General features: G+C 36.8%; 3 protein-coding genes and 1 pseudogene across 4 annotated transcripts; all 4 read right to left on the reverse strand.

The window, feature by feature from the left end:
* Positions 1-4,238: 4,238 nt before the first annotated feature.
* LOC110339216 lies at positions 4,239-4,976 on the reverse strand (annotated as a pseudogene).
* Positions 4,977-7,688: 2,712 nt separating this feature from the next.
* Positions 7,689-8,970, reverse strand: LOC101836556 (melanoma-associated antigen B5-like). Its single transcript, XM_021232995.2, has one exon. It carries the CDS (start codon positions 8,968-8,970, stop codon positions 7,888-7,890), a length of 1,083 nt encoding a protein of 360 aa, XP_021088654.1. The 3' UTR covers positions 7,689-7,887.
* Positions 8,971-16,000: 7,030 nt separating this feature from the next.
* Positions 16,001-46,998, reverse strand: LOC101836831 (melanoma-associated antigen B2-like). 2 transcript variants are annotated; one of them, XM_040744192.1, is made up of 3 exons: positions 46,939-46,998; positions 19,364-19,515; positions 16,001-17,532 (listed from the first exon to the last, which is right to left on the reverse strand). In XM_040744192.1, the coding sequence occupies exon 3, from the start codon at positions 17,476-17,478 to the stop codon at positions 16,435-16,437; it is 1,044 nt and encodes a 347-aa protein (XP_040600126.1). In that variant the 5' UTR covers positions 17,479-17,532; positions 19,364-19,515; positions 46,939-46,998; the 3' UTR covers positions 16,001-16,434. The 2 variants fall into 2 exon arrangements, with proteins under 2 accessions (XP_040600126.1, XP_005080131.1); XM_005080074.2 differs by lacking the exons at positions 19,364-19,515; positions 46,939-46,998 and adding an exon at positions 19,263-19,349.
* On the reverse strand, positions 32,397-34,098 carry Mageb18 (MAGE family member B18). The gene has a single exon (XM_005088634.2). It carries the CDS (start codon positions 34,081-34,083, stop codon positions 33,103-33,105), a length of 981 nt encoding a protein of 326 aa, XP_005088691.1. The 5' UTR covers positions 34,084-34,098; the 3' UTR covers positions 32,397-33,102.
* Positions 46,999-72,089: the final 25,091 nt, after the last annotated feature.

Below are 72,089 nucleotides of genomic sequence, written 5' to 3' on the forward strand. Positions count from 1 at the left end.
ATGTTATGTAGTTATATATGCAGAGCACCTGGTACAGATATGTTCAGGTCTTATGCATGCTGCTTCAGATTAAGAGGGCTTTGTTTTCTTGGTGCCCTCCATCCCCTCTGGATTTTACCTGTCAACTGCCATGAGAAATACAGTAGGATAACTAATATACAACAGACCGACCTACCACAGGTGAGTGATAAGCTTCACCTGGCAAGGACATTGAGTCACTTCATCTCTTCCCTAAGAATAGCTTTGGGTGATTCCCATTACTTATGTGTATTTATCTCATGAAAATATTCCATCTACTGTGTACTTTTATCTGTGGCAAATCAGGAGGATGGTTTCATTTGGCTGTATAATCTTGATATAGAATATATACTGGGTGCTTTGTATTCTCATATAGGCTTCAGAGAAAGTAATTCCTTCTCACCTGGACATCAGAGGTAAGAGCGTCCTACCACTTACCCTGGGGCTGGAAGCAGCAGCCTCTGTATCTCACACTACATAACCTTAGCCTTTCCCTTTGATATAGTGCTGAGAGGTCTCCTTTAATAAGCTAACATTTGGCAAAATGGTAATGCAGATCAAGTGCCACCCGTTTATCTTCCACTTTTATGTCGGTTGCCATGGTTACCACAATGCTGTGTTTCCAGCTGCTGCCAAAGCAAAAGTGAATGCTTAGAAAGCAAAAAGCTATAGTGTTTTTTCTCCTTTTTTGCATTTATCAATTACAAATTTCTAACTTAACTAAGCACACAACTAGTTTTATGTACTATCTCCCTTTCTCCTGTCTTAGAAATTATAGCCCTTTACTCCATTAACTCTCCCCTACCTCTTAAGCTGTGCCTAGATGTTTTACAAGTTATGTCCCCTCTGAGACTTAAGTTTGCTTGGATGTTTTACAAGACACACCTCCTCTGAGACATGAGAAGCCTGCTTTTGTCAGATCTTATCTGCTTTTCTGGCACTGTATGTTTTATTTGGTTGTATAAAATGTCTAGTTGGTAAATTCTCTCCCCCATTATATGAAAACTCCATTTAAGTTCTTTTGACATATGTGAATATTTTAGGAAACTTCTATAGTAGTTGGTTTCCATAAGGTTTTTCAAAAGGCCTTTGTGTTAGATGACCTTCCCTATGGTCCCTCCTTTACCCATCATTCCCATCCCTTCACCATTAAATCCTCCTATTCTAGTTTCCTCTTTAAATCTTTATAATACTATATCCTATTTTCCCTACCTTGGAAAATTCCATCCTCCTCCCTGGTCATTTACTGTGTACCTAACCTTTGTAGTTATTTAGGTTTAAGCACACATATTGAAAGCTTAAGAGCTAGCATCTTCATATAAAATAAAACATCCTATATTTGGTTTTTTTGTGATCTGGGTTGCCTTACTCAGGATGATTCATTCTAGTTCCATTCATTTCTCTGAAAATTTCATAATTTCAATTTTCCATTATGTAACTGTGCCACATTTTCAATTCGGTGAATATCTAGGTTGTTACTAATTCTTGTTATTATGAATAGATTAGCAATGAACACGGATGAACAAGTGTCTCTATAGTAAGATATACAGTCTTTTGGGTATATGCACAAGATCCACAAGAGCTGGATCTTGAGGTAGATCAATTGTCAGCTTTTTCAGGAATCTACACACTGGTTTCCATAGCAGCCAGTAAACGTGTTTATTTTTTATGTGTGTCTGTAAATGGCTGAATGTTTGTATGTGTACCATGTACATACATGGTATCCTCAGATGTCAAAAAGGGTGCCAGATCCTCTTGAGTTGGAGTTATGGGTTGTTGTCATCTACCCAATGTAGGTGTGAGGAAACAAACCTGGATTGTCTGCAAGAGTAGCAAGTGCTCTTAATAACTGAAACATCTCTCCAGTCCCACATTTAAAATTTTTTTCACACTATTATTTACAGTGTGAAACAATTCCGTTACTGCTGACTTTCTCTGACTTTCCACTCCTCCCAACACTAAGTTATAAACAAAAAAGGATTTGTGAATTTTTTAGTGGTTATTTAATAAAACAATCCCTCATGAATAATACCTTAAAGATCACATCGTTCTAGCAGCATATATCCCAATATAGAAAGATGAGTCAGCACTCCAAGGCTATGGATATAGAGGAAAATTAATCTTTTACAAGACTGTAACAGTGTTGAAGCCTGTTGTTTTGGAGGCCTTGTCAACTAGACCTAAAGTTCATCTCAACTGTGTGCTACAAGAGACTGCTTTCACTCTTGGCTGCAGCAGTTTTATCCTGTGCTGCAGGTTATGCTTCCAAATTTAATTGTTTCTACTCATCTTGCCATGGCTGTTTCTATCATAACTAAAACAACCCACCGAACTTCCTTCTCTGTGGGGGCCCACATAATATTTTGGAAATATGTTTCACCCAGTCAGGAGTTGAGAGTTCAGAACTTCCATTGTCTTTTAGATGACCTACCCTTGGAAGGGAATGACTCCTATTCTGAATAACAAAAGACTTGGGCAAGGGCTAATCTACACCCACCCTGAGGGTTAATGAGACACTCTGGTGTGGGGTACCTGAGGACTTGAGTACATGATACTAGGGGGTGACTCTAGGATTAAAGGAAATATTTGCTATCAGCCTTTTATACATGATAATAGATGTCTTCTGTCATTACCCCCTTTGGATGGTTACTTAAGATGATGGAACAATAAACCAAGGCCTTCAGTATTGACTGGGAGCCCTCCTGATATGACCAGATGTTTCTGTCTCATCTTTAATGCAATTGGAGAGTTAGCATATCCTGTGTCCACACTCCTCCACTCAGGGTCAGATCTGGGGCTGTTCAGCTGGTTCTGATCACAGCCCTGAAGACATCAGTCCATAATACTTCTCAGAGGACTTCAGGTTACCCTTCCCAACTCCATGATATAACTTATACTATAAGCCAGGACTTTGCAATGTTACGGATCATTCCCAAGGCTGCCACTTTCATTTTTACCACCAGTCCCTAAATCAAATATTTATGTGGAACACTACCTACTTCTACATAGTTAATTATGGCATCCCCCCTCAGCTGCATACAGGACTATCTTAAGGATCATTTACTGAAATTTTCTGCACTAGGCATACATTCTTACTCCAAAACAGGAGAATTCGAACTTCTCAGGGACTCATTGGTCAATGATGTCAGCCTGGTCTGTTGAGGAAAAGTGACTATACCAACTTACTCAGTGTGAAGTACAGACACAGGAGTAATGCTCGACCTCCAGCATTGCTTTATCTCTACACTGTAGATAGGTAAGCTGAGATTAAGTCAAGGGCCTATATGTATAGAAGGCCCAGCTGGCTAACTGAGCCCCACAATCTACAACACTGTAACATGTGCCTCAGGGCAGAAGCATTCATTTAGCTCTTTCTAGACTCCAAGTGGAAGGCTTGAAGAACATATCTAAAATACTTGAAAAGTTGTTCTTAAATATGGAATATATCTAGGAAAAAGGCAAAAATTAAATGTAGGAAAATTGTGATCTTCAGTCTATCTTTAGTGGGGTGCCTGCCTTATTCCTGTTTTAGTAAAAGTGTATCGAAAAAGGACCCAGGTTTGATTCCCAGCACCGACATGAAGGCCCAAAACCTCTGAAATTGGAATACAGAGAATCTGAGTCCCTCTTCTAGCCTCCAAAGGTATTTCCATGGTGCACAGATATATATGCAGGCAGAAATGCTCAAACACATAAAATAAAAATAATTAAAGCTTAAAACAACAATAAAAATTACTCTTTCCATTTGTAAGTTTGTGGGCACATACTTTATTGCACTTAATTTTTTTTACATCCAGTTTCCAAATGACACATATTTACTCATCTTTTAAACCTTCACTGCTCACAGAGGCCCTGAAACATGGGAAGCACTTGATAAATACTTGATCTTCAGAGCATAACCATTCATGCATCCATGACCGTTCTATTGTACAGAAGGCTGACATTCAGCTTCAGTACCCTATGTCTGTCCTGCAGAACACACAATCCCACAGTCACCTTTGTGAAAAGTCAAAAACAGTTCTTGCTCAATTTCCAAATCAAGATGAGTCTTTCAGGTAGTTCAGTCAGAAATAAAATACCAAGAGTTATATACCTGCATACCATTTCCTTGTTATTTTTTTCCTTAGCAAAGGATTCATTTTACTTCCTGTCAGCTGAACCCTGGCTTTTGATGCTAGACAATCGTTTCCTTCAGTTTTGTCACATATAAAAACTGTATGTCATGACTGAAGGTCTTCTATCTTCTCTAGCACTACGTCTTTTGCTATGTCATCCTCTGACAGCAGTAACTTGGTTTCTGAGTCTTTGGTTACATTAACCACAAAGAATTGTATTGATTTGAGGATATTGGCCACCACCACATGATGTTGATAAACTTCCAAGGCATTCTGAGCATGATTAATTATGATGGCAGGGTCAGTTTCCAGCTTTAAGGAAACTATAAATGCTTTGGGAACACAATCTTTAACCAGAGGAGAGAGCATTTTTGGCACTATCTGCACTGTTATCTGCAGTGGACCACCAGATGAGTGGAGCTTGTTAGGCATTTCAGAAAACAGGAATATAGAAATCTAATGCTTCCGCAACCAGGTAAAACATTGCAGCAGAGCCTAGTAGTGGGTTGAGAGCTGCAGCCTGCAGCAGATGCAGGTAGTAGTGAACTCTATGGCTAGGAAGGTGCTGGTAGCAGGTCCCTCTTAGTAGCTCTGCAATGCTCCAGCAAAGCCCAGGAGTGCAAGATGCCTCCCACCCTGCCCTGCTGCAGTGGCCCAGAAGACAGCAGGGCCAACTGTGGGGAAGGCGGGGCCTGCTTGCTGGTTGGTATAAGAACAGGACCCAGTAACCCACAGCCAGAAGACCTTGGCTGACTCTGCCTGCTGCACTGCTGAAGTTGCTCAGAAAGTGCACTGCTCTCACTTCCAGGGGGACCCTGGTGCCTTCTGACCTGACTGCACCATCCACTCGCCCTGCCCTGCACGCCGAGCTGCAAAGCCAGTCATAATATTTGCCCTGTGAACATATGCACAGGCCATGGCAATACCGCGACCAGGACCATTTCTGCCATCTGCTGGATTTTTATTCGTTTGTTTTTGTTTTTTTTTCTAGACACGGTTTGTCTGTGAAACATTTCTGGCTGGCCTACCTCTGCCTCCCAAGTGCATGGCTATGGATTTTTTTTTCTGAGACAGGGTTTCTCCGTATTGTTTTGGTGCCTGTCCTAGAACTCGCTCTGTAGACCAGGCTGGCCTCTAACTCATAGAGATCCACATGCCTCTGCTTCCTGGGTGCTGGAATTAATGGTGTGTGCCACCAACGCCCAGCTAAAACTGCACAGCAGTTTATGTGAGAACACAATAATTGATAGGATTATTTGAAGCAAAGTAACTCTTCACTTAAAAGTACAAACACTAAAAAGGTTGCTAATTTAAGCGAAAAAAGAAAAAGGACACATTCATTTTTATCCTCAATCCAGTAAGGTTTTCACTTCTGAGAATACTGTATGTTCCTTCCAAACAGGAAGTGAAAACTATACCTCATGATACATCAACTAGATGAGGGATGAGCTGCTGGACCTGGCCTGGGGAAGAAAGCTAGAATTGTCAGAAACACCAGGCCAATAGCTCTCTTTGCTATTCCTTCTGTCTAATTACTCAGAATTTCCTCATAAAGTATTATGGAGAACAAAAGGTACGGTATTATTAATTGTAGGTGAAACCATCCTGGAGATTTGCGTTGTATTTGCCCACCAACCCAATCACTTGTAAGAGTTTGTCATCAAGGATTTAAAGTGTGTATTCTCAAATTAAAGTGGTGAAGTCCTCTTCTGAGATGTGATGGGAATGCAATGATGGGCTTTAGAAGTAATTACATTTCAATAGTGTTATGATATGTATCCCCCATTTTTAAAAAGATTGCTTTCATAAAATGTAATTGACCATGCTTTTCTTATACCTCAAATCCTTCCACACTCCCCACCCATCCAACTTCATGTTCTTTCTTTCTCTTTCCAAAAAGAGAGAATCAAAAGAAAGAAAAATGATAAAAAACACACTAACAAAACAAAATGAAACAAAAAGCTTCCTCACCACCATATGAATCATTTTGTAATAGTTAAATACTCCTGGGCATGAGGCCTGCTTGGAGAAAGGTTGATATTCCCAGTGACACTCTATTGGAAAAAAACTGATTTTCCCTTTCTCAATTGGAATTGATTGCAAATAGCTTTTTTACTAAGGGTATGACCCCTGTTCACTTCACCCTCTCAGTTCTAGAAACCCATCTGACTTGAACCTGTGTAGGTCTTTTGCATGATGCCACAGTCTTAGTTGTGGGATAACTAAGCCTCAGTGAACCTGACAGCTTGCTTAGATCATTCGCAGTAGGTATCTGCTGACAGCCAGCCTGGGTATGCTAGAGGGCCTTGGCACCAGCAGCCAAGTCTGACTGCCAAGATGACATGGAACTGTGGACAGCAACCACGTCACCTCAGTAGGTGTACATTCAGTGAATCTTCTACCGTGGAGCAGGATTGAGTTGTATATAAGGCTTAACCCTTCCTGCAATAAACTGATCTTGTTGTTTAAACTTGTTCCCAAAGCCTATGTTGTTGGTGTCATGCCTACTTTTCCCCACCCCTAAGGGACACTGTCAGGATTCTGCAATACTCTGAGTCCATATGTGTATCATTCCAGTTGTGTCTGGAAGACAGTTTTCTTGGAGTCAACCACCACCCCTGGATTGTACAATTATTTTGCTTCCTCTCTCTCATAGATCCCTGAGCCTTTAAGGGAGAGGTTTGATGGAGACATCCCATTTTGGATGGAGTGAGAGAACCCTCCCCATTTAGACGTTAGCTGCAGTAAAACAAGGAAAAGTAGAAATTTTCCTCACTCTTAGTCTTATACTTTGCTTCCCCTGCTGCTCTTTCTTGTCTTACTATTTCTCTACCTGACTGGCTAACTTCTTTCCTCCTTCCATCCTTACTTCATTCTTCCCTCCTTCCCTTTCTTCGCTTGTCGTTTACCTTTGTCCATCCCTTACTGCCCTGTCCTTTTCCTCCCTCAAAGTTTTAACTAAAGAAAGCATTGTCAGGAACTGAGTCAGTTGTCTCCTTGACCTTACATTTTTCTCCACACGGAACTGGAAAATTTTAATTACAATTAAGGTGATACACCTCCACCCCACTCCAAACACCAGTTTATTTTCTCTGAGCTGCCAGCATAGACTCATAGGATTGTCCCCCATCAACTGTAAGGTATACCATCCAACAGAATGGTATTTATTCATTACTTTTAAAGTCCAGTTAGCCAAACATCTACATAACCAATGAATGAAAATTGTATCTGTTTTCCAAGTTTGAGGAATTTGACATTTCCACATACCTTGCTCAATGAATTTCAACTGGATTGCTTTCATAAGAAACACCATTCTTACTCCATTTTTGCTTTACCTTAAGTCACAAAGGGGAAACCACAGTTTTACTGGTGAAACTGCAGAAATTGGCTAAAAATTTCTAAAATTATAGGCTAGAATATTATCTTACTTTTCTAATACTTTCACATTGAGTGCTGAAGACAATATACTTAAAATAGATTTATTCAATACCAGTAAATAAGCACAAAGTCTAATTCATAAACATTTTATTTTTATTTACTTTTTTATAAGCCAGGCAAAAATATTTCATTGCATTTATTGCATTTAACTTTATCAAACTACATAATGAAAGCAATTAAAGAAAACTAGACTTTATCATGTTTTAATCCCCTGCTACTCCCAGTGTACTGACCTACTAACTCTAAGATTAATTCATATTTTCAAAACAATTCTCTTTGTGATGCTTTATTTCCTTATCTGGATTACAGAAAAACTTCAAGGGTCATCAGGAATGGTAGAATTTGCTGGTAATTTTACTGGAGGATCTTTACTTGGTTGGTCAGTGGCATCAGAATCATCTTCAGCTCTAGCTTCTGCTTGTTCTTGCTCTTCTTTCAAAGACTCTTCGTAAAGGGCAGAGATGGTACTAGGTGCTGTTTTGTTTATCTTGGCCAAGAACTCCAGGACTTTCATCTTGCTTATTTCAGCATGGGCTTGGGAACCCCACAGGAACTCATAGCGCGGAGGATCACTGTCGGCCACCTGCCGGTACTCCAGGTACTTCAGCTTCACCAAATACTGGGTCATGAGCTTTCGGGGCTCACCAAAGACACGGTGCTTCTTCCCTGGATAGATTTGCTTCTTCTTCAGGATTTCCCAGATGTCTTCCTCCCTGGCACAGTTGCCCCTAACGATGATGATAGCCAGGATACTCATCAGGAAACCAGTCTTTGGTAGGCCTTTGCCAGCACGGATCCTCCCATTGTTGGGGAGCTTCACCTTGCTGATGAGGTTGTATGAGGGCTCACTGGAGTTGACTTCCCTCAATTCCACAGCAAAGATTTCCTCAAGCTTCTCAGAGACTTTTCTGAGGATCTCAGGAAAGTATTTCTCATACTTCTTGGTGATAACCTTCAGCATTTCTTCCTTGGTAGTAAGCTGCTTCATATTGTAGTTGTAGAGCAGGTAGTGCAAGAGCAACACCACCTTTCTGGCTATCAGATCATGGTGCAGGATGATGGTGCAGGGCTTGGCCTCAAAAGGGCATTCCCTTTCTTCACATTTATCACTTTCCTCACTGGAACTTTCATATGATTCAGAGGAAGAAATACTCAGAGAAATCGAGGCAGATGATGTTGCTTTCTGAGGAGCCTTGGGAGTGCTGGAAGACTCAGCCCCAGGCTGGCTCTGGGACGCATCAGAGAACTCTTCTGTTGCCTCTGGTGTTTCCTCTGGTGTTTCCTCTGGTGTTTCCTCTGGTGTTTCACAAGCACATCTACCTCTATAAGCTTGAACCTCACTTCGGGCCTGGTGGCGTTTCTCCCAGGCATGGAGCTTACTCTTCTGGCCTCGAGGCATGATTACTCTGGGCTAGGGACAAAAACAGAATATGTTAAAAGGGTGCTGCCAATGAAAACACTTGTAAGAAGCAAAAGATGATATGGACACTTTAACCAGAGAGAAGAAAAACCTGTTTGTAACTGCAGGTTTCCATGAGTACAGTGCTTTAGGAACCTACTGGCCTTCTGTTCTCAACTGCCTATTCCCTAAGGAAGAAGAAGAGTAAGTTCAGGTTACAACCTATCATTCCTTCCTGTGTTGGGCTATGTTAGATGCAGTAGGCTGGCATTCATGCCTTTTAGTTATGGGCAGCCTCTCAGTTTTCAGTGAGAATCTTCATGCAAATTTTTAGAAATCCCAATCCTGTCCTCTACTACATGCCAATTGTCTCCCTGTGATACTCTTACACGTGTTCTCCTCAGATATGTCTTAAACGTCCTTGTAGACAAATTAGCCCAGCTCCTCTAACAAAATCCCTTACCACTATTTCAGCTATAGCCACAGAGAGTGAGAGTAAATGTGGGCCTGGCCCATTACTACCGCACAGAAAATCTAGGCTCCTAGCAGGTTAGAAGTGCCTTGATTCCTCCCATTGAGTCCTTATCTGACTTCTGACCATTCATGGAATACTTATCTGACTAAATGAACCATCCATTCACCCTAAGAATGTCATTACTCTTCCGACTATTCTGTCAGTAATGGACACAATAGCCCTACTTGTCCTTCCAAGGATTGATGGTAGAGACAAGCTGTGAACCTCTTAACTGTATTAGGATGGGTAAATCCCTTAGAACTCACTCTTTGTTCCTCTCTTAATTTCCTACAAAACATGGTATTGCCTCTTTTGCCCACTTAAGGACCTTTCCCCCTCAAGTCAAGAACCTCAGGTCTCCAATTGAATAGGAAAAGAGGGGACATATCTGTGGGACATCCATGCTTGCCCTTCTCAGACTCCTACATGGGAGTATCTCTGCCTATGTTTTTCTGAATTTTCTATTGTTATTGCAGGCTTATTTCCTCTACTAAAATGTGGCTCCACATTTTTATTGACTGTGCCACTTTTGAGCCCCTAAAGGCATAAAAGAGCATGTATCAATTGCCCCATTCTTCTCAATGCTATTATAAATTGTTACGGTTTTCTTCAGGGGTGTTGCACAAATGTGCATATGGACCAGCTTCCTGAGGTGTGATATGAGTCCTTCTCTGAAAGTAACAGAGACTAAGAACAAGGGTGTGTGTGGCAGGGGAGATAGGGGCAATTTTATACAGACTGGACAGACACAGATTAAAATGGTGGTTACTGACTGTAGTTGTTGTCTAGGGTTGAAGCCTAATGACCTTTCCTCCTTCAACAATAGCAGGCCTATTGGTGTCTGCCTGGTCCAGGTCATGTTTGGACTACAGTCAACCCTGAAAACATGCCTGCATGTAACATTATATGAACTGATCTGGTTGTTGTTTGTATTTAGTAACACACACACACACACAACTACCAACATTACCACCAGCAACAACACTGCCACCTATACCATTACCACAACCACCACCACCACCAATTACAGAAAAGGAGACCATGGATTTAAAAGAAAGCAAGATAGGTACATGGAAGGATTTTGTAAGAGGAAAAACAGTGGGGGAAATGATGAAAGGAATGATATTATGATAACAAAAAATAAAATTATTTTCAAAATGCCAACATGAAAATGGTGGCCACAGCTGGGCAGTGGGGACATGCCTTTAGTCCCAGCACTCGGGAGGCAGAGACAGAGTAGTCAGGTATGTAAAGAAAAAAAAATATATATATGGCACTGAGGTAAGCATAGGTAGTATATTCTACAGTGGCTAAAATAGGGAACAAGTTCTAGTCTTTGAGATGGAGGTGAACCTCTGAGTCTGGCAAAAGCTGTTAAAAAGGGCACAATTTCCTAATTTCCTGAGGGACTGGAACTCTTTTTTACAGTTTGCAGAGACTGGCAGTCTGGACATACTTTGTGGGCCTTGAATGTATTGTGATACTGGACAAGACTGAAAATAAAACTAGGGCTTCAAGTAGGTAGGCTCTCTGCTTTTGAGTGTAGGCTGTCTATATATATATATATATATTTTTTTTTTAATTTAAATTAGAAACAAGGTTGCTTCACAAGTCAATTCCAGGTCCCTCTCCATTTCCCTCCCCTCCTCCCGTGCCCTCCCACCAACCACCCCCAATATCCCCAATATCAAAAGACAGTGTAGGCTGTCTTTTGAAATGGCGCGCAACTGACAGAAAAGCTGAGAAGTCCCACATGCGGGCGTGGGGGGGGGGCGGATATGGGGTACTGTAGTGCTGTAGCTGGACAGGGAAGAGATGGCGGCGAGATGGAGGTAAGCTGTCTGAACAGAGGTAGAGTGCTTGATTCTGAGGTGGACCAAGTCTGGCAACAAAGGACCTGTAGCCCGGCCAGAGTGGTGTCGTCCTAGGCTTCAATGTGGGACTTTAGGAGAACACGAGGAAGGTTGGTGGCGATGGAAAGTCTAAAAACTGAGAGCAATGGGCACGAGTTCTAGAGCAGGGGAAAACTGATTCTGAAAAGACTGTTTCTCCACCTCACTGAAACTTCTCACCTTGAATGACAGAGACTGGGGCTTATTTCCTGGTTTTGTTCAGTCAGCGGCCTTGGACAGTACTCCCCAGGGCCTCCCAGTCGTCGAACTGCGGAGAACACTGGGGTCTCTAAAGAAAGGACCCTGAAGAGAGGCTGACAGGAAGCCCCGCCTCTCTAGCGCCCCTTGTGGCGTGGCTGTGTAGTTTCCCAATCTTGGACGATGGTGTGTTTAATACTTGTGGCTCTTTCAGTTGATTGTCTGTGCAACTCCACCTTCAAGGTATTTGATTACTACAGGAAAGACACTAAACCACGTGTGTTTATAGATCCCAATCTGTCAAAGTGATACTATATATTTATATGCTTACCGGTTTCCCCTCTTATTAATAAAACTCCCTCATTTATGTTCATATTCTTTTTACTTCTGTATTTTAAGCACAAAATTTGTTTTTAAATCATCTGGGATACAGTTTTGTGTTATTATAGGTGTGTGTGTTGTTGGTTTGTGTGTTTGTGTATGTGTGTGTGTGACAGAGAGAGAGAGAGAGAGAGAGAGAGAGAGAGAGAGAGAGAGAGAGGAATTGAGTGGGTGAGTAGATGGTGAATATCTGGGAAGAGATGGAGGAAGTGAAGCCATGATCAGAATATACTATATGAAAAAATATTTCAATAAGAGTATATGGAAAAGTTCAATGGAATGTATATTTTCTATTTGGATTTTCAAAAATGTCTCTATTTTAAGAATACTAGGCTGAGGAAACAGTTATATTTTGCACTTCCTTTTTGTATGTAATTACAGAACAACCACATACCAGATCTCTCCCATTACCCTGAGATTCTCTTCATGAACTTCTACAACTAAGGGAATAATTTAAAAAACAAAACAATATAGTTATGTCAATAAAAAGATATCAAATTCAAAAAAAGGTAGTGTAGAAAAATAATGCTTAAAACCCCAAAAGGTCAGCTTTCCTGTGGAAAGAGTGGAATATCAAGGCTTTAGATGGATTCAGATCAACAGTCAGTCCTCATTCTAACATTTGATACCTTAAGAATCTTGAGAATATTTTTCAATTTATTTTGCATTTTATGGGTATGTGTAAATGCTTGTATGTATGTATGTGTACAACTTCTCTGTGTGTGGTGCTGATAGGGGTCAGAAGAAGGCATCAGGTCCTCTGTAACTGGAGTTACAGAAGTTTGTAAGCTATCTTGTGGTTGTTGAAAATTGAATTCGGATCTTCTGGAAAAAACAATTAGTGTTCTCAGCTGCTGATGCATTTCTCCAGCCCTGAACCTTGAGAATTGTGTTGGTTATTTATCATACAATTGAGACTATTAAAATTTGTTATGAACTCAGTGTTTACATTCTTTTCAAAATTCATACGTGGTAGTTTATTTTTTCTCTTGTGTGTATGTGTGTGAGAGAGATACAGGGATGCAATGTGCAGGGACTTGTGCAAACCAGGTAAACATGCTATCATTGAGCAACTTCCCTAGCATTTTATTTAAAAATTTTTAGTTTTAGATAGTGTCTGTTTAAATTGCTCATGTTGATAGTGAACTTATTTTGTAGCTTAGATAGGCTCGCATTCTGCCAGCCTTATCTTCATGGAAAGGGCACCACACACAGCTCATGAGTTGACAACTAACTGCTAATGTAACAGTAGTAGGGACTGGGAGGGCTGACAAAAGTTACTTTGCTTGTTTATTTATTTACTTTTGAAACAGGATTCCTACAAAATCTCAAGCTGAACAATCACAACACATATGCAGAGGGCCTAACTCAGATCCATGCAAGCTCTGTGATTGCTACTTCATTCTCTGTGATACGCTATGAACCCTACTTAGTTGATTCTCTGGGCTGTGTTCTTCTGATGTCCTTGACTTATCTGGCTCGTACAATCCTTCCTCCACCTCTTCCACAGGATTCCCCAAGTTCTGCCTGATGTTTGGCCATGGGTCTCTGCATATGCTCCCATTAGCTGGTGGAAGAAGCCTCTCTGATAACAATTGGGCTAGTCACTGATCTATAAGTATAGCAGATTATTATTGGGAAACATTTCATTGCCTTTTTGTCAGTTGTGTTTCGTTCTACCCTAAGTTTCTGAACCATCCAGGAATTTCCCACTGCATTGGGTTTCCACATTGTGCCCAACATGGCCTCAATACCAGTTGTCCCTCCCCACACCCACTCCTGATCTCTTTTATTCCCATCCCAACCCACCCCCAGGCTACCCCAAATTTTTATTCTATTCCCCCTTCCCAGAAATATCCACGTGTCTTCCCCAGTCCCGTGCCGCCAGAGCCCTCCTTGTTACTTAGCCTTTCTGAGCAAGGCAACCCAGACCCAGAAAAATAAACATGATATGTACTCACCTATAACTAGATATTAGCTGTTAAGTAAAGGATAATCATGCTACAACCCACAGGCCAATTATAATTTTTATCATATTCCTTCTCTGCAATATTCATGTTGCTCACTACACCAGAATTTAACATATTTGGAGATGAGATTTTTAAATTAATGCTAAACCATTAGGATGCATTTGGATAAGCATTCACACAATGGGACTGAAATGCTCTTATTTGGAAGTGTTGGGACATAGAAGGATAAACCAAGGATGTGCACATGAATAGAGACTGCCCTATGAACAGAGAGCAAGAAGATGCCACTTAAGCTGATGACAGAGGCCTTGCAGGAAATTTGATCTGCTGACATCTTAATATTGGACATCTGGCTTCCAGAATTGGTAGAAAATAAATAAATGTATTCTATTTAAGCCAAAGTGGTACTTTCATAGTATTCCACACAAATTATTAGATTTCCCTGCATACGTATTCTTTCTGGACTATCTCAGGCCACAATATTCTTCATAATCATTTGTTTTAATGACCCATTTACTCTATGTGTGTTAGAGAGGAATTTCCATATTAGGATTAAGTGATATTTAAACACACAACAGTAGATAGTATACAAATAAGATGGAAATTAATTAATCATATTCATGTTTATTATACTCATAGTCATAAGAGTTTTATATTACTTGAAACACAGGGACACATGGGGTTGGTCACACATGATAAATAAGCAAGGTTTCTAGAAGTCAGATTATACAAATCAAGGAGGAACATCATACCCTATGCAATGCTGGTATATGTGAGGTTGTAGGCTGAAATGGAATAAACAAATGCTTAGATCATTGAGGTCCTGCTGTTTCCACCAAATGTCAAGGCAGTGTATAATATTGAAGCCTACTTTTACAACTTCTTCTACAAATTGGGTTTCCAATCAATAATCTTTCTTCAATATTTTGATATTATCATATAAAGGCCCATATACTCTTCAGTCTCATATGCTCATATAACAGACCACGGCATTTACTAAGTGCCTTGTCTCAGGAACTTTACTCTTACTTTTATCCATTCTTATTTTGCTGTAATGCCAATATGGCATCGCAGTATTTTTCTCATAAGATCTTATTTCCTTGCTTCTGAAATTCTATGGGATAAAGTACGATCTTTTTCTGAGCATCACCAGTACTAGCACAGAATTTCCCAAACAGCAGATACTCAGTTGATTTATGAGAATGTGAGAGACAACAAGAAGAGCTAATTTCTTAAAATCGATGTCCTCTCCCTATACAGAAAGCCTGTGCAGTCTTTACTCCAGATAATCTTTGCAGGCCTAGCCTTTCCTTTTCACATTATTCAAATGAATTTTAACTGATAAAACCACAAAATATTATTCACATTAAATGTTAGAGGACTTAGGAGGTAACTCAACATGTAAGAATACTTGCTGCCGGGCGTTGGTGGCGCACGCCTTTAATCCCAGCACTCGGGAGGCAGAGACAGGCGGATCTTTGTGAGTTCGAGACCAGCCTGGTCTACAGAGAGAGTTCCAGGACAAAAAAAAAAAAGAATACTTGCTGGGTATGCATAAGAACCTGGGTTTTTGGTTCATGTACAAGTTTATACATGGTCACATATGGGCCAGTTCTATAAAGACAGAGACAGGAAGATCCATAAATCTTGTTGGCCATCATCTTGGCTCCAGCTTCAGTGAGAAACTCCATATCAAGGAAATAGACCATAAAATGATAATGTGGGCTACCCAGTGTCCTCCTCTGAATTCCTCAGGTGTGCATAGGCACATACCTGCACATATTCATGGGTATATACCATATATATCATATACACTCTCTCACACCCCCATTCTTCATATTTTTGTCTTGGTCTTTGTAGCTTACATACTGTCTTACCTCCTTGCTATCAGGCTATCATTTTGAGTGACTGGTAGATACTTTTTCTTGTATTACCTCTAGTACTATTAAGTGAGACTATTACTATTGAGCGAGAATATTATTTAGAGATACCTAATTAATATCCATGTAAAAACAAAGTATTAAAAAGTGTGAAAGGTTTGAACTATTACAAATAAATTTCTCATACACTTGGAGTAAACTTAATTCCAAATTTATTGCAATTAATACAATAATCAAAGGATAAAATGTACATCAAACTGTGATAAACATTTTATTTTTGTTATACCTTTATTGATACTACAGCTATATAAAATCACTTCCAAAATCATCCTACCATATGATATATTAAGATTATTTATGCTATACTAAGTTATTTAAAAGCATCAAACTCATCTTAAACCTGACAAATAGCAATAAACATGTCAGACAAAATGTTAAGAAGCATAGACTATGAGATAATTAACTTTGGTTAAAAGAACATTTACAATAAAGCAAAGGAGAAAATGTCTACATTTTGTTCATTATAGCAGGGCAATAAGTTACAAACTTTGTTACTTCTAGCTTATGATACATTCTACTACATAGAAGGCTGACCACTCTTCAACAGACTGGAAAGCTCTCAAAGCCACCTAGATATGGGAGGAGCTATGTACTATGCACCTGACATGAGGCCTGGGATTGACGTTGCCAGGTACAGCTGTAACTCTCCTTGCTGCTCTATTAGCCTCATCTGTCAGAGCCTGCTCATACAGAGGAGGGAAGGAACTAGGAACATCATGATTGATCTTAGCTACAACTTCCAGCACTTTCATTTTTGTGGTTTCAGCATGGGCTCTGGGGCCCCACATGAATTCATGCCTTGGGGGATCAGTGCCAGGCATTCGGCAGTATATGAGGTAATTTTCCTCCACCAAATCTTTTGTTATGAATTTCCTTGGTTCCCCAAAGATTGGATGATCTTTCCCAGGATATATCCCCACTATTTTCAAGAATTCCCAGACATCTTCTTCACTGGCACTGTTGCCACTCATGAATATCAAAGCCAGGAGGGTCATCAGGAGCCCTGTCTTGGGCAACCCACTATTGCCACTGAGACTTCCCTCGGTGGAGAGACCCAGTTTGCCCACGAGCGTATATGAGTGAGAATTGGGATCAACTTGCTTTAGCTCCAGGCCAAAGACAAACTCCAGACGCACAGAGATTCTTTTAATGATCTCATTGTATTGTTCTTTGTACTTCTTATTAATCACCTTCAACATGTCTTCCTCTGTAAAGAACTCTTTCGCCTTAAACTTCTCCAGTATAAACTGCATCAATATACCTGCCCTCCTGTTAAGAGGATCTCTGTGTATAGAGCAAATAGTGGAGTTTATCAAGGAGTTGCTTAAATATCTTTCAGGCTGTATAGCAGAAGCCTCAGCATTTGGATCAGAAGCCTCACCACCGACAGCACCTGTCAAGAGCACACTTGAATCATCAGAAACAGAGGCTACATCCCCCTCAGTATCCTGGGGAATGCAGTCATCAGGGGGGCTGGGAGTATCCTCTTGACCAATAGAAGATGCTGGCTCTTCTTTTGCAGTGAGCTGAGCATCATGCAGACTTTGACTCTTCTCCCGTTCATTTTGACGTTTGGCACGAGAGCGGCCCTTACTCTTGTGGCCCCTAGGCATGGCTCAAGGTCAGAAGGGCAAGGAGGTAGTCAGGAGACCTGGCAAAGTAGAAATCTGGAGGGGCAAAATGACAATGTTTGAGTACCCTACCTTTACTATATTAGAGAGTACCTTTCCTTTAACAAGGTTCCCAATCAGCTTATTTCCTAAGTAGGTTTATGGGAACTCACATGGGCAATATGTATCCTGAGAAATCTGTGGGGGAGATTAATTATGGCTAGACGACTGCAAGATAACCAGGTTTGTGACATCCTGGGGTAAGAGTATGGACTAACATCGATCCCCATTTGCTAAAGAGCTTTTGGCACAGTCTGGAGACCTACACATCTGTCTCTCTGCTATTCTGATGTTAACACCACAGTGCTTCCTAATACCACACAGAATAAAATTTTAAAAGAACATGTCACCCCTACCACTCATTCAGGAGCAAACTCAGATTACTAGTGCAGACAAAGAGGGAGATATTTGAGGATCCCAGCTGTTACTGGGAATGTAGTTTCCACAGTGATCAAAGTCCTCAATATGAGCCTTTCATCCCATAATGGCAGGCTCCTCAGAACAAGTATGTCATGTCCCTGTTTCCCAACGACAACTATCAGGGGCAACTTCGTCTTTAGGCTTGCCCTTAAACACAATCAGGGCACTGTAGAGGAGTGCAGTTCTGTATGCCAACCTGTCCCCACACAGCTTGAAGTATCACTTAATTTTTATGACTTTATAGTAATTCAGACAGAGCTATCCACTCTCCTGAGCCCTCCAGGTTCCCAGGTAGGATTTCATTCCTGAGAAGAGCAAGGGAAATCAGTTGCCACTGAGCCCGACTTCCTGCTATGTCTTGGGATTCTGGAAACCAGAGTAGAGGCAGGGCCTTTGTGGCCTCCTTTTCAAGTAGATTATAGATTGGAGAATTCACAATGGATTTCACGTTGTCACATTTTAAATTCTGATTATCCTTTAAATTATCTGACACCAGCAGACAACACACCAAACAAGAGGCTGTATCTGTCACACCAAACAAAGCCTTATCACCTCAGGATGGTAAAGCAGAAGTCAAGGTCTCTGGTCCTCTGAATAGAACCCCAGAGTTTTAAGTATGCTTGCCCTTTCTCTTATTCCAGGGAAGATGGTTGTCAGACAACTTAAAGAAATTGTGTTTATTCACCTGGGGTAGGTTGTGTCCCTCTTGAAAATTTCATATAGCATGTTATGATCATATTTTACCCCCTCTTCCCTACTTACACAACTCTGTGTCATCTCTTTTTTCCCCACTCCAAGTTCAGTTTCACTGCTCATGTATTCCTGGATGTGTGGCCTTCCAATGGATCATGAGCAACTTGTCAGAGCCGACAATCTTTTTTTTTTTTTTTCGAGACAGGGTTTCTCTGTTTTGGAGGCTGTCGGTCCAGCCTGGCCTCGAACTCACAGAGATCCGCCTGCCTCTGCCTCCCGAGTGCTGGGATTAAAGGCATGTGCCACCAACGCCCGGCTCAGAGCCGACAATCTTACAGAAAATTGATTCTCCCTCTCCCAGTAGCTACAAATTGCCAACAGTACTTCTGCCAGGGGTGGGAATTCATATTTAACTTCTCTCTCTGTACTAGAATCTGGTCTGGTTTGAGCTTGCACAGTGCTTGTGCATGCTTTCATAATCTCCATGAGTTTATATGCCACCAGAGCCCTGATAAGGAAGTGAGATGGAACAGTTCTGATTATGGATAGGGCTCACGGGGTCTAGGTTATCCTATGGCTGGGACTGTGAATCATCAAAACATTGGGTCTCTTACCTTTATTCCTGTGTGATCATCCGTTCAGGGCATGGGAGGCAGCAGTTTTCAGAGGATATTAAAGGGTTCTCACAGATTTCTCCTTTTATACACCTACTCACCTGACAACACTTAGGATGTTTTATTCAGTTGAGCAGAGCCCACACAGGTAATACTGAAGGTAAAGCTAAAGTCAGGGTTTTCAATTCCTGGGATGTAGCAGACCCGTTCTTTGGAAAAGAAACCACGGGAGTTTGTCAGTCCTGTTTTAATCCTAAAGGTAAAAGTTCCCAAATAACAAATTAATAATTGATTAATCATTTGCTCAAAGCCTTTTCCGTCTTATGAAGTGAATCTAAAGATATCAAATCAGTGATCTTTCTTTCCTGTGAGTTCTGTGTAAGTAGGAAATAAGGTAGAGTTTCATCAAAAATTGTGGCTACAACTCTGCATGTCTCTTCCTTTTGGGAAAGCACCCTCAAACTGAACTGTTGTAACATGACTTTTCATAGAAACTTGTTCACCTTTCTAAGGACTAAAGGTTAGCCTGTAAGCCCCCAAATCTCTGAATGCATACATTTTATTTTGTTACTACTTTTTGGGCCTCCAAGGCCTAACAGCTTCTGGCAGTTTTGGTGAACAGATGAATTGTGGGAGGTTTTTGGGTCCTTTATACTTTGTGCTTTAGACCCCCTGTATTATAACTCTTATTGTCATGTGGACTGATAACAGGGTATGGAGTTTCTCACTTTTCTGATTTTAATTATCCTTCCTTAAACCATGGCATCCAAAATTCCAAGAAGAAAAGTGAGGACCCTGAAAACTATAGCTGAAGTCCTCCTTCACTTACATCATGGGCATTTCCATGAATGAATTCAAACCACTTTCATTTTTATTATTCCATTTTAGTCCATTCTTTGTATTCCATGAAGGTGAGAATAATAGTATAACATAGAATTCTAATTTTGTGTTCACCCAATCAGCCACTAATGAGCTTTCCGCTGGTTTAGAATTTCTGGACGTACTGACTTGGTAAACCCAAATGTTCACCCTGTCCTGTTACCATCGGCTACTAAGTAATAATTGGCACTCTATCAGTGGAGCTGTAGGACTTTCTCTTCCAAGGAAAAAGAAACAAGGCTGAACTTAAAATTATTCTTCTACCTGAGCCTGTCATCTGTCGTATATTAAAGGTTACACAACTGTTTCCACTCTAGAGCTTGCCTACACTTAGGAACCAGTTCAAAAGACCCTCAGTATGACTCAGGGCTCTCTCATTTCGTTTGTCTTGCTGGTGAGAGCTGTTTATTACGGCTACTTGGCAGTGCCCAGCAAGAAAGCTTTTTGATGTGTGTAACATTTTGGTCCCCACTAGCTCTCAGCTTTCACCTTTGAACGCTCTAGATTACAGTCACTACATAACACCTGGATTCCATCTAGATTCATCACAACCATGGTACATATGCTGCCCCACTGAAGCTGAAGTACATGCTCATTTTGGCTTTGCATGAGTACTCATACATATTACACAGGAACTGGAAAATTGGTATGTGGCTATGAATAGGCTACAGATTATGATTCAATGATTTTTCTAGGCTATGCTAGTTTTATGTATCTATATATGTCTGAATATCCTATATATCACAATATCATGTATATATATGTAAATATACCATGAATATTCCTGTATCTGATTCTGTATCTGAATGTGTTTATATTATATGCAAATGAGAGCACTTTGATATTTAATTATAGAATTACATTGATACTATTATACATGTTCATTGTTCACATTTATTTTGTTTGTGCATGGTTTTTATGTTTTTCATAGTTTATTAAGTATCTTCCTAATATTGCACATTTACGTGTTTGTTGGTGATTTTGTGATGTGGACACTCAATTATCCTGTAAGTTTGCTGAAAGTTAACATGGCTAGTGTTAAATTGATACTAACTTTTTTCTAGAGTGTGATCACTTGCTTTTTTTCTGTCTCAACCTCCCCTCCTGGATTTGCAAGTGAAAACAACATGCTCAACTACTCTTTTGTTCTAACATGATTTCTTTGAGCCCAGTCTATTTATTAATTCACCACTGTATTTGATATTTTTTGAAATAAGATGCTAGTCTTTGAGTTTGATGGTGTTCTTTTGGCAAGCACCCTTATCTAGAGTTTGTATCAAAGAGAATTTAACTATAACAGAAGAGAAATAAATTCCCACTTTTTATAGGGGTTGGAAGACTTTACCTTATATTATGATTAGGTTGTCTTTCACCTTGTAGCATAATGAAAACTTAAACTTAGCTAGTCTGGAAACATTTTGTGGATGCCTTGAATTTTTATTACAGTTTTACTTTGTACTGTTCAACGTTGTTTTCTACTTTTATGAGCATATTTAATCATTTATATTTTTCTAGTTGTTTTCTAAATCACTCGGATTTTTACATATAAAACAGAGCATACTATTTCTAAGAAAATTATTTTGTTATTGAAATACCTAAATATATACAATAGAATAATCATGAGATCAATATACCTGGTACCAAGTATTAGCACTCCTCAGTAGCTATAATAATCTTGGTCAGACAAAAGTTTAAGAGTAATCTTAAAATAATATTAGGTACTTATAAGATTCAGAAGGAGTGGGGCGAGAAAGAGACAGGCAGACAGACATAGGGTGAGCTAATGCAAGGTACAGTGAGAAAATACACATGGTATTGTTTGATTATCTTAGTAATTTGAAAGAGCCAAAAATATTTCTTCAAGGACTTACTTTTCCCATAGATAATGTGGACATAAGTCAGGGAAACCCTGACATGCCCTTGTTTTCAAGTGCATCCACTTATTATAGATTGTGTATTTTTTTTTCAAGGACATCTTTTAGGAAGAACATTTTGTACTCTGTTCCATTCATAGATCACAGTGAGATCATAGTTATCTCACACAGGCTCCCACATAACTAAGGGATTTATTACAAGAAGTTATTACCTAATTAGTTAATCATTGTTAGTAAACACAATAATATATAACAACTCTTACTTCTAAGATAAAATAACAAAGAGAAAAGATTCTGTTTTTTGACACTAGGATTCACAATCACATGGGAAAACATATTTGATCAATAAGGAAGAAGTTGGAGCGACAAAGATATAGAAGCAGTTGCTTGCTACATAAAGTAGGGTGAAAATTCTTAGTACTTCTTGGCTCTAATGTACAATTGTTGTTTACTACTAGCTGGATTGTACCAGCATCCAGATATTGGAGAACACAGAGAGCACATATTAAAAATGCAAATTACAGCTGGGTAGTGGTGACACATGCCTTAATCACAGCACTTCTTGAAGCAGAGACAGGTGGAGGATCTCTGAGTCAGAGGCCAACCTGGTCTACAGGGTGAGTGAGTTCCAGGTCAGTCAGGGATACACAGAGAAATCCTATCTTGAAAAAACCAAACAAGAAATTGTTTTGTTTGATTTTGAACTTTTCCTATTTTATGTTTAATTGAGTCTTTGAGAATTCAACATCATGTACATCTCCTAGTCATCCTGCTCATCTCCTAGTCCCTCTTTATCTGTCCTTTACCCCTGTAGTGTCTTCCCCAAAGCAAATCTAAAAATTAATAAATTAAGATAAAAATAAACAATTTAAGAAAGGAAAAACACCATTTTCCCCACCTATCCATCACCTCTTCATTCATTCTGGTGGCACTGGGAGGAGCTGTGGATCACATAGTATACTGTTCTGTCCAAAGAGCATCACTTGAAATGTTCATTATATGTTATTGATTTGTTGGTCAAGTTTTAAAGTTGATAGTAGAAGAAAATGAAGGAAGAATGGACCCAATAAATGCAAATTGGTCCAGGCCTAGACCTAACATATCTCATAGATACAGTAGATGAGAAAAACCTCATACTTAAGTGGTATTCAATAATGTTTTATAAAATTATTGTTTACTCATGATAAAAGAATTTTACCATAGTGGAAAGGAGTAAAGAGAATCTTCAAAATCAAGAGTAGTAATGTTATATTCAATATAAATGCTTCATCTTAAAATTGGGAAATAGAAAAAGATGTCTATTATTGTTGTATCTATTCAAAATTTTGAGAAAGTTACTAAAAAGTATTACAATGAAGGAATAGAGATTAAACACTTAAAAGCCAGCTATTATCATTAATAGACAATTAGAATGTATATAAATATTTCTAAAGATAAACAGTATCATAAAAATTATCTTTAAAATTGATGCTTATAAAATAAAAATAAAAATATTTTGCTATTTTAGCAACAAATAATATAAAGTTGAAAGTAAAGTATAAAGTATAAACTATTATAGCACAATACTGTTTTTTAAGGTATAGGCACATATGTATTATAGTAATAGTAATATAGTTATATATAATAGGAATTATACAAACATTATGTATTAACATTGATTGATAATGAATATTAATATATTGAATATATCACTATTATTTAGGGAAGTTAATGTAAACACAAATAGAAATCGTGATATGTTTGTGCAAAGCAATATTATTCAATATTATAAATAGGTTAATTTTCCCCAAATTTATTTTCTAATGTATGTTAATCCTCATTCTTCTCAAAAGAAACATACTAGACCTTATGTCTGAAAATTGGCAAGCAGATTTTAAATTTTAATGTTATTTTAAATGTACAGAAGGTATAAGTATGCTCTTGATGAAGAAAAATATGTGAGGTCATACCATAGTAGATATTAAGAGTTATTAAAACCTATAGTATTCAAGAGTTTTTAGATATAGTTGCAGAAGTAAGTAAATAAAACACTAGAAATGAGCAAATGTCCTAAAACAGGCTTACCTATACATGAACTCCTGATAATTTCAATATGTTCTTTTAGGATACTGAATAAAGAACAGGCCTTTTACTAGAATGTAGCAGAGGAACAACTAACTATCAAAACTGAGTAAAACTTGCAACTTTAACACTCCTTCACACAAGGGTAAATCATACAAAGGACTTAAAGTTGCCTTTAAATATTGTATGCTATTTTTTTAACTTCTAGTAGAGAATAGAAAAAAGAATTTCTTATAAAAGTGGAAATAATTTCTCCAACTTGTATCTTAGCTGAGGCAATTCATAATTTTTTTTTTGTTTTGTAACTCTTTTTTTTTAAATTTTATTTTCCAGTTTAAATTTAGATAAGAAACAAGGTTGCTTCACAAGTCAGTTCCAGGTCCTTCTCCCATTCCCTCCCTTCCTCCCGTGCCCCCCCCCGTTATCCCCTCATTTCTCCAGGGAGGGTGAGGCCCTCCATGTGGGTGTGCATAGTGTGTCATTTCATATAGGGCAGGGCCTAGACCCTTCCCCAAGAGTTCAGGGTGAGAGTGCACCTCACATTGTTCTATGGGAGTCCAAAGTCCGTGTGTATACTTGGGATGGGCACTGATCTGCTGCCCAAGGCTCAATAGATTCCCTAGGCCTCTTCACTGACAATTCATAAATTTTATCATTAGAGTTTATATTCTTTTTCAGAATTTTATCTATTTCAGTAACTTTAGGTTCTGTTATTGGAGAATTATCATCTTTTGGAGAGATCATTTCATCCAGGGTATTTATGTTTCTGGTGTTCTCTGTTGTTATATTCCCATCTATTGTTATGTATATTCATCTTCAAGTTTTATTGAATAGTCTTAATAGGCAGTCTTCTTTATAGGGTTCAATCCCCACTCCACTCATAGAGGGGAAAATTTGGTGTAACAGCAATACCACCAGAACAGACAAACAAACCAGATATAGAAGTAGGCTTAAAATGGAATAAAGTCAAGTCTTTCATTACAAATATTATCAAAAATAATACTAAAAAAACCTCAATCACCAAATTTAGCAATTAATTACACTAAAAGTAAATTTTAGTATATACATGTAATAAAGGACAAGGGCAAGGAAATTAAAGAAACAGTATTAAGAGGCCAACAGGGAATTGAGGCAGACTCCATGAATGTAGTGTCAGTGAGGAGGCCTCAGAAATCTCTGTGGCCCTGGGTAGTAGATCAGTGTTTAACATGGCATACGAATGAACTTTGGGAGCCCATTCCATATGTAGGGATGCTCTCTCAGCCTGGACACATGGGGAAGGGCCTAGGTCCTGCCCTGGATGAAATGACAGACTCTGGAGATTCCCCCCCCAAGGAGGGCCTCACCCTCCCTGGGGAATGATGTGGGGATTGGGTGGAGGTTTGGGGGGCTGGTGGAGGGAGAAGGGAGGAAGGGTGGGAGAGGGAGCTGGTATTGACATGTGAAGCATGCATGTTTCTAATTTAAATAAAACATATATTGAGGGAAAAAGATAAAGTTACAAAAAAAACTTAATCAGAATAAAAAGAATAAGAAAGAAATGACAGAAAAATTAAAGATAAAATATTCTGCTTGCATAATAAAAAGTATAAGAAAGTGAATTAGATAAACACAAGAAAAGAAATAAGTATGAGGACTTTTAAAAGAACAAAACATCAAAGTAATTATAATAAATGTGTAAAAACCCACAAGTATCAGAAAGATGAATAATTTTTAAAAGACAAAATTTTAATGTAGTTTCTGTCTAGGCATGCTAACATTGCAGTTTCCCATTATGAGAGGTGTGGTTAAATGAGGTTAGAATTTTGTATTTTTCCTACTGTTAATGCTGGACCTTAGCCAGGACAAATCAAGCATCTGTTGTGTGTCACATGTTCCTGGAGTAACTTACTCAGATAGTACATGCCTCTCAAAGTGTTCACTCAGTGATATGGAGAATAATGAAATAAACTTCTTCTCTAATGGTGGTTTGCCAAGCAAGAAGAGCCACTGTTATACCCAATTCTTCAACTGGATTTAGATTTAAGAGAACTGTGGGGTGTCCTATGGTTATGCCTGTGAGTTTTGTTAAACCAAGGCCACCAGATTACCTTGAAGATGAAGGTTCAGACCCCCTCATCCCCTGCCAACTATAGACTGCATAATTATTTTTTATTGTAGAACTTTTCTGTTTCTCTCTGCTGTCCACATTCTCTGTCACCTATTGTTTCATTTCTGAAGCTCATCTTCTCTTTCTCTTTTGGAATATAGTTATATCATATTATCCTGACTTTTCCCTTTTATAGCATCACGCTAAGGCAGTTTCTAATCTGACATCTTATCAGAAAGTCACCTATATGGTCTTAATGTCATTTCGGCTAGAAATTTATTTTGTTGAAATAGTTACTCCAGAAGACTGTAAATTGTGATATTTTGTTTAAAATATTTCTTTTAATTGCCATTGTGATAGATTAGTTTTCTTCCTCAAATATGTTTGTACCTATTTTTGCTTGCAGATTATAGAAAGACCAGACTGAGACCCTTATTAGCAGTGGTAATGACGTCAGTGAGCAGAATGTAGTTATTTGCTATGGTCTTGGCAGTTTGTGAACAGTGTTGTTAACCACATCAATGATACATGTGTTGCAAGTAGAACAATCAGACGTTCATGGTAAATTCCCCACACTCAGTTTCATCCAGGATACTCTTTGATGCTTCCTTATACACAGACTATGAATATTCAATGGGAATACATGTTAACAGCAGAAAAAATACCAGATAATACTTCTACTTTTTGTGTTAGGGCCTTATCAGATAGTCCCTGTGACACTGCTTATCTCTGGAGGAAAGGGCAGAAATTTGGGGGAGTATAAAAATAGTGTCCATCTTAGTGTAGATACATAAATATTCTGACATAGTTATGTCGGTGCCATTATCTGCAATGTATTTTTCCTCTGTTGATGAGAAGTATATGCTTCATTTTGTTTTACTTTAAAGTATTTACTTTAGACATGTTTATAGCTGAAGTCTTTTTTCTCCCCTAAACTGAATAATCTTTTAAAAAGAGTTTTACACTGCAGGCTTTTATTACTTTGGGAAAGTCAATTATTAAACATGGAAAGCAACCCAAGTTACTAGGTAAATTTTAGGACTAGCTAGTTATTTTTTATCTCAAGAACATGCATTTAAATCTTTTGTCTGTTGGCTCTATAACTACAAGTAATTCATGTCTGTGATAGTTCTTTAACAGATTAATTACCCTGTAATCTGTGTCATATTCAGATTAGTAATTTTTCAGTAACAGTGTTTTTTCCCGTTTGTACATTATCTAATTTTATTTAAGCCTTCAAATACTGGAAAACGGTAAAGATTAAGAAATCTTCCTGGGCTGGGCTGTGGTGGCACATGTCTTTAATTCTAGCACTAGGGAGGCAGAGGAAGAGGGAGTTCTGTGAGTTCTGGTATACAAAGCTACAACAAGAAACCCTGACACAAAAAAAAAATCAAAAAGAAAAGAATCAGAAAGAAAGAAAGAAAGAAAGAAAGAAAGAAAGAAAGAAAGAAAGAAAGAAAGAAAGAAATCTTCCTGGACTCAACTTTTTGTTTCACTTCCTGCAGTGAGCCATTCTTGCTCACATAAATTAAGTAAGGTCAAGGATATATTCCTTGTTTCTCTGCAATAGAACTCCAGTCTCCCAATATTCTTTTACTTTGCTTTGCTTTGTACATAATTAACTAAACTGCTTGTCCCAGATGATCAATGAAAAGAAAATGTTTTCTGATCAAACATTGCTCAAGCTTTTTTTCTCTCCACAGCCCTGAATTTTTCCAGACTCTTCTGAGTCATACAGTCCCTTCTGAGCATAGGAGGGCTTCTGTCTGAAACCATATAACATTTTCATCCCATTTTCTCATATACCTTGTTCTTTCTTTATCTGTTCACACTTCTCTGGAAAAATAAATTTCAAGATTCTGTAGAATCATAGCTATATTTGATGACATACTTCAAAGTAGTTAATAAGTATGTGGATATTCACAATTTTAGAAATGTCATTTCAGCAGATGCACAGACGTACCTTTAAAAATAATTTTAAATTTGTATTGCATGTGCAAGAATGTTGTGTCTGCATGCACGCCTGGTTCCTGCAGAAGCTGTAAAAAGGTATTGGATGCCCTGTAACTGGAGTTACAGAGTCGGTCACTGTGGATAACTACATGTCAATGAAAATTTAGTTTCCTCCATGGAATACTAATTGTATTCCTTTTTCAAAATTGGTGATAATGAAAACATAAAAACTCATATCTTAACAAATGCTTGTAGTTTTTACAAAGTTAATCAACCAAAATATCCTACCTGAACCTTCCTATTGGTTCACATTCTCCTCAGAGCTTTTACTTGTATTACTTGCTTTTGAGAATTAAGTTTGTTTAGTTTTATATTCCAATTTTATGAGACAGTTCTTAGTCTAAATTTGAAATCTGTGTCATACCACGTCTCCCCAGTGCTCAAAGAATACTGAGAAAGAGAAACAGAATGTTTAGACAAGGCTGGAAAGGACTTCTATGAGAAAACGTCTCCAGCAGCTGTGCCTGGCTTTACCAGACCTACTACATACAATAAAGTTGGTGGGCATTTCAGTTGCTAGCTTCTCAGAGAGAGTTGATTTTCTTTGGGTATCTCATCACTGGTATATCACTCATGCTTCAGTAGATTGTCTTACACCCATAGGTAACAATAATTGGATTGAAAGGGTTATAAAAATAATTAAGAGGACATGAAGTTAGAAGGGGGAAGTCAGTGAAGGCAGTCTGAGAGGAGTTAGAAGATTATGTGTGATCAAAATACATTATACATAATATACATGAAAAATTCATGTATATGAAATGCTCAAACAATAAAAATATTTGTAAAAGAAAAGACAAGAAGTTCTGACTAGAATAATGGCATACATTGCTAATAACAGTACTTAGTGGGTGAAGGCAAAAGATTTACATGTTTCAGCCTAGCTCAATGTACCCTAGTGAGTTCTAGGATGGCAGAGGTAATATAGTGAGACCCTGCATTAAGACAATACAAATATAGTTTAAGACAGAAAAAGGAAAGAAAATTTCAAGTTCTATCATTACATCTGATGTGTCATCTTTGTAGGGGCTTTTGGAATGTGTGTAATGAATATGAAGCAATTAAGTTGTCAAAGAGGAGACAGGGTCTAACCTGACTGGGTCCTCAAGGCCTCAGCTGGCAGGAAGACAGTCACCCTGACCTGATATCTATCCACTCAGACAGGGACTAGCTTTTCAGAGTTCTCAGGCCCCAACTAGTGGGAAGAGAACCACCCATGTCTGATTCCCACCCCAGCCTGATGCCCTATCCACTCAGATGGGGACTAGCCTGGCATGGTCTTATAGGTCCTGGCTTGTGGGAAGACAGCTATCCTTGCCTGATGCCTACCTGCTCAGCAGGGGACTAGAAGGCCAGAGTCCTCAAGGTTCTTGCTGGTGGGAAGAGAGTCATCCCTGCCTGATTCCTACCCCTACCTGATGCCTATCTGCTCAGAACATTAGGCAGTCAGGGTCCTCAAGGCCCCAGGTGGCAGGAAGACAGTCACCCCCACCTGATTCCCACTCCAGCCTGATGCCTGCCTGTTCAGAAATGGACTAGCCAGCCAGGGTCCTCAAGGTCCTACATGGCAGGAAGATAGCTCCCCCTGCCTGATGCCTATCCACTCAGAAGGGGACAAGGTGGCAAAGGTCCTCAAGGTGCCAGGTGGTGGGAAGACAGCCACCCCTGCCTGAGGTCTATCTGCTCAGACAGGGACTAGCCAGTCAGGGTCTTCAAGGCCCGAGCTGGTGGGAAGACAGTAATTCCCATCTGATTCCAAGCCCAGTCTGATGCCCATTCACTCAGACTTGGACTAGCCTTGCAGGATCCTCAAGGTGCTGGCTGGTAGGAAGACAGCTACCCCACTGCCTGATGCTTGTCTGCTCAGAAGGTGTCTAGGGGTCGGGGTTTATCTGGTCACATCCTGAAGGTCCCAGCTGACAGGGAAGACAGCCAAACCTGCCTGATTCCCACCACATCCTTCTGCCCATCTTCTCAGAAGGGGACTAGGCAGTCAGGGTCCTCAAGACTCTGGCTGGCAGGAACACAGCTACCCCTGGCTGAGGCCTATCCTCTCAGATAGGGTTAGCCGGCTAGGGTTTTCAAGGTCCTGTATGATGGGAACACAGCCACCATGTCTGCCTGATACCTATCCATTCAGATGGGAGACTAGCCAGCTAGGAACCTTAAGGCCTCAGCTGGTGGGAAGACAGCTGTTGCTGTGCATGTGGAACTTATTACAATAAGGAAATATATGGTGGAGAAATGGGAGAGACAGATAATAGAGTTTGTGCACTATGGAAGGACACAGTAAGTAATAAATGAAGTCAGTGAGGAGTGGGCAGATGTGGGGGCCTTGCTTATAAAGATGATAAGTATACTGAGGGGGTGTTCTACTTGCCAACTGGGGCCATGGTGATAATAGGACATGGCTGTTGCCAAGGACTATGTCTGGGTTGATGGTCCTATCACAGCCAAAGTCTATGTTGATGTTCATGGAATCATGTTGCCACCAAAGGCCACATGAAGCCTGGCATCTGGGCCAGAACCTTTGAGCTTGTTGGTGTTCAGGGGCCATGCTACTACTGAAGCCATCCTGAATTGAGTGGCCCAGGCTACCACTTGGAGCTAGGATGTTGACTAGGCAGAGCTGAGCTGCTGCCTGAGGCCATGTTTGGGTACATGACCCAGCTCCAGCTGGGATCTGTGTTGAAGTCTGTGTCCCAGGTTGGCACTGGAGCCAATATAGAGGCCTGACATCTGGGACAGAGCCTGAGACTTGCTTAGAGTCTGGGGGCCATTCCACAGTAGGGGCTATATATATATATGTGGGTAGACTGCACTACCACCTGGTGCCATGGTGTCATCCAGGTTCAGGATGCTGCTGAGGGAGGGCCATGTCTAGGTCCATGTCCCTATACCAGTTAGGGTGTGGATTGATGTATGTGGCACCTGATGCAAGCAAGCACCGTGAGGATGCCTAGGGTCAGATCAGACACCTGAACACCAGATGATGGGGAGAGTCACACCTACCTGATGCACTTTTCTGAATATCATTATCTGTGTTTAGTTGTATGTATGTATGTATGTATGTATGTATGTATGTATGTATGTATGTATGTGAAACCCACTCACAGAGAAGGCCCAATTATAGATCACTGCAGAGAGTCTTGCAGTCACAAAGCCTTTCCTCTAATAATTTTTTGTCTAATTATTTTCAGCTACATGTCCCCCAACACTTTTCCTGCATCCTTTCTTATCTTTTCACCTCCTTATTCCTTCCTATTATTTGTCCTTAGGTTTTAAAAATCATTTCATTTTGTTCCACATACTTTTATTGTTATTTAACTGGAAAATTCTAAGCAAAGAGGCTGCAGAAATTGTATCTTACTTTCCCTACTTCTTTTAATATTTTTATTTAAAACATTTTTTTCAATTTAAATATATTTGATCATATTATCACCCCTACCAAGTCCTTCTGGTTCCTCTCCTCCTCCTTACTTACCCAACTTTAAGTTCTTTCTCAAAAAACAAAAACACAATGCAAAAAACAACCCCCAAAATACCCAGAAAACAAAATAAAACCCCACCAGAAACAAAACAAAAAACATCAAAATAACCAGATAAAAGTATGTGTGCGCGTGTGCGCGCGCACACACTCATGCACACATACACACATGCAAGCAAGCACGTGCACATATGCGTGAAAACAAACATGCACACATAAACCAAAACAAAACAAACAATATTTCTAACAGTGGAAACCACTATATATTGTTCAACCACTTCTGAACATGAGGACTGTGCAGGAGTGGTTGATATAGCCAGTGTTACTCTATTGGAGAAAAAATTAATTTTCTCTATCCCAGCATGTTTAAGTCCCATTTCTTTTTTTTTTTTTTTGGTTTTTACGAGACAGGGTTTCTCTGTATTGTTTCGGAGGCTATCGGTCCAGCCTGGCCTCGAACTCACAGAGATCTGCCTGCCTCTGCCTCCCGAGTGCTGGGATTAAAGGCGTGCGCCACCACCGCCCGGTTTAAGTCCCATTTCTAACAAAATGACTTTTGCAGACTAGATGCTAATTAACTTTGGATAGTGAATAAACTGGTGAAAATGAATTACAGTTTAAAATACTTTATTAACACCTATATTCTTAAGATAAACAACTCAAAGTACATATTTTATTTGTATACAACAAAGTGAAATAAAGAAAACCCAGATCTAAGTATTCACCTTCTTGTTATTTTCTTTTCCATTTTTGCGATTTCATTGTTATTTAACTTTACATTGACTGCATTTTTAACCAGATTTTAGTCACTGAGCCAAAAATCCCACTAAGAGTGAACAGACTGATAAATTCAAACTGATATATACTTCTCCCTTTCTTCTCATGCATTAAAAATAAAAATCTTAAGTCCAGTTAGTGCTACTACATGGACATAGGTATGGGCTCATTCACTGGAACATGGAGAACTCACCAGTGGTCACACTCCTAAAAAAAATCACTCACTGCCCACAACAGCTTTAAACTATGAAAGGGAAATAAATGTATAACCAAAGTCATTAATAATTTTACATTTAAAGGTATCGAAGCCTCCTGATGGAAACATCTGAAATATAATATAAAAAGCAAAACAAAACTTAAAGTAACAAATATGGCATAGGAATGCAATGATGTTATTCAATGTACTCCCTTTAGACCTATGTTGCCCATCTACTACTTAAAATGTTCACTCTCCTTAATTTCCACATAGGAAATATTCATTCCTCAGACTTCAACATTTAATATATAACCTAGAACTAAAAGAAAAGATAAAACTGGAATTTACTAATATATAACAGAAAAACAAATATTATAAGCACTTGTTCTCCTCAGCCCATATTAGCCCTCCACTATTAGTTAGCTGACAGACCTTTACAAATAGTGAGGAAACATACTTAGCTATTATTTAGCATGGGAGGAGCTGCTAACCATGGCTTTCGAATGTGAACTGGCCATAGCAGCAGTGCGAGCCCTGGCTGCAGACCTGGCTTGAGCTCTTTCTTCCTCATCTTTCACAGCTATTTCATACAAGGGCACAAAGGTATCTGGTGTAGCATCGTGGATCTTGGCCCAAAACTCCAGGATCTTCATCTTGCTGATTTCAGCCTGGGCTCTGGAACCCCATGTGAATTCAAAGGATGGAGGATTGCTGTTAGGCACTTTTCGGTACTCCAAGTACTTTAGCTTTACCAAATCTTCAGTGATAACTTTCTTAGGCTCTCCATAGATGAAGTGTTTTCGGTTAGCATGGACACCCATCATATTCAGCACCTCCCAGACCTCCTTTTCTGAGGCACAGTTATTTTTCTTGAAGATCACACCCAACACCATCATTAATAGGCCAGTATTGGGCATTTTTTCGTCTCCCTTTACGGCATCAAAGGTATGTTCTAGTTTGTTGAAAAGGGCATAGCAGTGCCTGATAGGATCTACTTCTTTCAGATCAACACCAAAGGCCAGTTCCATATGCTCTGTGGCTCTTTTTAGGATCTCAGTGAAGGCAGTTTTTGATGTTTTAAGTACACACTTCAGCATATCTGCCTTAGTAAAAACCTCCTTCTTGTGATACTTCTCCATCAGGAACTGCACCAGTAAGACTACTTTGTGATTTATAGGATCTTTACTCCAGGCTTCAAGGTCATCAGAATCATCTGAATTTTTCTCATCTTGGTTTTGAGCACCTGTATTTTCATATGTGTGTGAAAAGGTATAGTGAGCTCCCTGCTGTATGTTGGGAGGTGTAGACATACCAGCATCAGGAACAGCCTGATGTGGACACTCACATAAAGGATCGGGAGATCCTTCTTCCTCTAGTGCATTTTTAGCACGGGCCTGGCGGCGCTTCTCACGGGCACGGAGCTTGCTCTTCTGGCCACGAGGCATGATGACTGTAGTGGGGAAACACAGATAGTACTGCACACAGGTTAAGGAAGAGGTCACCCTGGAAAACAGAGGATGAGATAATTTGTACAATCTCCGCTGGTAGATCCTACCGTTCTTTATTCCGTGAATGGCCCCCGTGCTGCCTGGTTCCCTTTTACTGACTTAGGAACCCAAAAGGAAAGATGGGATTTAGACCTTGTCAACTCAATTCCAACTCGCAATATTAACTCTCTTCCCTTTGCTAAAGGTTGTCTCTTTCTATCCACTTTGCGTCCCCAATTCACGAGTGGAAGCACTGGGGCACAACCACCGAATTTGGAGACGCCCGAATTAAATAACAGGGGTAGGATAGAATAATTTGGAACAGGTCTCTTTGGGAAAAACTCTGGTCTGTGGGAAGAATATTCCAGAAGAATATACCTTGACACACGGACGTTCCTATAATACCTCACCAGACGGACGCTCAAGTTAGCTTCCGGAAGGTTTCACTGGCGACGAAGAAAGCCCGAAAATAACGGCCGTTGAAGAAAAGCGGATATTACGGTGGTCCATTTCCGGTCACGCCCACAAAGTCCTTTAAAAGCAACCACGCAGGCGCAGACAGAAGTAGGCGGGGCCTCTGTCAATCAACCATTGTCCCGAGGGCTGGTGCATCCCAGAAATCTAGTAGTTTTTTTCTTTGCCTTTTCACTGTGGCTTGAATTTTTCACTCTCATGAGCAGAGTCCACCTGCCTCAGATCCTGAATTTCATTTTATTGAGTCCCGACTATGAAATTAAAAGCCTGAATTCAGTAGCCATTCCTGATACGTTTCACAACAGAAAACAGACAAGAGGTTTTTTACGGCATCTCACGTGGATGACAATATGAGTGTTGTCAGTCCTCACTGAGTATCTTACCATGCCCAGTATAAGAGCTAAGCTTTTCTCAATCTGCTGACTGCAGGACCTTTCCACCAGGTAAGACATTAAACACACAAACAATTTAAGTGTGGTCGGTATCTGAATAATAATACTCTATTCAACACAAATAGACATATCTTATGACATGAATTGGGACATCCTTTATGTAGTCTGTAAGCAAATTTTAAAACTGGCTTTGAAAAAGATTTTGTGTGTTTTTGACAATTCTCTTTTTATTAATATTTTAGATATTTTTAAAACTAAAGCTGAGGCCGGGCAGTGGTGGTGCACGCCTTTAATCCCAGCACTCGGGAGGCAGAGGCAGGCAGATCTCTGTGAGTTCGAGGCCGGGCTGGACCGACAGCCTCCAAAAACAATACAGAGAAACCCTGTCTCATAAAACCAAAAAAAAAAAAAACTAAAGCTGATATAGGATACATACATATTATGTATACATATAGGGTATGAGATAAGGGTTTAGCACATGTATATATTAAGTAATGTTTAAATTAAGACAAATATTTATCTCTATATACTTTGCTTGTAGTAAAAATGTATTTTCATTCTAGCTTATTAAAACACAGTGTAATTTTGGTTGGTGGTCATCATACTATGCACTAGAGCAGCATAAATTTTTATTTTAGTATCCACTGATTAACCTGTGTTTCCCCAGTTTTTGCCAAACATTATTCTATTCCCAAATTATATATGTCTGCTTTTATAAAAATGAATGAACCTGAATATGTGTATTCAGCATATTAAATGCAAATCAATGGGGTTTACAGCCCATTTATTAATTTTTCAATTGGGGTGGCTTAAAATATAAAACCAATAATTTAACATTTATATGACAGTATTTTCACAAGTGGAACAATGATAATATAACACAATGAAGAGCACTATATGCTTTGTTCAACTGGAATGAGGACATCTATCTGTCTTTTAATGATAACTCAGTTTTGGCATACCCCTTTACTTGCCAAAACCTGTATGGGCCTCAGTATCTGTTATGTTAGTTTCTTATATAATATTTATTTTTGTTAACTGCTTGTATTAATCAACTTTGTCACTGTAAGAAAATAGTCAAAATAAACAAGTTAAATGATAAAATGTTTATTTTGGCTCACACTTTCTGAAATTTTAGTCCATTGACATCTGTTTCTATATGCCTCTCTGTCTGTAATGACATGTGAACATAGAAACCAAAGGGCATGGTAAGCGAGTGCTGCTCATTTCATGGTACCCAGGAAGCACAGAGGAAGGAAAGCAGTTTAGAGATAAGATTATACCCTTTCAGGTCATTAAAGGAGTGTTCTTTATCCCAAACCATAGCAGTGACACTTATTAAAACAAAAGAAGAAACTTACATTCTGTATGTAACCCATAAGTTATATTTAGAAAGTTCAAGAACAGTGATACTAATTTTGTTGAGAGGGAATAAACTGATAAACAAAAAATGATCTGCAACTAATGATTATACTATGATATGTTGTAACTAAAATTATAGGTTTTTTAAGGGGGAAGATGGTAAATGACCAAAGACTCAAGGCTAATTATTTCAAATACTAGAGGCTTTTGCATATTTATATATAAAGTGTTTTAATTAAATTCTTAAGAATAGTGTAAATGACTCCTACTAGCAAAGATAACAGTTCATGGGCTAGGGATGTAGCTCAGTAATACAATACTTGCCTACCATGTAAGAAGCCCTGGGTTCAATTTCTAGTACACAATGAAAAAAAGAGAACAGAAAGGAGAAAAATAAGGTTTAATTCAATTAAAAATATTGTTTGTGTATTATGGTATTGAGAACAGTTAAAATCCAATCAACTAAAATGTTTGAATTTGCTGCTTGCTTGCATTTTTATTTTAATGGGATATGTAAACCATGCCATCTCAGGCTACATTGGCTACTTAGAGGGCAGGTTGAATTACCAATTGCCATATCTTTATTTAAGTCCTAAGAAAGAAAATTTTAATCAGACTAGTTTCCCAGCCTTTTTATAGCTATAAATTATAACTGGATTATAGAATGAGGCTCATAATGATCACTACTCTTATCTACTTCCAATTGAGCAATGAGGATACTGAAGGGGGAGAGTGATGATATAGGAAGGGTATTTTAAAATATAATTTATTCATTGAAGATATGTAATATCCAAGAAAACACATTATTTGCATTGTTCTAGGTAGTCTGAGTTATAAACTTTGATATATTAGGAAACTTTTTAAAATTGACTTAATTTATATTTATTGGAACTTTACCAAAGCTAGAGAAGCGGGTTGTGGTAAGTGGGAAATATTCCTTTATTTATGTCTAAGCAACTTTAGTTTCATATAGTGCACTCAGCTCTGGTTAATCCTTACTGTTGTTACGTATCATTCTAATAATTAAATAATTGCTAAACATTAGTCCCAATTATTAAATCAATATTAAAGTCATTATGAGGAAAGCAATCAATGTGTTATTTATTATAAGTTTTCTGTCAATTATAGACTTTTATAATCACAAATTTGAAAAACTTACAGAAAATATGATCTTAGCATAGTACTTTTAGAAACACCATTGCTTTTATCTGATGGAAAATTAATTATATTTTTTATTTTTTATTCAAGTCATATTTATGTATCAAAGTCAGATTTATGTATCAAAGTCAGATTTATGTATTTATAGAGAAAAGGTATAATCTTAGTCTATGTGCCTTGAATAAAAAATTCAGCCCCCTTCAAAGTGGTGGTGCACACCTTTAATGCTAGCCCACCAGAAGGCTCTGGTGGTGCCCATGGGCCCCAGAAGCACCAGCCCCTTGATCAACTGGGGTTTGCCATCACCCTGTCCCCTGCTGTTTCACATACCCTTCTGCCACCTCTAGGGGAAGGAAACCAAAGTATCTCAGAGTGGGGGTTGGGGAGTTCTAGCCTTTCCCCCCTCCCCCTCCCCAGCCCAGAGACACTGCTCACACCAGAAGAGACTATTGAAAGATGATTCATTTTATTTTTTTTCCTCTGACCTTTCCATCTTTGAGAAAACAGAAACAAAACAAAACAACAAAAACAAAAACAAAAAAAGGAATAAAAGACAAAAATCGACCACTAAAAAGAGACAAAAAAAAAAAAACCAAAAAAGCCAGAACCCATCTAATCCACAGAGAGTAATGTCTTTCCCTGTCCTTGAAATTTTTCTTCTCTTCTGTTTTTGCAAATAATACTTTTTTTTAAAAGTTGCCTTATTGTGGAGCTGGATCCTGAACTAATGCCCAAATGCCTGTTTTCCTCCTTGAGCCTCAGAAGAGCTCTGCCTGCTTGGGATGTCCCTGGGCTTGGATTAACTACAATTTTCTTCGGGACTGAGTTGCATGTATGGGGCCTCCTGCCTGGAGGCAAGAGAGTTGGGGGCAGCTCAACCGGAGCTGTGCCTAGGACAGCCTGCTGTCTCATCGTCTCAAGCTGATATCCTATATTGTCTGCACACTGTTGCCACTGTCCTTGTTCTGCTTGCTGTCATCTCGCCAGGCCACCCTGCTCTTCCCTCGGAACCCCAAGGCCAAGGCCAAGGCCAAGTTTGCTTCAGACTGTTGTAAACAGAGTTGGCCTTGTCTGGCACACACTTTTCCTCAGCCAGAGTGTCTCCCAACCCCAGGGCAAGGAGGTGAACATCCTCTCGTGGCCACAGCTTAGATCTGTGTCTGACCTTAAAGACCTTTGACCTCAAGGAGGTTTGTCTCGCAATGTGGAGAAAGGTGCCATTCTTCACGGGTTTGGTGTGGTCTTTCCATCATAACACACCCACCCCCTGCAGGCCATCTCTGCCCGCCCTTTCACTGACCCTGCGAGGGATCAGGAAGTGAGAGGAACAAGGGCCTGGGGATCCTGCCGTTTGGTGAAGCCCTGTGGCAGGAAGGTATATGCAGACATAGACTATACCTGACTTCTCTTCTTAAGTCTGCCTGAGCTGCCCTGCACATGCTTGAGGAGTGGCTGGAGGCTGCTGTCATCGGGAGCTGGGGAGGGGGGTGAAGAACTGAGCACACAGGCTGGGGAGACTGCTCAGCCTCACAATGGGACCTGGGAATGCTCAGTTACTGAAATTTGTGTGGTCCCCTTCATCACTGAATTCCTCTGTTGTCCCAAAGGCTGGGACTAGGACACAGCCAAGAACTTGCCCTCTGTCTTTGGGTACCTTGTTGCTTTTAGCTTGTGCCCTGCCCCACTCTGCCCTACCGGTGCTTACTTAGTATGTGCACATCCCGTGCCAGCTCCTGTGACTCAGTTGTCTCAAATGATATAGGAACAGGATCCGCTGATGGGATCTGAGGCCTTTCCTGAAGTCTGGTACCTGCCCTATGGTGCACCTTCACCAAAGAGTGGGCTCCCTTTTCTTCCTTTCCTTTCTCCTTCCTTTCCTCACTCAGCCCTATACTGTATCCAGTACCACAGAACCTCAGGGCTTTGAGGACCAGTGTGGGGGAAGGTAGTTCACATCTAGACTATCCAAGCTAGGGATGCCATTCTCTCCCTGAACCTCTCAGGCCCCTCTGAGGGAGGATGCCCCTTTGGGGCAGGAAGACAAGGCTATCATCTCAACACAGACTGAGGAGTGGTGGTAATGTGTGTGTGTGTGTGCAGGGTTTTTGTTTGTATTTGTTGTGACATGTTAGGAGTTGACATTGCAGAGTAGTTTACATCTTGACCTGAAGATACTTGAATTTAGGACTGATGTGTCTGTGATAAGTATGCCAGGAGTGGCAGGGGCCAACAGAGCAAGCCCCTTCCCCATCACCATCTTCCCATGGGATCCAGGATCTGAGACAGAGACAGCCTGCCAAACTGAACTGCCTTCATCCTCTGCCTGTCCAGGGTTGGTCATGAGCCTGGGACCAGCAAGGGCCAGATTGTGTTCTGCCCTCTGAGCCTCAGAGCAAATGCACTCCTGGAAGAGAAGGCTGCCTGGACCCCTGGGTTTAGACAGACCTGCTAAGCCCCATGTCAAATTGTTAAATGTTTTTGTTCTATTGCTCTTTCCCACTCCTTTTTGATGACATTTGCAAAAGAAAACAAGCTGCTTGGGTGGTCTGGAAGCCAGGGAAAGGGCATGAAGACAAGGCTAATGGAACGTACCAGAGGCTTGGGTTACCCGATCCCCTGGATGGGAGCCCCAGAGTACCTCTCTTGTTAAGGGCCCATGAATTCTCCCCAGCCCCACTCTCTCCTCCAGCTATGGTGATGGCAGAGGCAGAAGAGAACGCTCAGCTCAGTTCTCACAGGAAAGCAAAACTCATCATGGGCTTTTCAAAGAAGGTTCCACCTTATGCTCATACACTGTCTTTACCATGTGCTAGGATATCACATTCAACAGGACAAAAAAATGTAAAATACTTGAATGAGCTTGTATCATAACATTAATATTATTGAGAGTGTCTGCTTCCCAGGCTGAAGTGATTCATTCATTATTCTGGTCCTGCTCTAGTCCTTTGTAATTGGTGGTAAATATGCTTTTCTTTTTAATACAAAAAATGTATAAAAATAAAAAGTTGAAAAGGCAAAAAAGCAGGAATACTATATAAATATATTCTATAAAAATTGAACACTTAATCATTAAGAGTTATAGTACCTATTTTGGCTAAATAAAAACAAGATTCATTATATCATTTATATATTTGGTTGTTTAATTTTACTATATTTAGCTTTCTGAGTTCTTTGCATAACCTAGATATTAATCCTCTGTCATATATATAGATAGCAATCACTATGAAGCATATATTCTGTTGGGTGAGTCATCATAGTGGTATGTGAAGACAAACAAAATGAATGTTAGGATACAAACTGTAAGTTGTTATCAACTAATTCCAGCAGTTCAGTGCCATTCTTATATACATAGTGAGTTCCAGGGGAGCTTAGGCTACATAGTAAGACTCTATCTTCAAAAAATTGCATTATTGGATTTTCCTAAACTAAGTCATTTGTATTTTTATTAGATTGACTATTCACTGATTAGTTCTAAATTGATTTCAGTTTGTACATCATTTGAAAATGTCAGAACTTACAAATATAATTTTACAAATAAAATTTTAATGCCCTAAAATTTATTTAAGACAAAAATGTGTAATATACAAATATTAAGTTTATAACACATTTATTTTATTAATATAATATTAATAATATTATTGTTATTCATGTATATAGCTTGGAATTTACATTAAAAGTACCTTTGTACTTTCCACGGTATGTAGTTTATGATTTCCATTGCAATCATGTTATGTATGATATAAAAGAACCACTGAGCCTTCATATGCATAGGATATTAAATTTTTATTTCCTCAGAATAAGTAAGCAATCTTTGAATTAATTAGCTTATTCACTGCTTAGACAGAATCATGTGTTTTTCAGGATTTAAGAAATCCTTGTCAGAGGTTTTAAATTCAAGGTCTTTTGCATCTATATGAAATGTCAGTAAAGATAACTGATGAGGCCTGAATATATTCATTGTCATTTGTTATTCTTTAAAAAAATGGAATTTGCCTGGCAGTGGTGGCACACGCCTTTAATCCCAGCCCTCGGGAGGCAGAGGCAGGCAGATCTCTGTGAGGTTGAGGCCAGGCTAGACCGACAGCCTCCAAAACAATACAGAGAAACCCTGTCTCGTAATAACCAAAAAAAAAAAAAAGAAAAGATAAAAGAAGACCATGTAGTAGTAAGCATGCTAGCGATAAATCAGATACATCTACTTCAAAACCATTATGAAGAAAATTCCATTTATTTATTTTATAATCGTGCAAAAAACTAGCAGCCTATTCATTAAAGATATTTATTATGAAGCATTTGGCCATTGGTAAATTCATACTGTATTATCTTTTCAGTATTGTTTTTAATTATTTGTATTAATTATTCATAAATTATGTATGACCATTATATATGATATATATAATTTTTATGTAACAGTTAATAATGCTATTTCCCACAAACACACAATATATAATGTATATTTGAACATAATCTTCCCCTTTCGTATTCATTTCTCTTCCCATATGTCGTTTTTGTTCCCCTATGAAGTTCTGCTTATACATTCATGTCATACTTGATTTTATGTAAAATCTAGGAATAATAAATGAAAGAAGCATGATATTTGTCATTCTGTAGCTGACACTTAATAATATAATCCCCAGCTGCATTCATCTTTGTGAAAGTGACATAATAACTTCAAACTTCCTTATGGCTAAAAAAATCCATTATGTATTTGTACAATTCTCTTTCCCATTCCTTTGTTGATGGGTACATAGATTAATTCCATAACTTAGAAATTATATATAATATTGTTATAAACGTTTGTGGGCAAGTACCTCTTTTCTGTATTGACTTAGATTCCCTGGGGTATGTATCCAGGAGTAGTATGGCTGTGCCATATGGACTAGTTTATATTCCAACAATTAGCATATTAGGGTTCATTTTTATCTAAATACTTGCCAACATTTTTTGTTAATAGTTTCCTTAAGGACTGCCATTCTGACTGGTGTGAGACAGAGAAAGCAATATAGTTTAAATTTGTATTTCTCATATAACTAGTGAGGATGAATATATTTTCATATATTTATTGGGTATTTCTGTTTCATTTTTAAAGAATTGTCCTTTTCATTAGACCATTAATTAGCCGGATTGATTTATTTAGTAAAATTTAGTTTTTGAGTTATTTATGTATTCTAGATATTAATCCTCTGTCAAGTATATAGATAGCTAAACAGTTTTCCCTGGTGTGCAGGATCAATGATTTGTGTCTTTTGCTATGAAGAACTTTCTAATTTCATGAGATCACATTTGTCAATACCTGTTCTTATTATCTGAATGAATGAAGCCCTATTCAAAAATATCTTGAAGCCATATTGAAATGTTTTTCTATTTTTACTTCCAACCTTTTCAAAGTTTCAGATCTTATATCTTTTAGGTGGTTGAAGAGGTACTGGTTATACCACTTAATTCTCTTATTCTAATTTTCCTTTTGTAACTTTAATAAAATTTTTTCTATTTTTCTTTCCTTGAAAGATCTCCTTCCACTTGGTCATCTAATATCTGTGAATATTCTGAGTGAATCACACCACCTGACACTTAAAAATTAACATCTACATGCTATACTCATAATCAGAAGCTTAGCATAATTGTCACCAGAGTGGCTTCATCCAGCAACTGATAGAAACAGATTCAGAACCCCACATCCAAACATTAGGCAAAGCTTGAGAATCCTGTGGAAGAGAGGGAGGGAAGATTATAGGAGTCAAGGGGTCAAGGACACCCCAAGAAAACACACAGAACCTACTAACCTGGGCTCATAGGAGCTCACAGAGACTGAACTGACAACCAGGGAGCCTGCATAGGACTGAGCTAGGCCCTCTGCATATATGTGACAGTTGTGTAGTTTGGTCTGCTTTTGGGACTGCCAACAGTGGGAGTGGGGGCTGTCTCTGATTCTTTTCCTGGATTTTGGGACCCCTTTTATCCTACTGGGTTGCTTTGTCCAGCCTTAATATGAGAGGAGGTGCCTAGTCTTATTGCAACTTGATATGCCATGTTTAGTTTATATCCCTGGGAGGTCTGGCCTTTTCTGAAGGGAAATAGAGGAGTGGATAGTGGGAAGAGCAGAAGTGGCAGGGACTGGGAGGAGAGGAGGGAGGAGAAACTGTGGTCGAGAAGTAATATATAAGAGAAGATTACATTTTTTAAAAAATAAAATTTATGCGAAAGTTTGTATTTCTGGGTCTCGGTTACTTATCTTATGATGATATACATATCTCAACCCTCATCACAGAAGCTTCTTCACAAACACAGAGACCAACAACTAGAAAACAGGCAGAGAGTAGGAGACTTTGGAGCACTCAGCCCTAAATGAGAAGTTTTTATAACACTACTTTCCTTAGGGCTCAGGCTGTCTATATGGAATGGGAGGCAGATTGATTGAAAAGGCCAGCTGTATGGGGAAACACCAAAGAAACAGGTATTTTCAGACATAAAAGAGTTTGTATATGTATAAAGAAGAAGACTATGACAACATGTGCAATATCTGCACGTTTTTTCATTCTTCTTCTGGTTAGGTTGGTTCTGTTTTTCTCATTATTTATCATTTCAAAGAACCAACTCTTGAATAATTTGTTGTATTGTTTTCATTTTGTTTAATTGATTTCTGCCCTGATTTGAATTACTCCATTTACTGGTTTTTACATTTGACTTGTTTTTTTGGTGCTCCAAGCCTCAAAGGAGCATTGTTAATTGACATCTCTAAAATTTTAATATAAGCATTGATAGCTACCAGCTGCCAAGCTTACCACTGGGATATGCTGTATTTTCATTTTCTTCTATCTTCTTAAAATCATTTTTGATTTTTTTGTCTTTGCTTTTTAATTCCTCTCTCTCTCTCTCTCTCTCTCTCTCTCTCTCTCTCTCTCTCTCTCTCTCTCTCTCTCTCCCTCTCCCTCTTCCTTCCCTTCCCACCACTCCCAATCCCCCTTGCTTTCTCCTCCCCCTGTGAGTTATGCGTGATACATGCATATGTATGTATGTCTGCAGGTGTATTTGACATGTGCAAGTGGAAGCCAGAGATTAATACCAGGTGTATTCCTCTATTAGATTCTACATTCCTTTAATTATTTTTTTTAGTTTTGGAGACAGGGTTTCTCTGTGTAGCCCTGACTGTCCTGGAATGCATTCTGTAGACCAGGATGGCCTCTAACTCACAGAGATCCACCTGTCTCTGCCTCCCAAGTGCTGGGATTAAGGGCATACACCATTACACCTGGTTTATACATTGGTTTTTGTGGGGAAATGTTTACCTGAATCTGGAGCGCACTGGTGGCTAGAAAGGCCACCCAGAGAGTTCTGATGACCACATTCTGTACTATCTCTAGTGCTAGAATTATAGATGTAACTATGCCTGGCTTTTTAAAATAAGCAATAGGATATTCAAACTCATGTCCTCGTGTTTTGCAGCAAGAACTTTACTCAGTGAGCCATCTTCCCAGCCCTTGTTCTTTTCTTTTCCATGATACATTCATTGATCAATAAAATGTTGGTCATTGTTCATGAGTTTGTGTATCTTCTTTAATTTTTCTTACTGTTGATTTCTAGTTTTACCCCATTGTGGTCTGATAAAATACATTAAATAATTTGTTTTTCTATATTTTTAATGCTTGTTTTTGTTGTTGTTCTGTTATATTATATAGTTTGAGAAAGCCTCATGGGTTGCTGAAAAGATAGTGTAATTTTCAGTGTTTGAATAGCATGTTCTGTGGCTGTTAAGAGTATTTTATCTGTGATATCAATTGTTTGTCATGAGGACATAAATCTCTGTGTGTCTGTACTTCTCTTTGTAACAGGGGATACTCAGGATAACAATTATTTTTGGAAGTAGTAAAACATATGTGAAAACAACCTTAGCATACAACCACACAAGTATGTATCAAGTTACACTATATAATTTGTAGTAATTCTTTCATTTGAGTGTTTCCTGACATGGCACCACGTTTGTTGAAGTTATTTGAAATCTTTCGGGAAAACATCACAGTTTTTTTTCTTGTCATTGAACTCCTTTTCTGAATAGACTACATATTTTATGGCTATTTACCACTCACATAAAAATAGTAATAGCAATGTCTGTAAGCACTTAGTGTAGGCTATGCTTTTATACATGCTTATAATTAAAAATATTATTGCATTTATTTATTTTATGTGTGGAGGTGCATATGCACTATAGCATATGTATGGTTGCTAAGAGGACAACATGTAGAAGTCAGTTATCTTTTTCCACTAAGTAGATCCTGGGGATTGAATTCAGGTCATCTGACTTGGCAGAAAATACTTGCTGTCTCACATGTTTCTAATTCCTATGATAGCCTAAAATAATATTATCCCCATTTTGTAAATTTGAAAACTGACGCCCAGGATGAGTTCTATTGCAATAAGTTACCTGAGAAGATTTGTGAAAATGATTCATTTTCACACACATTCAAGTATACATTCCTAAATTGCCTATATGTTCTTATACAGCTTTAAGGTATTTTTGCAGCAATAATTTAATTAAAATATGTCTTTTTTTTCTTTCCTCCATCCAAAACCTCCCATATACCCTCCCTGTACTCCTCCAAAAACATGCCTTTTCAGTAATTGTTATTGCATGAATATATGCATATCTATATATAACATATTATAAAACACCAATTGAGTCCATATAATGTTAATTTTTTGTATGTTTTCAGGGCTAACCATTTGAAATTAGATAACCAGTTGATGTGCTTTTCTCCATATAAGGGGCCTCATGGGATTTTCCTTGTCCAGTTTGGCATGTTCATAGATGTCACCCTTATTCAGATCACATTTGAGTAGTCAAGAGAGACATGATTTTACGAGGATACTCCTGCAATGTATCTGTGGCCAAAGCAAATTTAGGATTTGGGGCATAATATTTATTAATTTGGGGAGTCATCCTTAGGAAAACAAAAATAATAAAAAATTAAGTGGAATTCAGGTGGACCTTGCTGAAAGTTAATATTTATTAGCTTCATAGTAAATCAACCTGTACTTGAGCCATAGTATAGCCATAAAATTATAGAAGGAGATAAGTAAGTAGAATATTTACGAAAATTTCAAGAAAAAATGAGGGAGATTAAAATGAGAGTGTTGGCATTGGGGGATTTATAGAAACTGTGTCAGAGAGTACTTTTGGAAGTGCATCTACTTTTCTATGACTTTAGGACAAGAAACATTCCTGGTAGGGCAACTGTTTTTAAATCATCCTGAAACTAGACATAGGCATCTGAGAACCACGACAACCAGTAAGCTTTCCAGATTATTGTTGTTGTTGCTATTATTTTAAATCAGGTTAGAGAGACAACTTAGGAGTAAAGAGAACTGGATGTTCTTCCAGAGTACCTTGGTTTGAATCTGAGCACCCAGCCTCCTGGTTGTGCACAATTACCTTTAACCCCAGTTTCAGGGTATTCAGCACACTCTTCTGGTCTTCAAGGACACCAAGCATGTGGCACACAGGCATCCATGTGGGCCAAAAAGAAAAAAGAAAAATTAAAAATTAATTATACATTTAGTCTAGGTAGTGTATATTGATTTGTATTTCTATCATTCCTTAAGATATCAGGACATTGATCTAGGTTGCATGATCTTCAGACAAAATATATGTATTTACTGACTCAATTATGAAAATATTATAATATATAAATATAACTTCTCAGAAGTGTAATGAACATGAATGGCTACAGAACTCTTTCTGGATTTCAACCATAGTCAGTCAAAGAGGATTTTTAAAATAGGTTTATCTCATTGCTTACTTTGAAGTACATACTTTTAATTTTTCCTTTGATTCTTTTAGTCTTACTAGTGATTCATAGGCCAAGAGGTAAATCAACAGCTCTTCCAGAAATACTGACTTTATGGGAAAATCTGGGTTCAAAAAATAATTTCTTCATTCAAATGAGAGTGTTCTTTTCCATCAACACCAAATTTTCAAGAAAGATCTTGCATTAAGATGATGCCTTACAGAAAACACTTCATAACTCACGTCCTATGTACAATAAATCTATTGTAATCATCTTTATGATGAAACCTGGGAGTCTGAAAAGGTCCCTGGCTCCTCATATGAGCAGTATAGTAGTAGTAAAATGTTATATATCTATTCAGAGCTTCGAAAGAGAACACACAGGGAAAATGGGAATTCAGAAATGAAGGTTTACCTCAAAAAACTCTATACTACATTAAGTATGTTATCAAAAACTTGGGACAGTAACAATGACTTGGTTCTCTACTGAAAGAAAATTCAAAAGTTTTCGTGCCAGAAAGACTCAGAAAATTTGCCATGGAATAAAGTACTTTACATACATATATGCATGTTTGTTTTGTATGCATGCATACATATGTACTTTCGTGAAAGTATCATAATCCATTATTTTTATAATGAAATGTTAATACAAAAAGATTGACAATATAAACTTTGTTAAATAGCTGTGCTCTTTACCAAATTAGTTCTATTCTTTTCCAAAGTTTATTTCAGTGGTACAGTGGGAAGATTGTCAACAGTAAAAAACAATACTCATACTTGAGCATATATGAAAATATGTTTATGCTAACTATGTTGTAATCAATTAGAGATTATGATTTGTACTTATAGGATCACTGAGGAGTAATCATAGTGAACATGTAGACATAGTTATCATAGTGTGTTCACACTGGATTTGATTCTATCACTTGAGGTCTACTATTTCCTTTGTGACTCAGGAGACATGAATATATGTTCAAGCTGAGTAAGTGAATTATTCAGCCAATTCTCTTACAAAGTCCTGATTCTATCATCTGTAAAATATGAGCATTCTGCTGTGTAATATAAAATAGTATTTATAAAATATTTCCCAATTACGTTTTAAATGCCTATGCTTTAAATATCTGTATTTAAAGGTAAGTGTGCCCCAAATAATATATTCACGATAAGTGTAGCTAAAAACCTTTCTTAATATGTTTTATTCTTGTTTTCATGTATACAGACATGTGTCTACATATGTTACTGTGTTTTGATTTATTTTCCCCCTTCTCTATGTGGATTGGGCTCCCAAAGTCCATTATTATACTAGGAATAAATACTGTTTTGATTTCTAAACAGGCAGTATTTGTGATAAATTGCATGGGTAATTTTGAAATCTAGAGGAAGATATAGATAAGTCTTCAGAGTACATCTGTAGAACAATTATATATCCAATTACGGATGTTTACTGATGAATTTCTTGATTTAATCATTCTACCATGTAAACAAATAGAAAAGTTTCATTGTTATTGATAAATACGTAATCTATATATTTACCAATTAAAATTAAAACTAATAATTTCACATATAATAATTTTCAAGTTATTTCACATATAGTAGTTTTCCATATGTGGCCTCTTCAATATTCCTTAATTTCATAACCTAACTTGGTAGGTTACATTAGCCCATAACCTCTTACTAGATAGAAGAGAGCATATAAGAATTGAGCACAGTTTATAGGGAAACAAAAATCAAACTGATAGGATGTCTGTGTAATGCTTATCTCATACTGTATTAAACATTAGTTAATATAGTCAAGTTCCTTTTACTTCTTTGGTGATGAGTCTGTAGTTTTAAAGTCCTCTTAATTCTAGCGTTTTATTTTAACTAAAACAGCACATAGCTCCTAGAGTTGTTTGGAGGTCAAACCAAATAATACTTCTAAACAATCTTGTAAGTAATAAACTAGACATGGATTTCAAGAAACAATAAATATATCCACTTTTCAGTCTGTTATAACCTGTGCATTTTAATTGGTCTCTGTAGTGCTTTATTTTTACAGGTAGTTGATATTAATCTTAGGGGTTGGAGTTGTGGCTAACTAGTAAAGTACTGGAGTTAAAAGCATATGGTCACAATTTTTCATCCCCGCCACAAAGTGTTATTTGTTTGCTTGCTTGTTTGTGTTTGGATGTGAATGTGGGATATACTCATGAGTGTATGGGTGCCAGCACCCAAGCACATGCACAGAGGCCATAGGAAGACATTGAGTGTCCTGTTTATTATGGCTTATTATCTTGAGACAGGGCCTAGTATGTATCTACTATGTCACAAATAAAATTTTCTATTTCTCACTATTAAGTTATTAAGTATTTATTTTATGGAACATATTTTCAATATTTTAGTATGAACTCCTGAAAAATATCTTGATCTTTTATTTCAATTTCACTGTGATGCCTTGAAGTTTTCCCAAACCCAAGATTATTTAAATAGATATTTTGTGTGTTAGCTAAGTAATTGTGGAATTTCAGCTTTGGAATTGAGTAGAACCCATTTGATGCTTGTTCTAAGATGTGATAACTATTTTGAATAAGTCACAAGTTACTCATTTGTTGCTCTTTTACTTTCACAGCAAGAGCACATCTGACCTTTAGCCCTGATGAGCTTGCCATACAGTATTAGAAAGGAAACTGCCTTGTCTTTTGCATCAAAGGTAAGATAAATATTCATTTACAGCTTACCACTGTAATGTGGTACAACAGTTCTCACCACAAGCAGGCCTTATTGCTTAATCTGACCTATTGGGACAAGCCAGTTAAGGAAGGACCATGTTGTTGATACTTACAATGAACTGCCTTGCTTTCCCTCAACTCTGATTTCACCCACATGTGTGTCATAAGTACTTTTAATATCATTGTTTCCCTTTCGTGAAACAAAACTTCCAATAACTGCAAACCCTCTAGTAAAATGGTTGTCTTGTAGATTTGAATATATTATGACATATATATACTAGGAACCTGATTTACATTTATCACATTCAGAGCATCTCTGCTAAGGAATATGACACCATGGCTACCTTTAGAATGGACTCTTTTACCTGTTCCATTTAACTATTCAGCATATTTTATTGGTGTTATTTTGAGGTTTTATTTTGGCATTCAGCTTTTTTGAGCTCCATGTATTTTCTGAATATTAACCAATTATCATCTGATGTTCTAGGTATTAACCGATTATCAACTGAATTGAATACAAATATTTTCTCCCATTTATAGGTTGTATTTTAAATTCTGTGACTGTTTCCTTTGCCATGCAGTGGCTGATTCATTATATTTAATTTTATTCATTTTGTTTTTATTGTTTCGCCTGAATCTTAAGGAGTCTATCTAAAAATATCATTACCTATACCAGTGACTTAAAGTGCTTTTCCTGTTTTTGGCTGTTGCATACTTTTTGGTTTCATACTAAAGTTTCTGGTGCATTCTAGGTTGATTGTAAATCTGAGAAGGATCCAGTTTTCATGTGTACCTCCAATTTTACAGGTACCATCCATAATAGGCTGTTTTCCTATTGTTTGCTCTTAACTCCTGTGTCAAAAGTCAACTGACTATATAAATACTGATAAATTAAGGAGTTCATCATTCTATGTCTTTAGTTTTGTGTCTGCTTTATACTATGGAGTTTGGGTTATGCTAAATCTGTGGTACATTTTGAAGTCAGTCATTGTATGCTTTCCAATTTGTTGATTTTATTAGCTCAGCATGGATTTGGATATGTTTTGTATTTAGAAGTCTACTATGTGATTTCAGGATTGCATATTTCTGTCCCTGTGAAGAAGATCATTGGTATTTTGATAGGACTTATAGGAAGATATACACTGGTTTGACTGTATGGCTATTTTAGTTATTTCTCTCTGTCTCTGTCTCTGTCTCTGTCTCTGTGTTTATGTGGGTGTGTGTATTCTGTGTAATTTCTTTCATTGGTGTTTTATAATTATCATTGTAGAAATATTTCAATTCTTAGATTAAATTTGTTCCTTAATAGTTTATGATTTTGTAGCTGTTGTGAATGAATAACTTTTTGAGAAAGTTCATGATGTTGCATAAAATGCAGTGTGTTAATTTTATACTACAACACTTCACTGTAATAGTTTTTATTAGTTCTACTGGATTTTCCTTTTTTTATTTTTTTGGTCTTTCAAGACAAGGTTTCTCTGTGCAGCTTTGGAGCTTGTCCTGGAATTCGTCCTGTAGACCAGGCTTGCCTAAAACTCACAGATCTGCCTGCTTATGCCTCCCAAGTGCTGGGATTAAAGGCATGCACCACCACCACCTGGAGTAGATTTTATTTTTTAATGGAGTATTGAGATTTTTCTGTGTCTCCATCTATGAACATGTATATTTTACCTTCTTCATTTCAAGTTAGGATCGTCATTATTTCTTCCCCTTTCCTAATTGTTTTTAAGAAATAGTACTGTATTTAATAAGAAGGTCAAATTTAGCATCTTCATTATCTTCATGGTTTTAACCATTTCAGCTATTTCAATTGTACATGATATTGGATGTGAGTTTTTCACCTGTCATTTTTACTATTTTGATATATGGTACTTATATGACTAAATTGTTGAGAAATTTTATTATGAAGGTATGTAAACTAACACCAAATGCTTTTCATTTTAAATGTTGAAATGATCATACATTGAGTTTTCTATTCTGAGTTTTATAATTTCCTATTGTTTCCTTTCTTTTAGTTTCTTTTTTGGTAGGCTTGTTTATGGTTTATGCTTTTCTTAGACCATGTAGTGCATTGTTATATTGTTTATTTGAAATGTTAAAATAAGAATTTCAGAATTTAAACTTTTAAAATCCTAGTGAAAGGTTAACCTAATAAAGGATGGTATTTGGAACAGTTATTATCAGCTTTATATATGGCAAGGGATTGTTTGCTTTGTATTATTTTTAGATAAAATATACCAAATAATAACATCCTCTATAATATGGTAAAACACGATGCTTCTAGTATCATGTATGCCTTAAAAACTAATATTTCTCTAAAAAATATAAAACCAAACCCAAAACAAAACTAATTAACAGTAAAACAAACAAGCAAACTAGAATCTAGAATTATAAAATAGTGTGAATCATTCACATTTTTTATATTATCTGGAAAAGCTTTCCTGAAATCCTTAGCAAAAGTAACTGATGTTTTATGTATGCGCCCATAAGAATTTGCTCTTTTTCCTACTATTAAATACACTGTGCTGATATTAGTTGCCATTTGTGTCTAACTTCCCACTAGATTAAGAACAAGAAAAATAGTTTAGGCTATATTCTAGCCACTATAACATGGCATTTCTCAAGAAGATAGGTGCTACTGAAATTATGATTACAAGCAATGAAACTAATTATATAAGAAACATAAAAGAATAAGAGCTCATGATCCTTCTGCTTCTGCCTACTTCAGCAAATCATACCGGCATGCGCCACCACAGTCTATGGAATCTTTAACAGTGGAGCCAGGGTTCATTCCCAGGCCATAAATGGACTTGGGGAGCCCATCCTCAATGGAGGGATACTATTACAACCCATATACGGAAAGGAGGGCCTGTGTCCTCCCCCAAATAATGTGATGGACTTTGATGATCCCCCGTGGAGGATCTCACTATCCCTCGGGAGTGGGTGGCGGTTGGGTTGGGAGTGGGTGGGAAGCATGGAGGGATGAGAGGGTGAGGGAATGGGGGGATGGATATGTAATTTTCTATAAAATAAATTTTAAAAAAGGAAAAAAATAATAAGACCAAGAATTTCCAGATATTATATTAACATGTACAATGCACACATGTGTTCTGTTGTTTCATAATATTATAATGTGATTGGTTAATGCTATTTTATACACATACACACATATATATTTGGTGTTCCTAAAGGTTTTGAGAAATTAAGCAAAAACTTGTCATCTTGGTCAGGATTGAAATTAAAGCCCTAGGCATGAGTAGATTTCCAGTAAAAAATAAATAACCCATTCATGCTGGTGAGCATTCACCTTTTAAACAGAAAGATAGCTATAACTGAATGAAGTATGGTCAGCTGTTAGCTCTTTTTCATGTGAAAATTGGCCAGAAGGAAAATATTCAGGATGACAGAGTAGAACTGTTCTGTAACTACATTAAGGGATTGGGGGTCTTTCCTGTTTGTGGCACTGCCTACCAGGCAAAATTGCTCTTCTTGAGGTATTGATTATCTACTAACATATCCAAGTTACAGTAGAAGAAGAATAAGGAAAGTAGGTTTGACTATAAGGATATGATGTGATTTACATGACATTTCCTTGATCTTATGTAGCTACCAGAGTGTCCAAGAAATGAATCCAAAATTTGGGGAATATAGTGCTTACATCAAACTTTGGAAATTCTAGACAGAGGGAAAATACAAAGACTGCGTTTTATACTATATTTTAAAGATGAGTGATATATATATGTGCACACATATATATATTGTATTATATTATATTTCACCCTGTGTATTCAGTTACTAGCTCCAAGCAGTACTGTGTGATGACTGTGATTTTAAACCTCAATAGTTTTTCATCATTACATAGTTATTTTTTGAAGAGTTTAACAGTCATTTTGTGACAATCATAATTATTTTAAATATTTAATTTGAGAACATACACTGTGAAGATAAGTAGACTTATCACAATTTCTGTGTAGTCACATTTCATTGCAGTTTTTTTCATCTGTACAACATGATTTAATTTGAAAATCTTCTTTAAAATCTGTACAGATTGATAAAACTTGTAGTTTTGGCTTGCTAGTTTTAGGAGAAGTTTGGGGCTTAAATCTTGAGCATATTGCAGAAATACAGCTCACTTAGTCAACTGCTAGGTGCAGAAGCAAATGTTTCCATCGGTGGAAACAGCCACACATGAGAAACTGACTGATTTGCAAAACCTAACATATTCTTAGAGTTTTTATTTATCTGTTTGAAGATATGAGAGAATATATTCTGAGAAATATTAATATAAGCATGCATATAAAGGAAGAAACACAAGGGTATATTTAACATGTAATCTGAATGGTAAGACACCAAAAATTACCATAGTCTAACAATACCTATGTTACTATACTTGAAATGCATATTTCTGGTTTCAAATATTACTTCTAAATTATTTAAGTAACATATGAAATATTCTTCACATTTATATTAAAGTTAAATTCTGGCATATATACAACATATGAGGTAAGAGACATGGAATATAGAGAAAAGGAATTGTACTGCCATTTCTAAATTTCTATCCATTCTAAATCAGTTCATGTACCTTATAACGAATTTTACATGGATTATTTCAGAGCCTTGGAAAAACAAATTATTAGTTTAACAATTAAAATGGAATCCTGATGACAAAATATCTGGGGGGAAATGAAACAGTAATAGGAACATTTGTTTGTCTATTTGTTATGGTATCAAGTGCCAGAAGTATGCCACACACTTCAGTAATCAAAGAAGATGGAGCCTGGATTATCGCGTGATGTGACTAGAACACAAACCTAATGGGGGAAGTCCTTCTGTATATATGTACTAGTCTTATTGGTTGATTAAATAAAGCACTGTTGGCCGATAGGGAAGCAAGATAGTTGGGACTAGGAGTTGAGGAGGATTCTGGGAAAGACAGGCACAGTCAGTAACGATACAGGACACCAGAGGAGTAAGATGTCCTGACCCCTTTTTTCTAGTAAGAGAAGATCACACGGAAATACTTAGATTAGCAGTTATGGGTTACTAATTAAGTCAGAGCTAGCTGATAAGAAACCAAGCAAATGGCCAACAGCTTCATAATTAATATTGTACTTCGTGTGTTACTTGGTCGCTGAGACAGCAGCAGGACCCAAGTGGCTGGCGGGAAGACTACACGTTACACAAATCAAAAATTAAAAATAAAAATAAAAGCCTCTGTCCTTCCTAAAGTGCCCAAAATATAATGTGTTTAGGAGTGGCAGTCCAGTTGATCATAACTCAGTAGTATAGTCAGAAAGTAACATTCAGCCGTGGTTGGGAGTACAACACTGGGGATGGTTTAGCACTTAAGTGCAAGATTATGCTGGCATGCATTTTAATATTCAGAAGCTTCCCATTGTGCTTATAATAATATTCATACTCTAGAGCACTCACTACATTACATTTCTTGCCCTGGACTCCATTGAACTAATCTTGTTTTGTCTCTGAAAGTGTGACCTATTCTATCTGCTTTGCATCTTGCACTTAGTCCTTTAACAAATAGAGCTTAACTTGCCTTTATTTTATATATTCCAGGACATACTGACCTGTATCAGGTCAGAGATAATATTTTATTCCCTACTCTATATTCAGGGCCTAACACTGTCAGGCTCACAACAATCATAATTGCATCATTTTTGTGAATTTCTATAAAACATATAAAGAGTCCTGAATGAATGGGAAAACCCCATGATTCTTTTAAAGTAAGTCCCTTATTTCACTTTCGACATCAAACTTAGTAATTTCAGCAATACTAGCTCAGATTTCTATAGGTCAGAAATGTGGCACAAAAATTGTAGCTGCTCCATTTAGAGATTCAAAAATCCAAAATATTAGCCAGGTGTCTTCTCATCTGGGCTCAGGCTCTTTTTCTAAGTTTGTTATTAATTCTGCTGGCAGAATTGAGTCCTTATAGTTACAGGGCTTAGATCCCTGTTTAGCTGTTAGAGACCATTCTCAGCTCCTTACCTATTTCATGTGGTACTTTCATCTTTAAAGCAATTCTTAATTTATTATTATTATTGATGTTGTTGTGTGTACAAGTTGTTACACATATGTCAGCACATATACGCCATAGAACATGGGTAGAAATCAGAAGAAAAAAATTGGGGAGTTGGATTATCCTTCCACAGTTATGTGTGGCAAGTGCCTTACCCCTTGAGCCATTTCACTAGCCCTTTCATTTTCAAATTGACAATGATATTTTCTTTCAAGCTCTTTCTTGTTTGAATCTCTAGCTGCTTCTGCTGTCAACTGGGGAAAAGTTCTCAAGTTACTAGGAGGCTAACCCGGATAGTCTCCTTATAAAGAATGAGCTCTGCTCATACAACATACATGAGAGAATGACACTTATTTCACCTTATTCGCATGTTCCAGGGTGAAAGCCAATTACAGTGAAGAAACTTTGAGAAGTTTTGCTTACTAAAAGCTCACTTGTTCACAATACACATAATCCTCCAAATCCCACATTTTTCATTCATTAAATATCTTTTGCATATTCCCATTGTAATTGTCACAAGATTTCAATGAAATATATTCTAATATTGTTCATGTTTTATGGATTTCTGCCTTATAACTTTGCATTCTAAAAAGAAAACATAGACATTAAGAACAATTGCAGAATCCTTCCCCCAACCTATTGTGCCATAGTTAGTTGTCTCCTCATGGGAGCCCTTACCCATGAGAAGGAGTAGACTGAGGGTGGGCTGCAGGGTGGAAGCAAGTGGGAGGAGGAGGAAGGGTGGAAGTGAGAACCATGGTTGGAATGTAAAATGAAATTTAAAAGAAATTATAAAAAGAAAAAATTTAAATTAAAGAAGAAGTCATGACAGGGATATGCATGTAAATACAGCATATTTACATTTTTGATGTAATGATTTAATTTTACTTTGATTATACACGTGTTAGAAGTCCGAATGGTAGAAGCACACATTATAAATATCCTAAGGATTTTTATCATAGCATTTGAGTCTGTATATGGTGTGTGTGTGTGTGTGTGTGTGTGTGTGTGTGTGTGTGTATACATTTGTATATGTACACACATGGCAAATAGAAGTCAATGTTGCATGTCTTTCTCTTTTTTGGAAACATTGTCTCTCACATGGAGACTCACTAGTTAGATCAAGGGATGCTGTGTTACTGAACTAAGTTGTACTGTTAGCTATTGGCAGAAAAGTTTTAAGTAATATCTAAGGGGGCCATATCACCAGGTTCGCAGAATTTTTGATATTGGAGTATTAGAAACAGAGAAAGTGGCATCAGACTTCAACTTGGGCACTGAAATAGAATGTAGTTGTTATCAAGGTTTAAAACAATGGATTCAACATTTCACCTTTGTCTAGGGGAAGAATAAAATTATAATATGATTAATGCTGTTTTGACTTGAGTTTGAAGTACTTACTTGGCAATTATGTTAAGATATAAAGCATCGCCGGGCGGTGGTGGCGCACGCCTTTAATCCCAGCACTCGGGAGGCAGAGGCAGGCAGATCTCTGTGAGTTTGAGGCCAGGCTGGACCGACAACCTCCAAAACAATACAGAGAAACCCTGTCTAGTAAAAAACCAAAAAAAAAAAGATATAAAGCATCATGTTGGATCGAAATACCTGAAGCTGAAAATAAGGGTTTGTTGCTTTGCACTGTCAGTAACTGATTATGAATAGAGTACATGTGGTGGTAAAATGAGAAAGATAAATATTTAAGGTAGGAGTCCTTGTTGCACTCTGAAGGGTGGATGAATGAATAGGATGTTTTGTGATACTGGAGATGGGCCTGTATTCTGTCCTGTAATGGGTCCTCATGTTTCATTTGTCTAAAGAGAGTTGAGGGAGACAACTTCTGTAAACTCTGAGTGCTTCTATAAGTTCTTGCTGAGAATGTCAAGAATGCAATGCTCTGATTGCTTTGACCACAGGCAATTTTCAGAGTAGGTTTAAATGGAACAATCTTGAGGCATGAGCAAGCTTATTATTTGCTATAAAAACTATTCATTCTGCAAGAGTTTACCTCTTTACCTTTAATGCAAAGCTATTAGTCCTGTCCATTTAATTGCTAAGCATGAATGAAATAGAAAATCAAGCAAGCTTAATAATTTATTGGCTTTTAAATGAACTAAGATCAAATTTATACTGAGTAATAGGTTGTGAAGCATTTGAAAATTACTATCATCTACAAAATAATTGACTTAAATGTGAAACTGAGATTTGTAGAGAATACAGGGAAATGGGAGAGGTGGGATGAGAATGTTTAGTATACATTATGTACATTTGTAAATTGTCAAAAAATTTATTTGGAAAATTGTGATAAAAATTAGGAAAAATAATATAAAAAGTGAGAAATTAAAGTTGAGAATTGATATAACCATGTATATAAACATGAGAAATTTTATATAAAAATTACAGAACCAAAGGATATGAGGAGTCAAATTTAAAAACAAAGAGAAAAGAAGATATTTTTAATCATTGAAAGAAATTGAGTAAATAATGAAAGAAAAATGATAAATGAATTTGATAATTCATTATTGTAAGCTTTGATGGAAGGTGAATCAGGGATGGTGTAGATAAAAACTTTGGACTGTCCACATAAATGAATCTTAAATACTCTGTCTCTCATGCTAAAAACTCATGCTGACAACTCCAAAATCCTATGTTGCATATATCTATGTATCTGTCTGTATTCATGTCTTAGAAATCCACATAGACATTTTAAGAAACATTCAATTATTAATCATAATAAGGTAACAATAATAAATTCATTGCATTTTAGGATCAATAATATATTATAAAACCTATATTTTCCAAGAAAAGAAAATTGTGAAAGTTGCCATTTTTGTGAATCTGCATAATACCAAACTTTAACTAGCTTCTCTTATTTTGTACTGGGTTCAGCTGACTGAAGTATCACAATTTGTGTGGCCTCTGGAAAATGTCAATAAACATTCTTGCAAGTGATTACTAAGGTAGATAATATGTTATTATGAAAATATCTTTGATCTTGGATACCATGACTGTTTTTCATCCACCTTCTCAGAGTTCTTGAGTCACACTGAGAGAACTGTTGGGGCAGAAAGTGGTGGATATTTGCATCTCATATATTTTTTTAATTTAACCAAACCACAAATGAAGAAGATATCGCCCCTGCTACAAAGTATCATGCTATTTAGAGAAATACGAGTTAGTTGAATTGATTGCTTTGATACTTTTCCATTAAAAAATTTTAATGTAGCATAAAATAAAGTGAAACTGGCTATGCTCAGAAAACAAGATAGTACTTCTTGATTGAAGATAATAGTGAATAGAAAAACTGGGAGTGATTAAAAAGGTCTCTGTGTCAACAAGACTAGGATTGTTTCTTCATAAGAATGCTAATTCCATGACTGGACCTTGATAATAAAAAAGAAAGCAGGTTTAATTTCTTTCTTTCCATCACTAATGATGCATGTGTGGTATATTCTAGAAAATAGATTCTAAAACTTCATGATCTCTACTAATGATTTAAACATAATGCTTTAGTCTTATCAATGAAATGTGATTGATGGGTAATTTGATTGACAGATGGTGGATTCAAAAGGTAAGTACTTAGTGATTTTAAATTGTATTTAAAATGTGATGTAAAACACTAACTTTTAAAATTTTAACTAGCTAAAATTTCATTATTTGCAGTGTGAATATTTCTTACTTTATGACTGTCATTACTGCATGCCTGAGTGGCAAACTGGTTTTGTTTCCTGGGTCTTGTTAAAATAGAATAGTGATAGTCCTTTAATTGCTGGTAAACTCTTTGGACCAATCAGTATTTCTTTTGTACAACACTTTCTGCAAATGTAGACTTCAGCTGCCTTAATAATTCTCTATACTCTAGTGTTGTGAAAGATTATATTAATTGGTAACTCTTCTTTTGTAACTGTTAATTCCAACTTGACTGTGAATGTATTATTTCCATATGCAGAGAAACTGCCAAAATAATTTTAATATGACACAGAAAAATTCTCAGAGAAATTATTTCCTTTGTTCTGTATTATTTTCTCTTAGTTTGGAAAAATTCCAGGTAAGGATTTACACATCATCAGAGCATGTATAAATCTATAATCTTACTATACTTACATTAATCATCATTCCTGTTAAAAATAACAAGTTCATGGCAACTAATGAGCTGTTTGTATATGTTCATTTAATATACTTAATGATTTTACCACTATGCCAAAAAAATGATCACTTACTTTGGGTATACTATTAGCCTAACACCTGTACATAAGGTAAAAGTAGTATTTAATAGCTTAAACCAAAATGATTGAAATGGAAAACAACTAATTTAATATTATGATAATGAAATAAACTAAGTAAGCTTCACACATACTCTTAGAAAAATATTCCAGAATATTTTTGTTTTGTTTAATGTCAGGGGAAAGGTCTTATATCAGATAAATTGCCGAGGTAGTGCATTCTTGCCTAGCCAGTCCCTTAATCAATTGTTTAATATTAAAATAAAAGCCCAGGCCACCATAGGCCATGAAAAATAATAAAAAAAACTTCCTAACAACTCATTCTCTCATTTCACCAATAGTGTGGCCACTCTTGCTTTTATATGTGTTTATTTGTTTTGGCATTGATTGCATTCATCACTGCTTGTTTTTGAATTGGAAATGACACTTAAAACTAGTGGTGATTACTTCCTTGCATTGATAGTAGCAGTAGTCTGTAGTAAAGCAACAACAAATCCATACACACTTAATACATAGAGAAAAAAAGTGTGGTTTCCCCCAGAAGCTGAGCAGAAAACAATTCACATTAAAATTCAAGGTTATTTATATGTTTATATGATTTAGGAGCATCTGGGCAATGAGTTGAAGAGTAAGGGAGAAGACACAGATTTTACTTTCACAGAATCAATTCTAGTAAGTCATTTTTTCCATATTATAGACTGCTAATTAAAATTGCTGCACAAACTGATGTGCTGGTAGTGTGTTGTTACAGCTAATTTAATGGAGCAAAATTCTTGAATTAAGCCAGTTGATATTAAGGGATTTTCTGTCAGAATACATGAAGGAAGTTAGTGGCCACATCTGAAATGCACATATAAGGCAAGTTTGGAAATTTTTTGAATGTGAGTATCATGCAAGCTGGAGGATAGTCAGTAGACCCTATGGGATACAATTCCTACCTCTTCTCACTTTTTACATTGCATTCAGCAACCTAATTCTGAAATTAGGCCTTCTTTATATGTAGCTACTTTGGAACAGTGGCCTAATTTTTTTCTTTCATCTGAATTCTCTGGAGAACTTGCTAAAACACAAATGCCTGGGTCCCACCAGAGGAAATTTCTGACTGGTGTGTATGTGTGTATACTCTGTTACAAATAATACAATACTGTGGAGTAAGTAACTTATGAAGAAAAATTTGGCTTCTTTTTGAAGATCTAAAATAAAGGGGCTAAGTGTGATGATGGCCACTTGGCTGTTAGAGCCCAGGGACATATAGGGCATTACCTTCCAAGAGACAGCCTCTCACTTTTTATAAAGCCACAGAATCCAACCATAGAGTCTCCATGTTAATGAGTTTATATAAGTTCAACTATTTTTAAAAGGCCTGTGCTATAAATCCTACAATGGGTTAAGATTCAAATATCTTAATACCTCACTTTAGTGTTCACATTTTAACACTTATATGGGAAGCTATTAAACCACATAAAACCAAAACAGTAGATTGGGAGCAAGAGCTAAGAATATTTCTTTTTTTTTTCTTTTTGGTTTTTCGAGACAAGGTTTCTCTGTGTTGTTTTGGAGCCTGCCCTGGAACTTTCTTGTTAGACCAGGCTGGCCTCAAACTCACACAGATCCGCCTGCATCTGCCTCCTGAGTGCTGGGATTAAAGGCATGCATCATCACCGCCCAGCAAGAATATTTCTAATACAATCAATCCCAGATCATGTTGATGCTGACCATGCCAGTATAGGGAATATACTTTAAGATCCTGTGTTAGAGGGAGGAACAGAAAGTGTCTCACAAACACTCTCCAATTTTAAATCTTGTGATACTTGTTAAATGTTTTCCCCATAAGCAAAACATATGAAGAACCTCTGACTAAGTGGGTATTTTATGCTCATTTTGGGTGTTCCTTTGAATTCATATTGAAAAGAAATGATCTTTATTATCTCACTGTATATAACTTTATAATTATCATTTTTTGTTTAGGAAGAGAAACAGCAAAAACATGAAAGTACTTACTGAAAGAGCAAAGTAAGCATGCTAGTTAGAAATTAAGCACAGAAAGAGAATGTCATAGTAAAGCACAAGCTTCATAGATTCTCCTTGTTGGAAAGTTGAAAGCATATAACTGTATAAAATAGACTAGTATTTTATATTTCATTTACCTGATTTTGAAAATTAAGTATTTAGAGTCCAATATATTTGGAAGAAATCAAGCATTCTCAAGTTACCTCTATTTTTGGGTAGGTTCTTTTTATTTTTAAAAGGACTATTGACTTCTTTTTAAAGTAAGCTTACTTTTATCTGTTCTGACATCTTTCACAATTTACAGCCATCAACTGTATAACAATAATACTCAGCTTTGATAGTATCTGGTGATTATAGATGACACAGAAGCTACTAACAAAGGTTACTAGGCAAAGGTTACATTTTCTAAAAAATATTCCAATTATAATTGGTAAGGTACAAAAACAAAGTTAAGAGCCCATTTGCTATACTTGAGACTATTCTTTGTGGCAATCAGTGAGAGTATATACTTCCAATCTATAGTGGGTAACCCTGCATAAATATCAAACATTAAACGTAAATATTCATACATTTCAGATTTATTACAGTTTTGTGCATCTTTTAAGGTAGGACAAAACCTTAAGTTTATTTTGTATATAATTTGGAGGTAGACAGGATTTGTATATTGAGGGGAACAATAATGTCTTAACATCTGTGGAAAAGTGAACACATTCTCTTCTCTTTGGAATGTGTTTATCTGTAAGGCTTTGAAGGGATGCAGCATTAAAAAGTCAGTAAGAAGGTAGAGAAATTACAAAAAAGCAAACGACACTGGGCCTATCAAAGCTTTGGATACACCCGAGAGAATTCCAATGATAGAGAAATCAAAGAAATCTAAAATATGTTCAGCCAGAGGTCAGATATTCTGTTACTTTCCGCAGTATAGCCCATATTAGTCAATCTTGGCAGACTAGGCACTACAATACCCAGGTAGACACAAAGCACTTGCATTTTTTCTTATAATTCTACCTCACCACATTCCTGACAAGAAACAACAACAAAAAAGGAAATGGGAAAGATGGGTGGGGATTATAAAAAGAAATCAAATTCATCATATATCTTGTGTCAAGCCTATAACAGAGACATAAAAGAAGATTAAATTCAATGTGAGATTAGGGTTATACTTATATAGTTAATAATAGAAAATGAATGTAAATATCAAGGGAAATTATTATTTCTTATATACAGGAAAGTTAAAAGAACCACCTTTAATTCCTTGAATATAGACAGTGAATCATGCATGATTCCAATGAAAAGAGTTACAATTAACTATTTGTATTATAGATTTAGCTAATTAGATAAATTTACATGAGCAAAGGGTCAAAACAAAAAGTTAATGAATATTGATTTGTGATTAATGAATACTGATTTCTACTCTAAATCACCCTCCATGTTTTTACTCCTCCTTTAGAGAAATTCTATTTCACCTGTGAGGAAATATTATTTAAATCATAACTTTTCCCTTCCTAAATTACAGGCCTTCTAAGTTTACCTTTGTATTATGTACTGGGCATGACTGGTATACAATATATTAATTGTATTTTCCATGAGGTAGCTTAATGTATATTTTTAGTTAAAAAAACTAAGCCATCCAGTTACTGTACTTGTCATAACAAGGAGCTGAAAGGCCCCATCAGATACAAACTGTTCATACATGGCAATAGAAATGAGAAGTATCCTGTTTTACCTGATGCTACTTCTTTGTCCAAAACACATCAACCATTAGGCTGAATAAAAGTGAGGTAAGGTTGGGTTGCCCATGTTAACATTAGGCAAGATAATAGGCTTTGATAAATTCATAATTGAACTTGAAAATGAATTTGATAGTTTGTAAACAGGATACCAAGAAAATTGTTAAAAAGCAAATAAATATAAATTTTATAAAACTGGATTTACATTTGTGTTCCCCCTAACAGTTAGTATGATGTCCATAAATCTGTTTCTAATTTCACAAAATAGAAGCAATAAAACTGATAAACAGTTGTTACTACTATTTATTATATTACAAACTTAGCCTTTGTGGCATCTCAAGCAGTACTTTTTCTCTATGTATTATTCTTAGTTTGATTATCTGTTTGTCTAGATCTTAAGCTCTATTAAGATCACTTATTGGAATGGACAATACAGCTTCCCTGCTATAGTGATGTTTCACTTTCTATGAACCTAGCCCTTGTCCCATAAAAATTACATCATCTGACCAAAGGTGATGATTAATTACTTATACCCGTTTTCCCCCAGTCTAATACAAGAAATTATTGATGAGTGAGTATGTACCCTACATGTTTATAAAGTAGAACTGACTGATACTTTTTCATATATAAAAGTTTAGGTTTGTGACTCTTTTAAGATTCATTACAATATTACCTTTCATGATAAGTCATAAAGTAATTTGTCATTTATTTGTAACTGTAAAAACATAGTCGACCAGTAAAAGACTTGACTGAGAAGAATATGTTGCTTGCCTACATGGATAATCTATAACAAGTTGCTTGGGTATGAATGTATTTGAGTTCTTGGGATAATTTGTTTTTCACCTATAGTCCATGAAATGTTTAATAATGTAAGGTAGATCAAAATATGTTTTTACCTGTATTCATTACAATCACTCACTTGAAAAATAGAATGTAACCACATTGTAATTCCCATATTTCTTTAAAAACTTTGTTGGGGTTTATAAGCTTAAGAAAAATGTATACAGTAGGAAGAACACAGGAAAAATAGAGAATAAAGCAGGAAACCATCAAAAATAAATCATCTGTCTATTGCAATAAATATATGTTGCTGATATGATATTATATATAATCAGCCATTAAGAATAAGAAAGGATAGAAATAGCAGTGCCAATAATGATATCCTAGAAAACAAATATAGGTAAAAACATGTTCATTCAAATGTTTTTTTGTTAATGCCATATCAATTTATGATTAGCTTATTAGTCTCATTTAAAGCTAGGTCTTAGTATATTACATTTTAAAACTTAGGATCAACAAAGTCATTTTTCAGAACCATCTTTTCACCTAGCTAGAACATAAACAAATAAGCTTGGTAAACACCTATGGTTTTCACATGGTTGTGGCATTAGTTTTAACACATACTCATTAAATATTCATTCAGGCTCTTAATTAAATTTTATAACAACTTTAGTGATGCTTTCTCTGTTTTATTATAATTCAAAAGTAAGACAATATTAAAGATACATTTTATTCTGTCTGTGAAACTTGAAATATATTCAGAATTCTGGTAAATATCAAAGCACATAATCTTGTCAGTTTGCAGCAACAGTTACTAATTTATGATAGCCATACTTATATTACTTCTTCCTTAAACTTTACATATACACTGAATTAACATCCAGATCTTGACAACTATACTTGGTAAAAATAGGGATGCCACAAAACAGAGCAAAATTATGGCATTAACTGACAAGGAAATGTTTCTGTGATAGTATTTAAACTACACAACTTAAATAAGCTCATGGTTTTCAGATTGTCATTTCTTTTTATACCTTTTCATACAGTGCATTCTCAAGTGGAGGATGGGTCATTTTTACTTGTATAGACAACTTGTAGGTCTACTTTAAGAAATAAAGGACAGGATTTCAGGAAATAATATTAGTATGTGGCAGAACATGCCTATTAACAGCACTATTTCTTCCTACTTATATTCTTGCTTCTTTGTTACAGAATATTGCAGTGTCTAATCTTGACAGTTTATTTAGTGCTCCCCACTTCATTCTGGTGACTTGCTTAGAATAATAAGTGATTAAAGACTTGACCCAACTAATAAGCAAAAGTCTACAAAGACATTTATTTTTATGTATTTTCTCTTCCTGTCTGTTCATCTGCCTTTGCCATGAGACCATGAATATCTGAAATACACAAAAGAACCATGGAGGAAAATGATACATGCATTTGAGAAGTTAAGTGGATATCAAGAAGTACCTAGAAGGGAAGTGCTTATTATAGTACACTATACCGTGAACTGCTCCTTAAAGATTGATAGAAATTTAAAAAAGATCGATGGAAATTTTATTATAAAACTGAAGAGTAAAAAATCTAATGCCAGATAACTGCATAGGGATCAGAGTCAATATTTGTGATGCTGAGAATTTAGGTTACATCTTTCTGCAGTCATAATTACTAAAGAGTTTTAGAACAAGCTATTGGTTGATGTTTCTTTAAAATGAATGTATTAATTGATCAAATTTTCTGATTTAAATATATACAAGTTTGAATCATGAACTATACTCAGTAATGTTAGAAGAATAATATTCTAATCTGATATGGGAACAAAAAATGCCATTAAAATATTTGAGTTTCATCATGGTACCTCTAAAGTATGGTTTTATAGAGCTACAACCTGGAAAGTGAAATGACAGAAATGGACAGGGTTACATTATTCTTTGCCCAAGTTCCCAGTAAACCAACTGATACATTATGAAAGAGCTTACGCATTATTTGGGAGGCAGGAAACCAAGGCAGTTTCATGAGGGAAATTGAAACAAAAGTGGTTCAAATGACTGTGCGCACACTTGGAAATAAGAGGACAGTAGAAGGAAGTTGAGGAGGCTCATAAAATCAACAACAAGGGGCAATCTGCAAGCCTTAAATTTTGTGAAAATAAAAAGAACTGGAAAAATATACATGTATAAGTTTAAAATAGCAAACCAATGGGTCCTTTTATAACTGCATGCATAGTGTTTGGTATGAATGAGAATTGCCCTACCCAGTTGGTGGTAAGAGAATATTTAGGGACTACATAAATAGAGGAAGTAGATCACTGGGATAATGTTCCTAGGGGTTGTAACTTGCCTGTCTGTCTGTACTTGATAGAGAAACCCCCTTTGCTGTCACACCATTTTTGCAAGTTATTCTGTTTCACCAAGGCCAAGAAATAATGCAGTCATCTAAGCAGTGACTTAAATTACTGAAACCAAAAGCAACACAGACACTTCCTCCTTAATTATTTCTCCTGGGAATTTTTACAGCAGTGAAAAACTACTAATACCCATTGTTTGATATTTACTAAGAAAATAGTATGATGATAAACATAAACTTTCAAAATAAGTCAGTCCTTTGGTGAGACTGAGGGGACTATTATATGGGAAAAGTATATAAAAATTTTATCTGTATTACTCTATTTCTGAACTTTATTGGCTAAACCTGAGTATATTGAAATGTATTTTGTATACCATCTTTCTAGAATGAACTATTTCATTAGATAAAATGTGATAATTACGTAAACTTAGAGGCATTCATATAATACTGTATGAAACGTAACAGGAGATAAATTGGACAAAAATAAAACTGGAACAATATAATGAATCGCAAAAATGAAGCTGAAAGAGACAATAAGAAATCATGTAAAGTAGGAAAAATGAGAATGATAAAAATATCTCTAAACATATCCATGATTACTCTGAATATGTATAAGCTAATTTGTGTATTTAAAATATAGATTCTCGGATTGGTATTTCAAACAAGCAAACTCAGCTACATTTTATTTACAGTGGCAACTCATAAGCCAAAATGAGGGTGAAGATTGAACATGCAGAGACAATTACATATTAAACATATGAAAAAGAAACAAGCAATAGCAGAAATATAAATATGAAATAAAACTACACTTAGGGTCAGAAGAGGACAGAACTGAGAAAAGCTGCAACAAATTCCACAAATGGCTTACTTCTTTAAAAGAGAACTTTCATGATTACATCTGCATCTATTTACCACACAGTTGTAAAATATATAAAGCACATGTGAGAAACTCTTAAAAGAAGAAACGAGACATGTCAGAGGGGTTACAGATGATGAGAGAATTGAACCAAGAGAACTGACAGATATTTGTAAAGAAAATATAATGATGAGTAGAAGCAATAATGAATAATTTAGTATAGCAATCTGTATAATCTCAGTAAAAATATGGTGATTAAATATGTAACCTGACATATTGTCCCTAATGAAATTATTGAAAATCGGCTAATGTGTGAAAACATTCATATAGGCACGTGCACGTGCACGTGCGCACACACGCACACACACACACTGGATAGCTTTAATTTCAAGTATGAACAAGAAATACCATATGGACATTCAACAGTAATATAAAGTTACACACAAATAGAAAATGAACTGAAATCCTTTCAGTACTTTTTCTGTTATGATAAATACTAGAAAGCCTGCATTTTGGAGAAAAACTATATGATACTATTTTTCTACCTGCTATAAATCCAATTCCATGTTAACATGTTAGTACACACATAACTCTTTCTTGCATAAAGAAAACCTTATAGCCATTGTTACCACAGCGTTCTTCCTGACAAAAGTACATTGCCTGTGAGAGTGGACTCAATATTATTAACTCAGGTATAAAATTTCCACTTTCAAAGAATATATGGCTGACCTCTATTGTCCATGATTTTACTTCCAGCAGAATCACTTACAGAACATTCTAGAAACAAACGATTTCTAAACTTAAAATTGCATGTTGATCATTGTAATATGATAAAACAACACAATATCCTACCACATCTAGCCCAGCATGTGAATCACTCCATTTTCAAGCATATACACATCATATACGTTACCCACCAATAGTGTGCTAGCTTCCCAGACAAACTACTGCTCTAGTAACTGCTTATTTTCCAATATGCTTCACTTTGTCCTATTATATAGGAATGTTATTATGTTATGTAATCACAAGAAGAATGAGAACAATTGAGAATGTGATATGTTTTGAGAAAGACCATATTTACATGAAGATTATAGTATATTGGTAAAAACTGATGTATTTGTTATTAATAATTTCCTGTTGTGTCTAATTTACAAATTTAACTTGACCATAGGAATCTAAACAGAGGGAAGCTTAGCATAGCATTTGGTGCTACCTGTGGTTATAAGTGTCTGCTGAGAGTTTGATAACTGAGGCACCACTCTTTAAGTCCATTCATGAGGCCATAAGGCAATATCATAAAACAAGGTGTCTTAAACAGTTTTATTTTCCTTTGGGTCCAGAGACTTGTTTTCTAAGACAAATGTGCCGGAATGTTCAATAAATAGTAATGGTTCTCTTCTTACTTGGGAGATAACCTCATCCTCTCTGTGTCCTTCCTGAGAATTTCCTCAGTGGATGTCTGGAGAGAATGTGAAGAATGTAGACCTCTGCTGTCTCTTTTATGAGATACTATTCCTATTGGCTTGGGATCCCACGTTTATGACTTCATCTACAGTTAACTACTTTCCTAAATGTCCTATATTCAATTCCAGACAAATGATGATAATGTAGGTATTTGAAGGTCACAGAACTCTATTCATAAGAAAAAATGAACATGAAAATAATTAGTATTGCATATGTACAATTATATCTCCAAATACAAGCATATCAAGTAAAAATGTTACAATAGGTTTGGATTTCATATAATGTCAACAGACCTAGACATGAATTAGGTTTGCATTAAATTTATGCCATTTTCATCCACAATGTATTTGTCTGACTTGATGCTATATTGGTGTGGTAGTTTGAATGTAATTGACCCCCATAAACTCATAGAGAATGGCACTATTAGGACATATAGCCTTATTGAAGTAGGTATAGGCTTGTTGGAGAAAGGGGAGGGCTTTGAGGTCTCTTTTGCTCATGGTTCCTTTAGTGTGACTTCAGTCCACTTCCTGTTGTCTTCTGATCAAGATGTAGAGAGAACCATGTGTGCCTTCAAACTACCATGATCCTCACCATCATGATAATGAACTAAACCTTGGAACTGTTAGCTGTCACCTCAATTAAATGTTTTTATTTATAAGAGTTGCTGTGGTTATACTGTCTCTTCATGGCAATAGAAACCCTAACTTAGACAATTGGATCATAATTTTATTTTAATCTTTTTTGTTTTACTGTGAATTATTGCATGCACAAGACCCGCACAAGATCAAGACAGACAAAATCCCTGCATGAAGAGGAAGGGTTATTAGGAATCCCATACCCCTAGTTGATGACTTCTTGGAAAATCAAATATAATCTGTTTATTCAGAAATGATCCCCTAGAGACTACCCATGCTCTAGGGCATGGCCTCAAACCCATATTCATACAGCATTAAGTGACCTTTTTGAGTTTAGAAAGGAAAGTGAGAACACATGCAACTGAGAGAGAATAGTGCTGATGGAGATAGGGAAGGGACTAGAAGGGAGGGAAAGGGAGTGGACTTGATCCATGCAAGTATGAAATTCTCAATCAGTTAAAAATAGGATTATCATTCAAGTTTATTTATGAAGGTATGTCTGTATGTATATGATCACATGCTTTCAGATACCAACAGAGGACAGATGAGGGTGTTGGATCCTCTCGCGTAGGAGTAACAAGTTATCATAAAACATCATTGATGTGGGTGGGTGCTAGAAATTGAACTTGGTTCCTCTGAGAAAACAACAAGTTGTCTTACTACTGAAACATCTCTCCATCCCCCTTTGTGTGCTGTTTAAAATCAATATTAATTATTATATATATATACTTAAAGGTGACTCAGTGATTAAATATATAGATACTTGTGAAATGATGAGTGACAATTTGTTCAGAGTGGCCATTTAGTATGTTTGTATATTTTGTTATATGTTTTACTATAAGCTAAAATAATATTACATTGAAATTCAAATCAAATTAATAAAATAGTACAAAATTTAAAAGACTCAAAATGTAAATACTATTTTACCTTTTATGCTAGATGAGTTGATCTTTTTGTATAAAATCATTTTTTAATGCTTTCTTTTTTCTGCAAAAAGCATTTATTGTCCATCTCTGCTGGTATTCTTTTTTTTTTTCCTTTTTTATTTAAGTTAGAAACAAGCTTGTTTCACATGTCAATCCCAGCTCCCTCTCCCTCCTCTCCTCCCCTGCCTTCCCCACCAGGCCCCCCAGCCCCCCACCCAATCTCCACTCTGATCCCCAGGGAGGGTGATGCCCTCCATGGTAGATCTCCAGAGTCTTTCATTTCATCCAGGGCAGGGCCTAGGCTCTCCCACAAGAGTCCAAGCTGAGAAAACATCCCTCATTGGGGGATGGACACTCAAAGTCTATTTGTATACCAGGGATAAATAATTTTGTATGAACATTTCAAGCTTATTTTTATTTACGTATTTAAAAATGATAAAATGGTAGTATGTTATTTTAGAACATCTCATTGTAGTGGAAATGTAATAGCCCAATACATTCCACTTAAGCTGGACTATGTTAGGCCTTATTTAAAGCACATATAAGTTTGAGAATGCAAAGCCATTTTGCAAACCTTCATAAAAATTTTAAATAGCAAAAAGTGTTCACCATTTATCAAACACATTTATAATTAGGAAGGAAAAGTTTAACAAAAACTGAAGATGATATGAGTAGGATCAATCAAACTTTAAGCGTTCCCTATAAACATATAATAAGGGTAAACTGATATTTGTTCTCTGAGTTGTAATTTAAAAATTTCTCAAAATACAACTTTAAGAATTTTATATATAAACACATATTACACAAATATATTTATACATATGCTTGCAAATGTACATACAAATATAAGTATTTTATATATAAGAATTTGTGTCATATTGATTTTATCCAGAAAAAGCATTTGCTTGAAAATTCATTTATCCTTCATTCATTTACTTATGACATAAAAAGTTTGCCTCCTAGACACAGTTCCACCTAAACCTCACTCTAATCACATCATTCTTGGGCCTCTGTGTGACTAGTAAATAAACTAAGAGTACATTAGAATTTCTTTAGATGATTTGTAGTCTACTCTTGTAATT

The sequence above is a fragment of the Mesocricetus auratus genome, unplaced genomic scaffold (genome assembly GCF_017639785.1).
Source record: "Mesocricetus auratus isolate SY011 unplaced genomic scaffold, BCM_Maur_2.0 Super-Scaffold_100003, whole genome shotgun sequence".
Taxonomy (NCBI): domain Eukaryota; kingdom Metazoa; phylum Chordata; class Mammalia; order Rodentia; family Cricetidae; genus Mesocricetus; species Mesocricetus auratus.

Coding starts and splice junctions, on each gene's coding strand:
- LOC101836831 (XM_040744192.1), bottom strand. CDS start 17,478: ATGCCTAGGGGCCACAAGAGTAAGGGCCGCTCTCGTGCCAAACGTCAA.
- LOC101836556 (XM_021232995.2), bottom strand. CDS start 8,970: ATGCCTCGAGGCCAGAAGAGTAAGCTCCATGCCTGGGAGAAACGCCAC.
- Mageb18 (XM_005088634.2), bottom strand. CDS start 34,083: ATGCCTCGTGGCCAGAAGAGCAAGCTCCGTGCCCGTGAGAAGCGCCGC.